The following is a 71,919-nucleotide window of genomic DNA, read 5'->3' on the forward strand; positions in this document are numbered from 1 at the left end:
CTCCAGGTCTGCATTGTTACCCTGCGTCTCAGAAGCCTCTGGCAAACGTCTCTGCTGAAGACCTGCGAAACTCACTCTGCAGGCAGTGTGGAACTGTGAGGGACTGAGTCTGAGCTCAACTCTCAGAAGTAAGTTGGTTTTGGACAAGGCGTTCAGCTACCCTCTCACGTATGGAACTTAGTATGTAGCACCAGTCTACCACAGGAATTACTAGGAAATCGCTGAACTGAGCTTGGAGGCACTAGTCTTGTGTGCCGGGTGATTCCAATTACCTCTCCCAGCACTTCCCCCAAACAGTGAGCCTAGGCCTTTTAGAAGCCAAGGGTACCAGCAGGCTGGATGTGGAGGTACAGGCCATAAGCTCAACTCTCAGAAGTGTGTATGCTCGGGAGGCAGATATCTGCTACCCGCTCGTACATGGGAGTTGGAACCTAGCTACACTCTGGTTGAGGAAAGCCGTTGGAACTCGCTGTATTCAACTCAGATACACGGGAGTTCAGGCCCAGTGCTCACACATGCTTTTCCCGCAACCTCTCCCAGCCACTAACATTAGGATGTTAGCAGCTACTCCTACAGTCAGGCAGGATGCGGGAGGGTTCTGCCCTGTCCTCAGCTCTCACAGGGAAGCATGTCTTGAAGCCAGCTGTCAACTAGCTGCATTCCTATGGCAGTGAGAAGGTAGCAGTATTCTGAGTCAGGAGGTTCCAAGATTACCAGTCGACTGCACCTGGGGATACCCTCCAGGTCTGCATTGTTACCCTGCGTCTCAGAAGCCTCTGGCAAACGTCTCTGCTGAAGACCTGCGAAACTCACTCTGCAGGCAGTGTCGAACTGTGAGGGACTGAGGCTGAGCTCAACTCTCCGAAGTAAGATGATTTTGGACAAGGCGTTCAGCTACAATCTCACGTATGGAACTTAGTATGTAGCACCAGTCTACCACAGGAATTACTTGGAAATCGCTGAACTGAGCTTGGAGGCACTAGTCTTGTGTGTCGGGTGATTCCATTACCTCTCCCAGCACTTCCGTCAAACAGCGAGCCTAGGCCTTTTAGAAGCCAAGGGTACCAGCAGGCTGGCTGTGGAGGTACAGGCCATAAGCTCAACTCTCAGAAGTGTGTATGCATGGGAGGCAGATGTCTGCTACCCACTCGGACATGGGATTTGGAACCTAGCTACACTCTGGTTGAGGAAAGCCGTTGGAAATCGCTGTATTCAACTCAGATACACGGGAGTTCAGGCCCAGTGCTCACACATGCTTTTCCCGCAACCTCTCCCAGCCACTAACATAAGGATGTTAGCAGCTACTACTACAGTCAGGCAGGATGCGGGAGGGTTCTGCCCTGTCCTCAGCTCTCACAGGGAAGCATGTCTTGAAGCCAGCTGTCAACTAGCTGCATTCCTATGGCAGTGAGAAGGTAGCAGTACTCTGAGTCAGGAGTTTCCAAGATTACCACTCTACTGCACCTGGAGATACCCTCCAGGTCTGCATTGTTAACTTGTACTCAGAAGCCGCTGGCAATCGTGTCTGGTGAAAACGTGTGAAACTCACTCTGCAGGCAGTGTGGAAGTGTGAGGGACTGAGGGTGTTCTCAACTCTCAGAAGTAAGATGCTTTTGGACAAGGCTTTCAGCTACCTTCTCACATATGGAACTTAGTATGTAGCACCTGTCTACCACAAGAATTACTGGGAAATCGTTAATTGAGCTTGGAGGCACTCGTCTTGTGTGCCGGGAGATTCCAATTACCTCTCCCAGCACTTCCGTCAAACAGCGAGCCTAGGCCTTTTAGAAGCCAAGGGTACCAGCAGGCTGGCTGTGGAGGTACAGGCCATAAGCTCAACTCTCAGAAGTGTGTATGCATGGGAGGCAGATGTCTGCTACCCGCTCGTACATGGGATTTGGAACCTAGCTACACTCTGGTTGAGGAAAGCCGTTGGAAATCGCTGTATTCAACTCAGATACACGGGAGTTCAGGCCCAGTGCTCACACATGCTTTTCCCGCAACCTCTCCCAGCCACTAACATAAGGATGTTAGCAGCTACTCCTACAGTCAGGCAGCATGCGGGAGGGTTCTGCCCTGTCCTCAGCTCTCACAGGGAAGCATGTCTTGAAGCCAGCTGTCAACTAGCTGCATTCCTATGGCAGTGAGAAGGTAGCAGTATTCTGAGTCAGGAGGTTCCAAGATTACCAGTCGACTGCACCTGGGGATACCCTCCAGGTCTGCATTGTTACCCTGCGTCTCAGAAGCCTCTGGCAAACGTCTCTGCTGAAGACCTGCGAAACTCACTCTGCAGGCAGTGTGGAACTGTGAGGGACTGAGGCTGAGCTCAACTCTCAGAAGTAAGATGGTTTTGGACAAGGCGTTCAGCTACCCTCTCACGTATGGAACTTAGTATGTAGCACCAGTCTACCACAGGAATTACTAGGAAATCGCTGAACTGAGCTTGGAGGCACTAGTCTTGTGTGCCGGGTGATTCCAATTACCTCTCCCAGCCCTTCCGCCAAACAGCGAGCCTAGGCCTTTTAGAAGCCAAGAGTACCAGCAGGCTGGATGTGGAGGTACAGGCCATAAGCTCAACTCTCAGAAGTGTGTATGCATGCGAGGCAGATGTCTGCTACCCGCTCGTACATGGGATTTGGAACCTATCTACACTCTGGTTGAGGAAAGCCGTTGGAAATCGCTGTATTCAACTCAGGTACACGGGAGTTCAGGCCCAGTGCTCACACATGCTTTTCCCGCAACCTCTCCCAGACACTAACATAAGGATGTTAGCAGCTACTCCTACAGTCAGGCAGCATGCGGGAGGGTTCTGCCCTGTCCTCAGCTCTCACAGGGAAGCATGTCTTGAAGCCAGCTGTCAACTAGCTGCATTCCTATGGCAGTGAGAAGGTAGCAGTATTCTGAGTCAGGAGGTTCCAAGATTACCAGTCGACTGCACCTGGGGATACCCTCCAGGTCTGCATTGTTACCCTGCGTCTCAGAAGCCTCTGGCAAACGTCTCTGCTGAAGACCTGCGAAACTCACTCTGCAGGCAGTGTCGAACTGTGAGGGACTGAGGCTGAGCTCAACTCTCCGAAGTAAGATGATTTTGGACAAGGCGTTCAGCTACAATCTCACGTATGGAACTTAGTATGTAGCACCAGTCTACCACAGGAATTACTTGGAAATCGCTGAACTGAGCTTGGAGGCACTAGTCTTGTGTGTCGGGTGATTCCAATTACCGCTCCCAGCACTTCCGTCAAACAGCGAGCCTAGGCCTTTTAGAAGCCAAGGGTACCAGCAGGCTGGATGTGGAGGTACAGGCCATAAGCTCAACTCTCAGAAGTGTGTATGCATGGGAGGCAGATGTCTCCTACCCACTCGGACATGGGAGTTGGAACTTGCTACACTGTGATTGAAGAAGGCCATTGGAAATCGCTGTATTCAACTCAGATACACGGGAGTTCAGGCCCAGTGCTCACACATGCTTTTCCCGCAACCTCTCCCAGCCACTAACATTAGGATGTTAGCAGCTACTCCTACAGTCAGGCAGGATGCGGGAGGGTTCTGCCCTGTCCTCAGCTCTCACAGGGAAGCATGTCTTGAAGCCAGCTGTCAACTAGCTGCATTCCTATGGCAGTGAGAAGGTAGCAGTACTCTGAGTCAGGAGGTTCCAAGATTACCACTCTACTGCACCTGGAGATACCCTCCAGGTCTGCATTGTTAACTTGTACTCAGAAGCCTCTGGCAATCGTCTCTGGTGAAGACCTGTGAAACTCACTCTGCAGGCAGTGTGGAACTGTGAGGGACTGAGGGTGTGCTCAACTCTCAGAAGTAAGATGCTTTTGGACAAGGCGTTCAGCTACCTTCTCACATATGGAACTTAGTATGTAGCACCTGTCTACCACAAGAATTACTGGGAAATCGTGAATTGAGCTTGGAGGCACTCGTCTTGTGTGCCGGGAGATTCCAATTACCTCTCCTAGCACTTCCGTCAAACAGCGAGCCTAGGCCTTTTACAAGCCAAGGGTACCAGCAGGCTGGATGTGGAGGTACAGGCCATAAGCTCAACTCTCAGAAGTGTGTATGCATGGGAGGCAGATGTCTGCTACCCACTCGGACTGGGAGTTGGAACCTAGCTACACTGTGATTGAAGAAGGCCATTGGAAATCGCTGTATTCAACTCAGATACACGGGAGTTCAGGCCCAGTGCTCACACATGCTTTTCCCGCAACCTCTCCCAGCCAGTAACATAAGGATGTTAGCAGCTACTCCTACAGTCAGACAGGATGCGGAAGGGTTCTGCCCTGTCCTCAGCTCTCACAGGGAAGCATGTCTTGAAGCCAGCTGTCAACTAGCTGCATTCCTATGGCAATGAGAAGGTAGCAGTACTCTGAGTCAGGAGGTTCCATGATTACCACTCTACTGCCCCTGGAGATACCCTACAGGTCTGCATTGTTAACTTGTACTCAGAAGCCTCTGGCAATCGTCTCTGGTGAAGACGTGTGAAACTCACTCTGCAGGCAGTGTGGAACTGTGAGGGACTGAGGGTGGGCTCAAATCTCAGAAGTAAGATGCTTTTGGACAAGGCGTTCAGCTACCATCTCACATATGGAACTTAGTATGTAGCACCTGTCTACCACAAGAATTACTGGGAAATCGTGAATTGAGCTTGGAGGCACTCGTCTTGTGTGCCGGGAGATTCCAATTACCTCTACCAGCACTTCCGTCAAACAGCGAGCCTAGGCGTTTTAGAAGCCAAGGGTACCAGCAGGCTGGCTGTGGAGGTACAGGCCATAAGCTCAACTCTCAGAAGTGTGTATGCATGGGAGGCAGATGTCTGCTACCCGCTCGTACATGGGATTTGGAACCTAGCTACACTCTGGTTGAGGAAAGCCGTTGGAAATCGCTGTATTCAACTCAGATACACGGGAGTTCAGGCCCAGTGCTCACACATGCTTTTCTCGCAACCTCTCCCAGCCACTAACATAAGGATGTTAGCAGCTACTCCTACAGTCAGGCAGGATGCGGGAGGGTTCTGCCCTGTCCTCAGCTCTCACAGGGAAGCATGTCTTGAAGCCAGCTGTCAACTAGCTGCATTCCTATGGCAGTGAGAAGGTAGCAGTATTCTGAGTCAGGAGGTTCCAAGATTACCAGTCGACTGCACCTGGGGATACCCTCCAGGTCTGCATTGTTACCCTGCGTCTCAGAAGCCTGTGGCAAACGTCTATGCTGAAGACCTGCGAAACTCACTCTGCAGGCAGTGTGGAACTGTGAGGGACTGAGGCTGAGCTCAAATCTCAGAAGTAAGACGGTTTTGGACAAGGCGTTCAGCTAACCTCTCACGTATGGAATTTAGTATGTAGCACCAGTCTACCACAGGAATTACTAGGAAATCGCTGAACTGAGCTTGGAGGCACTAGTCTTGTGTGCCGGGTGATTCCAATTACCTCTCCCAGCACTTCCGTCAAACAGCGAGCCTAGGCCTTTTAGAAGCCAAGGGTACCAGCAGGCTGGATGTGGAGGTACAGGCCATAAGCTCAACTCTCAGAAGTGTGTATGCATGGGAGGCAGATGTCTGCTACACACTCGGACATGGGAGTTGGAAACTAGCTACACTGTGATTGAAGAAGGCCATTGGAAATCGCTGTATTCAACTCAGATACACGGGAGTTCAGGCCCAGTGCTCACACATGCTTTTCCCGCAACCTCTCCCAGCCACTAACATTAGGATGTTAGCAGCTACTCCTACAGTCAGGCAGCATGCGGGAGGGTTCTGCCCTGTCCTCAGCTCTCTCACGGAAGCATGTCTTGAAGCCAGCTGTCAACTAGCTGCATTCCTATGGCAGTGAGAAGGTAGCAGTATTCTGAGTCAGGAGGTTCCAAGATTACCAGTCGACTGCACCTGGGGATACCCTCCAGGTCTGCATTGTTACCCTGCGTCTCAGAAGCCTCTGGCAAACCTCTCTGCTGAAGACCTGCGAAACTCACTCTGCAGGCAGTGTGGAACTGTGAGGGACTGAGGCTGAGCTCAACTCTCAGAAGTAAGATGGTTTTGGACAAGGCGTTCAGCTACCCTCTCACGTATGGAACTTAGTATGTAGCACCTGTCTACCACAAGAATTACTGGGAAATCGTGAATTGAGCTTGGAGGCACTCGTCTTGTGTGCCGGGAGATTCCAATTACCTCTCCCAGCACTTCCGTCAAACAGCGAGCCTAGGCCTTTTAGAAGCCAAGGGTACCAGCAGGCTGGATGTGGATGTACAGGCCATAAGCTCAACTCTCAGAAGTGTGTATGCATGGGAGGCAGATGTCTGCTACCCACTCGGACATGGGAGTTGGTACCTAGCTACACTGTGATTGAAGAAGGCCATTGGATATCGCTGTATTCAACTCAGATACACGGGAGTTCAGGCCCAGTGCTCACACATGCTTTTCCCGCAACCTCTCACAGCCACTAACATTAGGATGTTAGCAGCTACTCCTACACTCAGGCAGCATGCGGGAGCGTTCTGCCCTGTCCTCGGGTCTCACAGGGAAGCATGTCTTGAAGCCAGCTGTCAACTAGCTGCATTCCTATGGCAGTGAGAAGGTAGCAGTACTCTGAGTCAGGAGGTTCCAAGATTACCACTCTACTGCACCTGGAGATACCCTCCAGGTCTGCATTGTTAACTTGTACTCAGAAGCCTCTGGCAATCGTCTCTGGTGAAGACTTGTGAAACTCACTCTGCAGGCAGTGTGGAAGTGTGAGGGACTGAGGTTGTGCTCAACTCTCAGAAATAAGATGCTTTTGGACATGGCGTTCAGCTACCTTCTCACATATGGAACTTAGTATGTAGCACCTGTCTACCACAAGAATTACTGGGAAATCGTGAATTGAGCTTGGAGGCACTCGTGTTGTGTGCCGGGAGATTCCTTTTTTTTTTATTTATTTTTTAATTTTTTATTTATTTATGATAGTCACAGAGAGAGAGAGAGAGGCAGAGACACAGACAGAGGAAGAAGCAGGCTCCATGCACCGGGAGCCCGACGTGGGATTCAGTACCGGGTCTCCAAGATCGCGCCCTGGGCCAAAGGCAGGCGCTAAACGGCTGCGCCACCCAGGGATCCCTGCCGGGAGATTCCAATTACCTCTCCCAGCACTTCCGTCAAACAGCGAGCCTAGGCCTTTTAGAAGCCAAGGGTACCAGCAGGCTGGCTGTGGAGGTACAGGCCATAAGCTCAACTCTCAGAAGTGTGTATGCATGGGAGGCAGATGTCTGCTACCCGCTCGTACATGGGATTTGGAACCTAGCTACACTCTGGTTGAGGAAAGCCGTTGGAAATCGCTGTATTCAACTCAGATACACGGGAGTTCAGGCCCAGTGCTCACACATGCTTTTCCCGCAACCTCTCCCAGCCACTAACATAAGGATGTTAGCAGCTACTCCTACAGTCAGGCAGCATGCGGGAGGGTTCTGCCCTGTCCTCAGCTCTCACAGGGAAGCATGTCTTGAAGCCAGCTGTCAACTAGCTGCATTCCTATGGCAGTGAGAAGGTAGCAGTATTCTGAGTCAGGAGGTTCCAAGATTACCAGTCGACTGCACCTGGGGATACCCTCCAGGTCTGCATTGTTACCCTGCGTCTCAGAAGCCTCTGGCAAACGTCTCTGCTGAAGACCTGCGAAACTCACTCTGCAGGCAGTGTGGAACTGTGAGGGACTGAGGCTGAGCTCAACTCTCAGAAGTAAGATGGTTTTGGACAAGGCGTTCAGCTACCCTCTCACGTATGCAACTTAGTATGTAGCACCAGTCTACCACAGGAATTACTAGGAAATCGCTGAACTGAGCTTGGAGGCACTAGTCTTGTGTGCCGGGTGATTCCAATTACCTCTCCCAGCACTTCCGTCAAACAGCGAGCCTAGGCCTTTTAGAAGCCAAGGGTACCAGCAGGCTGGATGTGGAGGTACAGGCCATAAGCTCAACTCTCAGAAGTGTTTATGCATGGGAGGCAGATGTCTGCTACCCGCTCGTACATGGGATTTGGAACCTAGCTACACACTGGTTGAGGAAAGCCGTTGGAAATCGCTGTATTCAACTCAGATACACGGGAGTTCAGGCCCAGTGCTCACACATGCTTTTCCCGCAACCTCTCCCAGCCACTAACATTAGGATGTTAGCAGCTACTCCTGCAGTCAGGCAGCATGCGGGAGGGTTCTGCCCTGTCCTCAGCTCTCTCAGGGAAGCATGTCTTGAAGCCAGCTAGCTGTCAACTAGCTGCATTCCTATGGCAGTGAGAAGGTAGCAGTATTCTGAGTCAGGAGGTTCCAAGATTACCAGTCGACTGCTACTGGGAATACCCTCCAGGTCTGCATTGTTACCCTGCGTCTCAGAAGCCTCTGGCAAACGTCTCTGCTGAAGACCTGCGAAACTCACTCTGCAGGCAGTGTGGAACTCTGAGTGACTGAGGGTGAGCTGAACTCTCAGAAGTAAGATGGTTTTGGACAAGGCGTTCAGCTACACTCTCACGTATGGAACTTAGTATGTAGCACCAGTCTGCCACAGGAATTACTAGGAAATCGCTGAACTGAGCTTGGAGGCACTAGTCTTGTGTGCCGGGTGATTCCAATTACCTCTCCCAGCACTTCCGTCAAACAGCGAGCCTAGGCCTTTTAGAAGCCAAGGGTACCAGCAGGCTGGATGTGGAGGTACAGGCCATAAGCTCAACTCTCAGAAGTGTGTATGCATGGGAGGCAGATGTCTGCTACCCACTCGGACATGGGAGTTGGAACCTAGCTACACTGTGATTGAAGAAGGCCATTGGAAATCGCTGTATTCAACTCAGATACACGGGAGTTCAGGCCCAGTGCTCACACATGCTTTTCCCGCAACCTCTCCCAGCCACTAACATAAGGATGTTAGCAGCTACTCCTACAGTCAGGCAGGATGCGGGAGGTTTCTGCCGTGTCCTCAGCTCTCACAGGGAAGCATGTCTTGAAGCCAGCTGTCAACTAGCTGCATTACTATGGCAGTGAGAAGGTAGCAGTATTCTGAGGCAGGAGGTTCCAAGATTACCAGTCGACTGCACCTGGGGATACCCTCCAGGTCTACGTTGTTAACTTGTACTCAGAAGCCTCTGGCAATCGTCTCTGGTGAAGACGTGTGAAACTCATTCTGCAGGCAGTTTGGAAGTGTGAGGGACTGAGGGTGTGCTCAAGTCTCAGAAGTAAGATGCTTTTGGACAAGGCGTTCAGCTACCTTCTCACATATGGAACTTAGTATGTAGCACCTGTCCACCACAAGAATTACTGGGAAATCGTGAATTGAGCTTGGAGGCACTCGTCTTGTGTGCCGGGAGATTCCAATTACCTCTCCCAGCACTTCCGTCAAACAGCGAGCCTAGGCCTTTTAGAAGCCAAGGGTACCAGCAGGCTGGCTGTGGAGGTACAGGCCATAAGCTCAACTCTCAGAAGTGTGTATGCAAGGGAGGCAGATGTCTGCTACCCACTCGGACATGGGAGTTCGAACCTAGCTACACTGTGATTGAAGAAGGCCATTGGAAATCGCTGTATTCAACTCAGATACACGGGAGTTCAGGCCCAGTGCTCACACATGCTTTTCCCGCAACCTCTCCCAGCCACTAACATAAGGATGTTAGCAGCTGCTCCTACAGTCAGGCAGCATGCGGGAGGGTTCTGCCCTGTCCTCAGCTCTCACAGGGAAGCATGTCTTGAAGCCAGCTGTCAACTAGCTGCATTCCTATGGCAGTGAGAAGGTAGCAGTATTCTGAGACAGGAGGTTCCAAGATTACCAGTCGACCGCAACTGGGGATACCCTACAGGTCTGCATTGTTACCCTGCGTCTCAGAAGCCTCTGGCAAACGTCTCTGCTGAAGACCTGCGAAACTCACTCTGCAGGCAGTGTCGAACTGTGAGGGACTGAGGCTGAGCTCAACTCTCAGAAGTAAGATGGTTTTGGACAAGGCGTTCAGCTACCCTCTCACGTATGCAACTTAGTATGTAGCACCAGTCTACCACAGGAATTACTAGGAAATCGCTGAACTGAGCTTGGAGGCACTAGTCTTGTGTGCCGGGTGATTCCAATTACCTCTCCCAGCACTTCCATCAAACAGCGAGCCTAGGCCTTTTAGAAGCCAAGGGTACCAGCAGGCTGGCTGTGGAGGTACAGGCCATAAGCTCAACTCTCAGAAGTGTGTATGCATGTGAGGCAGATGTCTGCTACCCGCTCGTACATGGGATTTGGAACCTAGCTACACTCTGGTTGAGGAAAGCCGTTGGAAATCGCTGTATTCAACTCAGATACACGGGAGTTCAGGCCCAGTGCTCACACATGCTTTTCCCGCAAACTCTCCCAGCCACTAACTTAAGGATGTTAGCAGCTACTCCTACAGTCAGGCAGCATGCGGGAGGGTTCTGCCCTGTCCTCAGCTCTCACAGGGAAGCATGTCTTGAAGCCAGCTGTCAACTAGCTGCATTCCTATGGCAGTGAGAAGGTAGGAGTATTCTGAGTCAGGAGGTTCCAAAATTACCAGTCGACTGCACCTGGGATTAACCTCCAGGTCTGCATTGTTACCCTGCGTCTCAGAAGCCTCTGGCAAACGTCTCTGCTGAAGACCTGCGAAACTCACTCTGCAGGCAGTGTGGAACTGTGAGGGACTGAGGCTGAGCTCAACTCTCAGAAGTAAGATGGTTTTGGACAAGGCGTTCAGCTACCCTCTCACGTATGGAACTTAGTATGTAGCACCAGTCTACCACAGGAATTACTAGGAAATCGCTGAACTGAGCTTGGAGGCACTAGTCTTGTGTGCCGGGTGAGTCCAATTACCTCTCCCTGCACTTCCGTCAAACAGCGAGCCTAGGCCTTTTAGAAGCCAAGGGTACCAGCAGGCTGGATGTGGAGGTACAGGCCATAAGCTCAACTCTCAGAAGTGTGTATGCATGGGAGGCAGATGTCTGCTACCCACTCGGACATGGGATTTGGAACCTAGCTACACTGTGATTGGAGAAGGCCATTGGAAATCGCTGTATTCAACTCAGATACACGGGAGTTCAGGCCCAGTGCTCACACATGCTTTTCCCGCAACCTCTCACAGCCACTAACATTAGGATGTTAGCAGCTACTCCTACAGTCAGGCAGGATGCGGGAGGGTTCTGCCCTGTCCTCAGCTCTCACAGGGAAGCATGTCTTGAAGCCAGCTGTCAACTAGCTGCATTCCTATGGCAGTGAGAAGGTAGCAGTACTCTGAGTCAGGAGGTTCCAAGATTACCACTCTACTGCACCTGGAGATACCCTCCAGGTCTGCATTGTTAACTTGTACTCAGAAGCCTCTGGCAATCGTCTCTGGTGAAGACGTGTGAAACTCACTCTGCAGACAGTGTGGACCTGTGAGGGACTGAGGGTGGGCTCAACTCTCAGAAGTAAGATGCTTTTGGACAAGGCGTTCAGCTACCATCTCACATATGGAACTTAGTATGTAGCACCTGTCTACCACAAGAATTACTGGGAAATCGTGAATTGAGCTTGGAGGCACTCGTCTTGTATGCCGGGAGATTCCAATTACCTCTCCCAGCACTTCCGTCAAACAGCGAGCCTAGGCCTTTTAGAAGCCAAGGGTACCAGCAGGCTGGCTGTGGAGGTACAGGCCATAAGCTCAACTCTCAGAAGTGTGTATGCATGGGAGGCAGATGTCTGCTACCCGCTCGTACATGGGATTTGGAACCTAGCTACACTCTGGTTGAGGAAAGCCGTTGGAAATCGCTGTATTCAACTCAGATACACGGGAGTTCAGGCCCAGTGCTCACACATGCTTTTCCCGCAACCTCTCCCAGCCACTAACATAAGGATGTTAGCAGCTGCTCCTACAGTCAGGCAGCATGCGGGAGGGTTCTGCCTTGTCCTCAGCTCTCACAGGGAAGCATGTCTTGAAGCCAGCTGTCAACTAGCTGCATTCCTATGGCAGTGAGAAGGTAGCAGTATCTGAGTCAGGAAGTTCCAAGATTACCAGTCGACTGCACCTGGGGATACCCTCCAGGTCTGCATTGTTACCCTGCGTCTCAGAAGCCTCTGGCAAACGTCTCTGCTGAAGACCTGCGAAACTTTTTCTGCAGGCAGTGTCGAACTGTGAGGGACTGAGGCTGAGCTCAACACTCAGAAGTAAGATGGTTTTGGACAAGCCGTTCAGCTACCCACTCACGTATGGAACTTAGTATGTAGCACCAGTCTACCACAGGAATTACTAGGATATCGCTGAACTGAGCTTGGAGGCACTAGTCTTGTGTGCCGGGTGATTCCAATTACCTCTCACAGCACTTCCAACAAACAGCTAGCCAAGGCCTTTTAGAAGCCAAGGGTACCAGCAGGCTGGCTGTGGAGGTACAGGGCATAAGCTCAACTCTCAGAAGTGTGTATGCATGGGCGGCAGATGTCTGCTACCCGCTCTTACATGGGATTTGGAACCTAGCTACACTGTGGTTGAGGAAAGGCGTTGGAAATCGCTGTATTCAACTCAGATACACGGGAATTCAGGCCCAGTGCTCACACATGCTTTTCCCGCAACCTCTCCCAGCCACTAACATAAGGATGTTAGCAGCTACTCCTACAGTCAGGCAGCATGCGGGAGGGATCTGCCCTGTCCTCAGCTCTCACAGGGAAGCATGTCTTGAAGCCAGCTGTCAACTAGCTGCATTCCTATGGCAGTGAGAAGGTAGCAGTATTCTGAGTCAGGAGGTTCCAAGATTACCAGTCGACTGCACCTGGGGATACCCTCCAGGTCTGCATTGTTACCCTGCGTCTCAGAAGCCTCTGGCAAACCTCTCTGCTGAAGACCTGCGAAACTCACTCTGCAGGCAGTGTGGAACTGTGAGGGACTGAGGCTGAGCTCAACTCTCAGAAGTAAGATGGTTTTGGACAAGGCGTTCAGCTACCCTCTCACGTATGGAACTTAGTATGTAGCACCTGTCTACCACAAGAATTACTGGGAAATCGTGAATTGAGCTTGGAGGCACTCGTCTTGTGTGCCGGGAGATTCCAATTACCTCTCCCAGCACTTCCGTCAAACAGCGAGCCTAGGCCTTTTAGAAGCCAAGGGTACCAGCAGGCTGGATGTGGATGTACAGGCCATAAGCTCAACTCTCAGAAGTGTGTATGCATGGGAGGCAGATGTCTGCTACCCACTCGGACATGGGAGTTGGTACCTAGCTACACTGTGATTGAAGAAGGCCATTGGATATCGCTGTATTCAACTCAGATACACGGGAGTTCAGGCCCAGTGCTCACACATGCTTTTCCCGCAACCTCTCCCAGCCACTAACATTAGGATGTTAGCAGCTACTCCTACAGTCAGGCAGCATGCGGGAGCGTTCTGCCCTGTCCTCGGGTCTCACAGGGAAGCATGTCTTGAAGCCAGCTGTCAACTAGCTGCATTCCTATGGCAGTGAGAAGGTAGCAGTACTCTGAGTCAGGAGGTTCCAAGATTACCACTCTACTGCACCTGGAGATACCCTCCAGGTCTGCATTGTTAACTTGTACTCAGAAGCCTCTGGCAATCGTCTCTGGTGAAGACGTGTGAAACTCACTCTGCAGGCAGTGTGGAAGTGTGAGGGACTGAGGTTGTGCTCAACTCTCAGAAATAAGATGCTTTTGGACATGGCGTTCAGCTACCTTCTCACATATGGAACTTAGTATGTAGCACCTGTCTACCACAAGAATTACTGGGAAATCGTGAATTGAGCTTGGAGGCACTCGTGTTGTGTGCCGGGAGATTCCTTTTTTTTTTATTTATTTTTTAATTTTTTATTTATTTATGATAGTCACAGAGAGAGAGAGAGAGGCAGAGACACAGACAGAGGAAGAAGCAGGCTCCATGCACCGGGAGCCCGACGTGGGATTCAGTACCGGGTCTCCAAGATCGCGCCCTGGGCCAAAGGCAGGCGCTAAACGGCTGCGCCACCCAGGGATCCCTGCCGGGAGATTCCAATTACCTCTCCCAGCACTTCCGTCAAACAGCGAGCCTAGGCCTTTTAGAAGCCAAGGGTACCAGCAGGCTGGCTGTGGAGGTACAGGCCATAAGCTCAACTCTCAGAAGTGTGTATGCATGGGAGGCAGATGTCTGCTACCCGCTCGTACATGGGATTTGGAACCTAGCTACACTCTGGTTGAGGAAAGCCGTTGGAAATCGCTGTATTCAACTCAGATACACGGGAGTTCAGGCCCAGTGCTCACACATGCTTTTCCCGCAACCTCTCCCAGCCACTAACATTAGGATGTTAGCAGCTACTCCTACAGTCAGGCAGCATGCGGGAGGGTTCTGCCCTGTCCTCAGCTCTCACAGGGAAGCATGTCTTGAAGCCAGCTGTCAACTAGCTTCATTCCTATGGCAGTGAGAAGGTAGCAGTATTCTGAGTCAGGAGGTTCCAAGATTACCAGTCGACTGCACCTGGGGATACCCTCCAGGTCTGCATTGTTTCCCTGCGTCTCAGAAGCCTCTGGCAAACGTCTCTGCTGAAGACCTGCGAAACTCACTCTGCAGGCAGTGTGGAACTGTGAGGGACTGAGGCTGAGCTCAACTCTCAGAAGTAAGATGGTTTTGGACAAGGCGTTCAGCTACCCTCTCACGTATGGAACTTAGTATGTAGCACCAGTCTACCACAGGAATTACTAGGAAATCGCTGAACTGAGCTTGGAGGCACTAGTCTTGTGTTCCGGGTGATTCCAATTACCTCTCCCAGCACTTCCGTCAAACAGCGAGCCTAGGCCTTTTAGAAGCCAAGGGTACCAGCAGGCTGGATGTGGAGGTACAGGCCATAAGCTCAACTCTCAGAAGTGTGTATGCATGGGAGGCAGATGTCTGCTACCCACTCGGACATGGGAGTTGGAACCTAGCTACACTGTGATTGAAGAAGGCCATTGGAAATCACTGTATTCAACTCAGATACACGGGAGTTCAGGCCCAGTGCTCACACATGCTTTTCCCGCAACCTCTCCCAGCCACTAACATTAGGATGTTAGCAGCTACTCCTACACTCAGGCAGGATGCGGGAGGGTTCTTCCCTGTCCTCAGCTCTCACAGGGAAGCATGTCTTGAAGCCAGCTGTCAACTAGCTGCATTCCTATGGCAGTGAGAAGGTAGCAGTACTCTGAGTCAGGAGGTTCCAAGATTACCACTCTACTGCACCTGGAGATACCCTCCAGGTCTGCATTGTTAACTTGTACTCAGAAGCCTCTGGCAATCGTCTCTGGTGAAGACGTGTGAAACTCACTCTGAAGGCAGTGTGGAAGTGTGAGGGACTGAGGGTGTGTTCAACTCTCAGAAGTAAGATGCTTTTGGACAAGGCGTTCAGCTACCTTCTCACATATGGAACTTAGTATGTAGCACCTGTCTACCACAAGAATTACTGGGAAATCGTGAATTGAGCTTGGAGGCACTCGTCTTGTGTGCCGGGAATTCCAATTACCTCTCCCAGCACTTCCGTCAAACAGCGAGCCTAGGCCTTTTAGAATCCAATGGTACCAGCAGGCTGGCTGTGGAGGTACAGGCCATAAGCTCAACTCTCAGAAGTGTGTATGCATGGGAGGCAGATGTCCGCTACCCGCTCGTACATGGGATTTGGAACCTAGCTACACTCTGGTTGAGGAAAGCCGTTGGAAATCGCTGTATTCAACTCAGATACACGGGAGTTCAGGCCCAGTGCTCACACATGCTTTTCCCACAACCTCTCCCAGCCACTAACATAAGGATGTTAGCAGCTACTCCTACAGTCAGGCAGCATGCGGGAGGGTTCTGCCCTGTCCTCAGCTCTCACAGGGAAGCATGTCTTGAAGCCAGCTGTCAACTAGCTGCATTCCTATGGCAGTGAGAAGGTAGCAGTATTCTGAGTCAGGAGGTTCCAAGATTACCAGTCGACTGCACCTGGGGATACCCTCCAGGTCTGCATTGTTACCCTGCGTCTCAGAAGCCTCTGACAAACGTCTCTGCTGAAGACCTCCGAAACTCACTCTGCAGGCAGTGTGGAACTGTGAGGGACTGAGGCTGAGCTCAACTCTCAGAAGTAAGACGGTTTTGGACAAGGCGTTCAGCTACCCTCTCACGTATGGAACTTAGTATGTAGCACCAGTCTACCACAGGAATTACTAGGAAATCGCTGAACTGAGCTTGGAGGCACTAGTCTTGTGTGCCGGGTGATTCCAATTACCTCTCCCAGCACTTCCGTCAAACAGCGATCCTAGGCCTTTTAGAACCCAAGAGTACCAGCAGGCTGGATGTGGAGGTACAGGCCATAAGCTCAACTCTCAGAAGTGTGTATGCATGGGAGGCAGATGTCTGCTACCCACTCGGACATGGGAGTTGGAACCTAGCTACACTGTGATTGAAGAAGGCCATTGGAAATCGCTGTATTCAACTCAGATACACGGGAGTTCAGGCCCAGTGCTCACACATGCTTTTCCCGCAACCTCTCCCAGCCACTAACATTAGGATGTTAGCAGCTACTCCTACAGTCAGGCAGGATGCGGGAGGGTCCTGCCCTGTCCTCAGCTCTCACAGGGAAGCATGTCTTGAAGCCAGCTTTCAACTAGCTGCATTCCTATGGCAGTGAGAAGTTAGCAGTACTCTGAGTCAGGAGGTTCCAAGATTACCACTCTACTGCACCTGGAGATACCCTCCAGGTCTGCATTGTTAACTTGTACTCAGAAGCCTCTGGCAATCGTCCTGGTGAAGACGTGTGAAACTCACTCTGCAGGCAGTGTGGAAGTGTGAGGGTCTGAGGGTGTGCTCAACTCTCAGAAGTAAGATGCTTTTGGACAAGGCGTTCAGCTACCTTCTCACATATGGAACTTAGTATGTAGCACCTGTCTACCACAAGAATTACTGGGAAATCGTGAATTGAGCTTGGAGGCACTCGTCTTGTGTGCCGGGAATTCCAATTACCTCTCCCAGCACTTCCGTCAAACAGCGAGCCTAGGGCTTTTAGAGTCCAAGGGTACCAGCAGGCTGGCTGTGGAGGTACAGGCCATAAGCTCAACTCTCAGAAGTGTGTATGCATGGGAGGCAGATGTCTGCTACCCGCTCGTACATGGGATTTGGAACCTAGCTACACTCTGGTTGAGGAAAGCCGTTGGAAATCGCTGTATTCAACTCAGATACACGGGAGTTCAGGCCCAGTGCTCACACATGCTTTTCCCACAACCTCTCCCAGCCACTAACATAAGGATGTTAGCAGCTACTCCTACAGTCAGGCAGCATGCGGGAGGGTTCTGCCCTGTCCTCAGCTCTCACAGGGAAGCATGTCTTGAAGCCAGCTGTCAACTAGCTGCATTCCTATGGCAGTGAGAAGGTAGCAGTATTCTGAGTCAGGAGGTTCCAAGATTACCAGTCGACTGCACCTGGGGATACCCTCCAGGTCTGCATTGTTACCCTGCGTCGCAGAAGCCTCTGACAAACGTCTCTGCTGAAGACCTCCGAAACTCACTCTGCAGGCAGTGTGGAACTGTGAGGGACTGAGGCTGAGCTCAACTCTCAGAAGTAAGATGGTTTTGGACAAGGCGTTCAGCTACCCTCTCACGTATGGAACTTAGTATGTAGCACCAGTCTACCACAGGAATTACTAGGAAATCGCTGAACTGAGCTTGGAGGCACTAGTCTTGTGTGCCGGGTGATTCCAATTACCTCTCCCAGCACTTCCGTCAAACAGCGATCCTAGGCCTTTTAGAACCCAAGAGTACCAGCAGGCTGGATGTGGAGGTACAGGCCATAAGCTCAACTCTCAGAAGTGTGTATGCATGGGAGGCAGATGTCTGCTACCCACTCGGACATGGGAGTTGGAACCTAGCTACACTGTGATTGAAGAACGCCATTGGAAATCGCTGTATTCAACTCAGATACACGGGAGTTCAGGCCCAGTGCTCACACATGCTTTTCCCGCAACCTCTCCCAGCCACTAACATTAGGATGTTAGCAGCTACTCCTACAGTCAGGCAGGATGCGGGAGGGTCCTGCCCTGTCCTCAGCTCTCACAGGGAAGCATGTCTTGAAGCCAGCTTTCAACTAGCTGCATTCCTATGGCAGTGAGAAGTTAGCAGTACTCTGAGTCAGGAGGTTCCAAGATTACCACTCTACTGCACCTGGAGATACCCTCCAGGTCTGCATTGTTAACTTGTACTCAGAAGCCTCTGGCAATCGTCCTGGTGAAGACGTGTGAAACTCACTCTGCAGGCAGTGTGGAAGTGTGAGGGTCTGAGGGTGTGCTCAACTCTCAGAAGTGTGATGCTTTTGGACAAGGCGTTCAGCTACCTTCTCACATATGGAACTTAGTATGTAGCACTTGTCTACCACAAGAATTACTGGGAAATCGTGAATTGAGCTTGGAGGCACTCGTCTTGTGTGCCGGGAGATTCCAATTACCTCTCCCAGCACTTCCGTCAAACAGCGAGCCAAGGCCTTTTAGAAGCCAAGGGTACCAGCAGGCTGGCTGTGGAGGTACAGGCCATAAGCTCAACTCTCAGAAGTGTGTATGCATGGGAGGCAGATGTCTGCTACCTGCTCGTACATGGGATTTGGAACCTAGCTACACTCTGGTTGAGGAAAGCCGTTGGAAATCGCTGTATTCAACTCAGATACACGGGAGTTCAGTCCCGGTGCTCACACATGCTTTTCCCGCAACATCTCCCAGCCACTAACATTAGGATGTTAGCAGCTACTCCTACAGTCAGGCAGCATGCGGGAGGGTTCTGCCCTGTCCTCAGCTCTCACAGGGAAGCATGTCTTGAAGCCAGCTGTCAACTAGCTGCATTCCTATGGCAGTGAGAAGGTAGCAGTATTCTGAGTCAGGAGGATACAAGATTACCAGTCGACTGCACCTGGGGATACCCTCCAGGTCTGCATTGTTACCCTGCGTCTCAGAAGCCTCTGGCAAACGTCTCTGCTGAAGACCTGCGAAACTCACTCTGCAGGCAGTGTGGAACTGTGAGGGACTGAGGCTGAGCTCAACTCTCAGAAGTAAGATGGTTTTGGACAAGGCGTTCAGCTACCCTCTCACGTATGGAACTTACTATGTAGCACCAGTCTACCACAGGAATTACTAGGAAATCGCTGAACTGAGCTTGGAGGCACTAGTCTTGTGTGCCGGGTGATTCCAATTACCTCTCGCAGCACTTCCGTCAAACAGCGAGCCTAGGCCTTTTAGAAGCCAAGGGTACCAGCAGGCTGGATGTGGAGGTACAGGCCATAAGCTCAACTCTCAGGAGTGTGTATGCATGGGAGGCAGATGTCTGCTATCCACTCGGACATGGGAGTTGGAACCTAGCTACCCTGTGATTGAAGAAGGCCATTGGAAATCGCTGTATTCAACTCAGATACACGGGAATTCAGGCCCAGTGCTCACACATGCTTTTCCCGCAACCTCTCCCAGCCACTAACATAAGGATGTTAGCAGCTACTCCTACAGTCAGGCAGCATGCGGGAGGGTTCTGCCCTGTCCTCAGCTCTCACAGGGAAGCATGTCTTGAAGCCAGCTGTCAACTAGCTGCATTCCTATGGCAGTGAGAAGGTAGCAGTATTCTGAGTCAGGAGGTTCCAAGATTACCAGTCGACTGCACCTGGGGATACCCTCCAGGTCTGCATTGTTACCCTGCGTCTCAGAAGCCTCTGGCAAACGTCTCTGCTGAAGACCTGCGAAACTCACTCTGCAGGCAGTGTGGAACTGTGAGGGACTGAGGCTGAGCTCAACTCTCAGAAGTAAGATGGTTTTGGACAAGGCGTTCAGCTACACTCTCATGTATGGAACTTAGTATGTAGCACCAGTCTACCACAGGAATTACTAGGAAACCGCTGAACTGAGCTTGGAGGCACTAGTCTTGTGTGCCGGGTGATTCCAATTACCTCTCCCAGCACTTCCGCCAAACAGCGAGCCTAGGCCTTTTAGAAGCCAAGGGTACCAGCAGGCTGGCTGTGGAGGTACAGGCCATAAGCTCAACTCTCAGAAGTGTGTATGCATGGGAGGCAGATGTCTGCTACCCGCTCGTACATGGGATTTGGAACCTAGCTACACTCTGGTTGAGGAAAGCCGTTGGAAATCGCTGTATTCAACTCAGGTACACGGGATTTCAGGCCCAGTGCTCACACATGCTTTTCCCGCAACCTCTCCCAGCCACTAACATAAGGATGTTAGCAGCTACTCCTACAGTCAGGCAGCATGCAGGAGGGTTCTGCCCTGTCTTCAGCTCTCACAGGGAAGCATGTCTTGAAGCCAGCTGTGAACTAGCTGCATTCCTATGGCAGTGAGAAGGTAGCAGTATTCTGAGTCAGGAGGTTCCAAGATTACCAGTCGACTGCACCTGGGGATACCCTCCAGGTCTGCATTGTTACCCTGCGTCTCAGAAGCCTCTGGAAAACGTCTCTGCTGAAGACCTGCGAAACTCACTCTGCAGGCAGTGTGGAACTGTGAGGGACTGAGGCTGAGCTCAACTCTCAGAAGTAAGATGGTTTTGGACAAGGCGTTCAGCTACCCTCTCACGTATGGAACTTAGTATGTAGCACCAGTCTACCACAGGAATTACTAGGAAATCGCTGAACTGAGCTTGGAGGCACTAGTCTTGTGTGCCGGGTGATTCCAATTGCCTCTCCCAGCACTTGCGTCAAACAGCGAGCCTAGGCCTTTTAGAAGCCAAGGGTACCAGCAGGCTGGCTGTGGAGGTACAGGCCATAAGCTCAACTCTCAGAAGTGTGTATGCATGGGATGCAGATGTCTGCTACCCGCTCGTACATGGGATTTGGAACCTAGCTACACTCCGGTTGAGGAAACCGTTGGAAATCGCTGTATTCAACTCAGATACACGGGAGTTCAGGCCCAGTGCTCACACATGCTTTTCCCGCAACCTCTCCCAGCCACTAACATTAGGATGTTAGCAGCTACTCTTACAGTCAGGCAGGATGCGGGAGGGTTCTGCCCAGTCCTCAGCTCTCACAGGGAAGCATGTCTTGAAGCCAGCTGTCAACTAGCTGCATTCCTATGGCAGTGATTGGTAGCAGTACTCTGAGTCAGGAGGTTCCAAGATTACCACTCTACTGCACCTGGAGATACCCTCCAGGTCTGCATTGTTAACTTGTAATCAGAAGCCTCTGGCAATCGTCTCTGGTGAAGACGTGTGAAACTCACTCTGCAGGCAGTGTGGAAGTGTGAGGGACTGAGGGTGTGCTCAACTCTCAGAAGTAAGATGGTTTTGGACAAGGCGTTCAGCTACCTTCTCACATATGGAACTTAGTATGTAGCACCTGTCTACCACAAGAATTACTGGAAAATCGTGAATTGAGCTTGGAGGCACTCGTCTTGTGTGCCGGGAGATTCCAATTACCTCTCCCAGCACTTCCGTCAAACAGCGAGCCTAGGCCTTTTAGAAGCCATGGGAACCAGCAGGCTGGCTGTGGAGGTACAGGCCATAAGCTCAACTCTCAGAAGTGTGTATGCATGGGAGGCAGATGTCTGCTACCCGCTCGTACGTGGGATTTGGAACCTAGCTACACTCTGGTTGAGGAAAGCCGTTGGAAATCGCTGTATTCAACTCAGATACACGGGAGTTCAGGCCCAGTGCTCACACATGCTTTTCCCGCAACCTCTCCCAGCCACTAACATAAGGATGTTAGCAGCTACTCCTACAGTCAGGCAGCATGCGGGAGGTTTCTGCCCTGTCCTCAGCTCTCACAGGGAAGCATGTCTTGAAGCCAGCTGTCAACTAGCTGCATTCCTATGGAAGTGAGAAGGTAGCAGTACTCTGAGTCAGGAGGTTCCAAGATTACCAGTCGACTGCACCTGGGGATACCCTCCAGGTCTGCATTGTTACCCTGCGTCTCAGAAGCCTCTGGCAAACGTCTCTGCTGAAGACCTGCGAAACTCACTCTGCAGGCAGTGTGGAAATGTGAGGGACTGAGGCTGAGCTCAACTCTCAGAAGTAAGATGGTTTTGGACAAGGCGTTCAGCTACCCTCTCACGTATGGAACTTAGTATGTATCACCAGTCTACCACAGGAATTACTAGGAAATCGCTGAACTGAGCTTGGAGGCACTAGTCTTGTGTGCCGGGTGATTCCAATTACCTCTCCCAGCACTTCCGTCAAACAGCGAGCCTAGGCCTTTTAGAAGCCAAGGGTACCAGCAGGCTGGCTGTGGAGGTACAGGCCATAAGCTCAACTCTCAGAAGTGTGTATGCATGGGAGGCAGATGTCTGCTACCCGCTCGTACATGGGATTTGGAACCTAGCTACACTCTGGTTGAGGAAAGCCGTTGGAAATCGCTGTATTCAACTCAGGTACACGGGAGTTCAGGCCCAGTGCTCACACATGCTTTTCCCGCAACCTCTCCCAGCCACTAACATAAGGATGTTAGCAGCTACTCCTACTGTCAGGCAGCATGCGGGAGGGTCCTGCCCTGTCCTCAGCTCTCACAGGGAAGCATGTCTTGAAGCCAGCTGTCAACTAGCTGCATTCCTATGGCAGTGAGAAGGTAGCAGTATTCTGAGTCAGGAGGTTCCAAGATTACCACTCTACTGCACCTGGAGATACCCTCCAGGTCTGCATTGTAACTTGTGCTCAGAAGCCTCTGGCAATCGTCTCTGGTGAAGACGTGTGAAACTCACTCTGCAGGCAGTGTGGAAGTGTGAGGGACTGAGGGTGTGCTCAACTCTCAGAAGTAAGATGCTTTTGGACAAGGCGTTCAGCTACCTTCTCACATATGGAACTTAGTATGTAGCACCTGTCTACCACAAGAATTACTGGGAAATCGTGAATTGAGCTTGGAGGCACTCGTCTTGTGTGCCGGGAGATTCCAATTACCTCTCCCAGCACTTCCGTCAAACAGCGAGCCTAGGCCTTTTAGAAGCCAAGGGTACCAGCAGGCTGGCTGTGGAGGTACAGGCCATAAGCTCAACTCTCAGAAGTGTGTATGCATGGGAGGCAGATGTGTGCTACCCGCTCGTACATGGGATTTGGAACCTAGCTACACTGTGGTGAGGAAAGCCGTTGGAAATCGCTGTATTCAACTCAGATACACGGGAGTTCAGGCCCAGTGCTCACACATGCTTTTCCCGCAACCTCTCCCAGCCACTAACATAAGGATGTTAGCAGCTACTCCTACAGTCAGGCAGCATGCGGGAGGGTTCTCCCCTGTCCTCAGCTCTCACAGGGAAGCATGTCTTGAAGCCAGCTGTCAACTAGCTGCATTCCTACGGCAGTGAGAAGGTAGCAGTATTCTGAGTCAGGAGGTTCCAAGATTACCAGTCGACTGCACCTGGGGATACCCTCCAGGTCTGCATTGTTACCCTGCGTCTCAGAAGCCTCTCGCAAACGTCTCTGCTGAAGACCTGCTACACTTACTCTGCAGGCAGTGTGGAACTGTGAGGGACTGAGGCTGATCTCAACTCTCAGAAGTAAGATGGTTTTGGACAAGGCGATCAGCTACCCTCTCACGTATGGAACTTAGTATGTAGCACCAGTCTACCACAGGAATTACTAGGAAATCGCTGAACTGAGCTTGGAGGCACTCGTCTTGTGTGCCGGGTGATTCCAATTACCTCTGCCAGCACTTCCATCAAACAGCGAGCCTAGGCCTTTTAGAAGCCAAGGGTACCAGCAGGCTGGCTGTGGAGGTACAGGCCATAAGCTCAACTCTCAGAAGTGTGTATGCATGGGAGGCAGCTGTCTGCTACCCGATCTTACATGGCATTTGGAACCTAGCTACACTCTGGTTGAGGAAAGCCGTTGGAAATCGCTGTATTCAACTCAGATACACGGGAGTTCAGGCCCAGTGCTCACACATGCTTTTCCCGCAACCTCTCCCAGCCACTAACATAAGGATGTTAGCAGCTACTCCTACAGTCAGGCAGCATGCGGGAGGGTTCTGCCCTGTCCTCAGCTCTCACAGGGAAGCATGTCTTGAAGCCAGCTGTCAACTAGCTGCATTCCTATGGCAGTGAGAAGGTAGCAGTATTCTGAGTCAGGAGGTTCCAAGATTACCAGTCGACTGCACCTGGGGATACCCTACAGGTCTGCATTGTTACCCTGCGTCTCAGAAGCCTCTGGCAAACGTCTCTGCTGAAGACCTGCGAAACTCACTCGGCAGGCAGTGTGGAACTGTGAGGGACTGAGGCTGAGCTCAACTCTCAAAAGTAAGATGGTTTTGGACAAGGCGTTCAGCTACCCTCTCACGTATGGAACTTAGTATGTAGCACCAGTCTACCACAGGAATTACTAGGAAATCGCTGAACTGAGCTTGGAGGCACTAGTCTTGTATGCCGGGTGAGTCCAATTACCTCTCCCAGCACTTCCGTCAAACAGCGAGCCTAGGCCTTTTAGAAGCCAAGGGTACCATCAGGCTGGATGTGGAGGTACAGGCCATAAGCTCAACTCTCAGAAGTGTGTATGCATGGGCGGCAGATGTCTGCTACCCGCTCTTACATGGGATTTGGAACCTAGCTACACTCTGGTTGAGGAAAGGCGTTGGAAATCGCTGTATTCAACTCAGATACACGGGAGTTCAGGCCCAGTGCTCACACATGCTTTTCCCGCAACCTCTCCCAGCCACTAACATAAGGATGTTAGCAGCTACTCCTACAGTCAGGCAGCATGCGGGAGGGATCTGCCCTGTCCTCAGCTCTCACAGGGAAGCATGTCTTGAAGCCAGCTGTCAACTAGCTGCATTCCTATGGCAGTGAGAAGGTAGCAGTATTCTGAGTCAGGAGGTTCCAAGATTACCAGTCGACTGCACCTGGGGATACCCTCCAGGTCTGCATTGTTACCCTGCGTCTCAGAAGCCTCTGGCAAACCTCTCTGCTGAAGACCTGCGAAACTCACTCTGCAGGCAGTGTGGAACTGTGAGGGACTGAGGCTGAGCTCAACTCTCAGAAGTAAGATGGTTTTGGACAAGGCGTTCAGCTACCCTCTCACGTATGGAACTTAGTATGTAGCACCGGTCTACCACAAGAATTACTGGGAAATCGTGAATTGAGCTTGGAGGCACTCGTCTTGTGTGCCGGGAGATTCCAATTACCTCTCCCAGCACTTCCGTCAAACAGCGAGCCTAGGCCTTTTAGAAGCCAAGGGTACCAGCAGGCTGGATGTGGATGTACAGGCCATAAGCTCAACTCTCAGAAGTGTGTATGCATGGGAGGCAGATGTCTGCTACCCACTCGGACATGGGAGTTGGTACCTAGCTACACTGTGATTGAAGAAGGCCATTGGAAATCGCTGTATTCAACTCAGATACACGGGAGTTCAGGCCCAGTGCTCACACATGCTTTTCCCGCAACCTCTCCCAGCCACTAACATTAGGATGTTAGCAGCTACTCCTACAGTCAGGCAGCATGCGGGAGCGTTCTGCCCTGTCCTCGGGTCTCACAGGGAAGCATGTCTTGAAGCCAGCTGTCAACTAGCTGCATTCCTATGGCAGTGAGAAGGTAGCAGTACTCTGAGTCAGGAGGTTCCAAGATTACCACTCTACTGCACCTGGAGATACCCTCCAGGTCTGCATTGTTAACTTGTACTCAGAAGCCTCTGGCAATCGTCTCTGGTGAAGACGTGTGAAACTCACTCTGCAGGCAGTGTGGAAGTGTGAGGGACTGAGGTTGTGCTCAACTCTCAGAAATAAGATGCTTTTGGACATGGCGTTCAGCTACCTTCTCACATATGGAACTTAGTATGTAGCACCTGTCTACCACAAGAATTACTGGGAAATCGTGAATTGAGCTTGGAGGCACTCGTGTTGTGTGCCGGGAGATTCCTTTTTTTTTTATTTATTTTTTAATTTTTTATTTATTTATGATAGTCACAGAGAGAGAGAGAGAGGCAGAGACACAGACAGAGGAAGAAGCAGGCTCCATGCACCGGGAGCCCGACGTGGGATTCAGTACCGGGTCTCCAAGATCGCGCCCTGGGCCAAAGGCAGGCGCTAAACGGCTGCGCCACCCAGGGATCCCTGCCGGGAGATTCCAATTACCTCTCCCAGCACTTCCGTCAAACAGCGAGCCTAGGCCTTTTAGAAGCCAAGGGTACCAGCAGGCTGGCTGTGGAGGTACAGGCCATAAGCTCAACTCTCAGAAGTGTGTATGCATGGGAGGCAGATGTCTGCTACCCGCTCGTACATGGGATTTGGAACCTAGCTACACTCTGGTTGAGGAAAGCCGTTGGAAATCGCTGTATTCAACTCAGATACACGGGAGTTCAGGCCCAGTGCTCACACATGCTTTTCCCGCAACCTCTCCCAGCCACTAACATTAGGATGTTAGCAGCTACTCCTACAGTCAGGCAGCATGCGGGAGGGTTCTGCCCTGTCCTCAGCTCTCACAGGGAAGCATGTCTTGAAGCCAGCTGTCAACTAGCTTCATTCCTATGGCAGTGAGAAGGTAGCAGTATTCTGAGTCAGGAGGTTCCAAGATTACCAGTCGACTGCACCTGGGGATACCCTCCAGGTCTGCATTGTTTCCCTGCGTCTCAGAAGCCTCTGGCAAACGTCTCTGCTGAAGACCTGCGAAACTCACTCTGCAGGCAGTGTGGAACTGTGAGGGACTGAGGCTGAGCTCAACTCTCAGAAGTAAGATGGTTTTGGACAAGGCGTTCAGCTACCCTCTCACGTATGGAACTTAGTATGTAGCACCAGTCTACCACAGGAATTACTAGGAAATCGCTGAACTGAGCTTGGAGGCACTAGTCTTGTGTTCCGGGTGATTCCAATTACCTCTCCCAGCACTTCCGTCAAACAGCGAGCCTAGGCCTTTTAGAAGCCAAGGGTACCAGCAGGCTGGATGTGGAGGTACAGGCCATAAGCTCAACTCTCAGAAGTGTGTATGCATGGGAGGCAGATGTCTGCTACCCACTCGGACATGGGAGTTGGAACCTAGCTACACTGTGATTGAAGAAGGCCATTGGAAATCACTGTATTCAACTCAGATACACGGGAGTTCAGGCCCAGTGCTCACACATGCTTTTCCCGCAACCTCTCCCAGCCACTAACATTAGGATGTTAGCAGCTACTCCTACACTCAGGCAGGATGCGGGAGGGTTCTGCCCTGTCCTCAGCTCTCACAGGGAAGCATGTCTTGAAGCCAGCTGTCAACTAGCTGCATTCCTATGGCAGTGAGAAGGTAGCAGTACTCTAGGTCAGGAGGTTCCAAGATTACCACTCTACTGCACCTGGAGATAACCTCCAGGTCTGCATTGTTAACTTGTACTCAGAAGCCTCTGGCAATCGTCTCTGGTGAAGACGTGTGAAACTCACTCTGAAGGCAGTGTGGAAGTGTGAGGGACTGAGGGTGTGTTCAACTCTCAGAAGTAAGATGCTTTTGGACAAGGCGTTCAGCTACCTTCTCACATATGGAACTTAGTATGTAGCACCTGTCTACCACAAGAATTACTGGGAAATCGTGAATTGAGCTTGGAGGCACTCGTCTTGTGTGCCGGGAATTCCAATTACCTAACCCAGCACTTCCGTCAAACAGCGAGCCTAGGCCTTTTAGAATCCAATGGTACCAGCAGGCTGGCTGTGGAGGTACAGGCCATAAGCTCAACTCTCAGAAGTGTGTATGCATGGGAGGCAGATGTCCGCTACCCGCTCGTACATGGGATTTGGAACCTAGCTACACTCTGGTTGAGGAAAGCCGTTGGAAATCGCTGTATTCAACTCAGATACACGGGAGTTCAGGCCCAGTGCTCACACATGCTTTTCCCACAACCTCTCCCAGCCACTAACATAAGGATGTTAGCAGCTACTCCTACAGTCAGGCAGCATGCGGGAGGGTTCTGCCCTGTCCTCAGCTCTCACAGGGAAGCATGTCTTGAAGCCAGCTGTCAACTAGCTGCATTCCTATGGCAGTGAGAAGGTAGCAGTATTCTGAGTCAGGAGGTTCCAAGATTACCAGTCGACTGCACCTGGGGATACCCTCCAGGTCTGCATTGTTACCCTGCGTCTCAGAAGCCTCTGACAAACGTCTCTGCTGAAGACCTCCGAAACTCACTCTGCAGGCAGTGTGGAACTGTGAGGGACTGAGGCTGAGCTCAACTCTCAGAAGTAAGATGGTTTTGGACAAGGCGTTCAGCTACCCTCTCACGTATGGAACTTAGTATGTAGCACCAGTCTACCACAGGAATTACTAGGAAATCGCTGAACTGAGCTTGGAGGCACTAGTCTTGTGTGCCGGGTGATTCCAATTACCTCTCCCAGCACTTCCGTCAAACAGCGATCCTAGGCCTTTTAAAACCCAAGAGTACCAGCAGGCTGGATGTGGAGGTACAGGCCATAAGCTCAACTCTCAGAAGTGTGTATGCATGGGAGGCAGATGTCTGCTACCCACTCGGACATGGGAGTTGGAACCTAGCTACACTGTGATTGAAGAAGGCCATTGGAAATCGCTGTATTCAACTCAGATACACGGGAGTTCAGTCCCAGTGCTCACACATGCTTTTCCCGCAACCTCTCCCAGCCACTAACATTAGGATGTTAGCAGCTACTCCTACAGTCAGGCAGGATGCGGGAGGGTCCTGCCCTGTCCTCAGCTCTCACAGGGAAGCATGTCTTGAAGCCAGCTTTCAACTAGCTGCATTCCTATGGCAGTGAGAAGTTAGCAGTACTCTGAGTCAGGAGGTTCCAAGATTACCACTCTACTGCACCTGGAGATACCCTCCAGGTCTGCATTGTTAACTTGTACTCAGAAGCCTCTGGCAATCGTCCTGGTGAAGACGTGTGAAACTCACTCTGCAGGCAGTGTGGAAGTGTGAGGGTCTGAGGGTGTGCTCAACTCTCAGAAGTAAGATGCTTTTGGACAAGGCGTTCAGCTACCTTCTCACATATGGAACTTAGTATGTAGCACCTGTCTACCACAAGAATTACTGGGAAATCGTGAATTGAGCTTGGAGGCACTCGTCTTGTGTGCCGGGAATTCCAATTACCTCTCCCAGCACTTCCGTCAAACAGCGAGCCTAGGCCTTTTAGAGTCCAAGGGTACCAGCAGGCTGGCTGTGGAGGTACAGGCCATAAGCTCAACTCTCAGAAGTGTGTATGCATGGGAGGCAGATGTCTGCTACCCGCTCGTACATGGGATTTGGAACCTAGCTACACTCTGGTTGAGGAAAGCCGTTGGAAATCGCTGTATTCAACTCAGATACACGGGAGTTCAGGCCCAGTGCTCACACATGCTTTTCCCACAACCTCTCCCAGCCACTAACATAAGGATGTTAGCAGCTACTCCTACAGTCAGGCAGCATGCGGGAGGGTTCTGCCCTGTCCTCAGCTCTCACAGGGAAGCATGTCTTGAAGCCAGCTGTCAACTAGCTGCATTCCTATGGCAGTGAGAAGGTAGCAGTATTCTGAGTCAGGAGGTTCCAAGATTACCAGTCGACTGCACCTGGGGATACCCTCCAGGTCTGCATTGTTACCCTGCGTCTCAGAAGCCTCTGACAAACGTCTCTGCTGAAGACCTCCGAAACTCACTCTGCAGGCAGTGTGGAACTGTGAGGGACTGAGGCTGAGCTCAACTCTCAGAAGTAAGATGGTTTTGGACAAGGCGTTCAGCTACCCTCTCACGTATGGAACTTAGTATGTAGCACCAGTCTACCACAGGAATTACTAGGAAATCGCTGAACTGAGCTTGGAGGCACTAGTCTTGTGTGCCGGGTGATTCCAATTACCTCTCCCAGCACTTCCGTCAAACAGCGATCCTAGGCCTTTTAGAACCCAAGAGTACCAGCAGGCTGGATGTGGAGGTACAGGCCATAAGCTCAACTCTCAGAAGTGTGTATGCATGGGAGGCAGATGTCTGCTACCCACTCGGACATGGGAGTTGGAACCTAGCTACACTGTGATTGAAGAACGCCATTGGAAATCGCTGTATTCAACTCAGATACACGGGAGTTCAGGCCCAGTGCTCACACATGCTTTTCCCGCAACCTCTCCCAGCCACTAACATTAGGATGTTAGCAGCTACTCCTACAGTCAGGCAGGATGCGGGAGGGTCCTGCCCTGTCCTCAGCTCTCACAGGGAAGCATGTCTTGAAGCCAGCTTTCAACTAGCTGCATTCCTATGGCAGTGAGAAGTTAGCAGTACTCTGAGTCAGGAGGTTCCAAGATTACCACTCTACTGCACCTGGAGATACCCTCCAGGTCTGCATTGTTAACTTGTACTCAGAAGCCTCTGGCAATCGTCCTGGTGAAGACGTGTGAAACTCACTCTGCAGGCAGTGTGGAAGTGTGAGGGTCTGAGGGTGTGCTCAACTCTCAGAAGTAAGATGCTTTTGGACAAGGCGTTCAGCTACCTTCTCACATATGGAACTTAGTATGTAGCACTTGTCTACCACAAGAATTACTGGGAAATCGTGAATTGAGCTTGGAGGCACTCGTCTTGTGTGCCGGGAGATTCCAATTACCTCTCCCAGCACTTCCGTCAAACAGCGAGCCAAGGCCTTTTAGAAGCCAAGGGTACCAGCAGGCTGGCTGTGGAGGTACAGGCCATAAGCTCAACTCTCAGAAGTGTGTATGCATGGGAGGCAGATGTCTGCTACCTGCTCGTACATGGGATTTGGAACCTAGCTACACTCTGGTTGAGGAAAGCCGTTGGAAATCGCTGTATTCAACTCAGATACACGGGAGTTCAGTCCCGGTGCTCACACATGCTTTTCCCGCAACATCTCCCAGCCACTAACATTAGGATGTTAGCAGCTACTCCTACAGTCAGGCAGCATGCGGGAGGGTTCTGCCCTGTCCTCAGCTCTCACAGGGAAGCATGTCTTGAAGCCAGCTGTCAACTAGCTGCATTCCTATGGCAGTGAGAAGGTAGCAGTATTCTGAGTCAGGAGGATCCAAGATTACCAGTCGACTGCACCTGGGGATACCCTCCAGGTCTGCATTGTTACCCTGCGTCTCAGAAGCCTCTGGCAAACGTCTCTGCTGAAGACCTGCGAAACTCACTCTGCAGGCAGTGTGGAACTGTGAGGGACTGAGGCTGAGCTCAACTCTCAGAAGTAAGATGGTTTTGGACAAGGCGTTCAGCTACCCTCTCACGTATGGAACTTAGTATGTAGCACCAGTCTACCACAGGAATTACTAGGAAATCGCTGAACTGAGCTTGGAGGCACTAGTCTTGTGTGCCGGGTGATTCCAATTACCTCTCGCAGCACTTCCGTCAAACAGCGAGCCTAGGCCTTTTAGAAGCCAAGGGTACCAGCAGGCTGGATGTGGAGGTACAGGCCATAAGCTCAACTCTCAGGAGTGTGTATGCATGGGAGGCAGATGTCTGCTATCCACTCGGACATGGGAGTTGGAACCTAGCTACCCTGTGATTGAAGAAGGCCATTGGAAATCGCTGTATTCAACTCAGATACACGGGAATTCAGGCCCAGTGCTCACACATGCTTTTCCCGCAACCTCTCCCAGCCACTAACATAAGGATGTTAGCAGCTACTCCTACAGTCAGGCAGCATGCGGGAGGGTTCTGCCCTGTCCTCAGCTCTCACAGGGAAGCATGTCTTGAAGCCAGCTGTCAACTAGCTGCATTCCTATGGCAGTGAGAAGGTAGCAGTATTCTGAGTCAGGAGGTTCCAAGATTACCAGTCGACTGCACCTGGGGATACCCTCCAGGTCTGCATTGTTACCCTGCGTCTCAGAAGCCTCTGGCAAACGTCTCTGCTGAAGACCTGCGAAACTCACTCTGCAGGCAGTGTGGAACTGTGAGGGACTGAGGCTGAGCTCAACTCTCAGAAGTAAGATGGTTTTGGACAAGGCGTTCAGCTACACTCTCATGTATGGAACTTAGTATGTAGCACCAGTCTACCACAGGAATTACTAGGAAACCGCTGAACTGAGCTTGGAGGCACTAGTCTTGTGTGCCGGGTGATTCCAATTACCTCTCCCAGCACTTCCGCCAAACAGCGAGCCTAGGCCTTTTAGAAGCCAAGGGTACCAGCAGGCTGGCTGTGGAGGTACAGGCCATAAGCTCAACTCTCAGAAGTGTGTATGCATGGGAGGCAGATGTCTGCTACCCGCTCGTACATGGGATTTGGAACCTAGCTACACTCTGGTTGAGGAAAGCCGTTGGAAATCGCTGTATTCAACTCAGGTACACGGGATTTCAGGCCCAGTGCTCACACATGCTTTTCCCGCAACCTCTCCCAGCCACTAACATAAGGATGTTAGCAGCTACTCCTACAGTCAGGCAGCATGCAGGAGGGTTCTGCCCTGTCTTCAGCTCTCACAGGGAAGCATGTCTTGAAGCCAGCTGTGAACTAGCTGCATTCCTTTGGCAGTGAGAAGGTAGCAGTATTCTGAGTCAGGAGGTTCCAAGATTACCAGTCGACTGCACCTGGGGATACCCTCCAGGTCTGCATTGTTACCCTGCGTCTCAGAAGCCTCTGGAAAACGTCTCTGCTGAAGACCTGCGAAACTCACTCTGCAGGCAGTGTGGAACTGTGAGGGACTGAGGCTGAGCTCAACTCTCAGAAGTAAGATGGTTTTGGACAAGGCGTTCAGCTACCCTCTCACGTATGGAACTTAGTATGTAGCACCAGTCTACCACAGGAATTACTAGGAAATCGCTGAACTGAGCTTGGAGGCACTAGTCTTGTGTGCCGGGTGATTCCAATTGCCTCTCCCAGCACTTGCGTCAAACAGCGAGCCTAGGCCTTTTAGAAGCCAAGGGTACCAGCAGGCTGGCTGTGGAGGTACAGGCCATAAGCTCAACTCTCAGAAGTGTGTATGCATGGGATGCAGATGTCTGCTACCCGCTCGTACATGGGATTTGGAACCTAGCTACACTCCGGTTGAGGAAACCGTTGGAAATCGCTGTATTCAACTCAGATACACGGGAGTTCAGGCCCAGTGCTCACACATGCTTTTCCCGCAACCTCTCCCAGCCACTAACATTAGGATGTTAGCAGCTACTCTTACAGTCAGGCAGGATGCGGGAGGGTTCTGCCCAGTCCTCAGCTCTCACAGGGAAGCATGTCTTGAAGCCAGCTGTCAACTAGCTGCATTCCTATGGCAGTGAGTAGGTAGCAGTACTCTGAGTCAGGAGGTTCCAAGATTACCACTCTACTGCACCTGGAGATACCCTCCAGGTCTGCATTGTTAACTTGTAATCAGAAGCCTCTGGCAATCGTCTCTGGTGAAGACGTGTGAAACTCACTCTGCAGGCAGTGTGGAAGTGTGAGGGACTGAGGGTGTGCTCAACTCTCAGAAGTAAGATGGTTTTGGACAAGGCGTTCAGCTACCTTCTCACATATGGAACTTAGTATGTAGCACCTGTCTACCACAAGAATTACTGGAAAATCGTGAATTGAGCTTGGAGGCACTCGTCTTGTGTGCCGGGAGATTCCAATTACCTCTCCCAGCACTTCCGTCAAACAGCGAGCCTAGGCCTTTTAGAAGCCAAGGGAACCAGCAGGCTGGCTGTGGAGGTACAGGCCATAAGCTCAACTCTCAGAAGTGTGTATGCATGGGAGGCAGATGTCTGCTACCCGCTCGTACGTGGGATTTGGAACCTAGCTACACTCTGGTTGAGGAAAGCCGTTGGAAATCGCTGTATTCAACTCAGATACACGGGAGTTCAGGCCCAGTGCTCACACATGCTTTTCCCGCAACCTCTCCCAGCCACTAACATAAGGATGTTAGCAGCTACTCCTACACTCAGGCAGCATGCGGGAGGGTTCTGCCCTGTCCTCAGCTCTCACAGGGAAGCATGTCTTGAAGCCAGCTGTCAACTAGCTGCATTCCTATGGAAGTGAGAAGGTAGCAGTACTCTGAGTCAGGAGGTTCCAAGATTACCAGTCGACTGCACCTGGGGATACCCTCCAGGTCTGCATTGTTACCCTGCGTCTCAGAAGCCTCTGGCAAACGTCTCTGCTGAAGACCTGCGAAACTCACTCTGCAGGCAGTGTGGAAATGTGAGGGACTGAGGCTGAGCTCAACTCTCAGAAGTAAGATGGTTTTGGACAAGGCGTTCAGCTACCCTCTCACGTATGGAACTTAGTATGTAGCACCAGTCTACCACAGGAATTACTAGGAAATCGCTGAACTGAGCTTGGAGGCACTAGTCTTGTGTGCCGGGTGATTCCAATTACCTCTCCCAGCACTTCCGTCAAACAGCGAGCCTAGGCCTTTTAGAAGCCAAGGGTACCAGCAGGCTGGCTGTGGAGGTACAGGCCATAAGCTCAACTCTCAGAAGTGTGTATGCATGGGAGGCAGATGTCTGCTACCCGCTCGTACATGGGATTTGGAACCTAGCTACACTCTGGTTGAGGAAAGCCGTTGGAAATCGCTGTATTCAACTCAGGTACACGGGAGTTCAGGCCCAGTGCTCACACATGCTTTTCCCGCAACCTCTCCCAGCCACTAACATAAGGATGTTAGCAGCTACTCCTACAGTCAGGCAGCATGCGGGAGGGTCCTGCCCTGTCCTCAGCTCTCACAGGGAAGCATGTCTTGAAGCCAGCTGTCAACTAGCTGCATTCCTATGGCAGTGAGAAGGTAGGAGTATTCTGAGTCAGGAGGTTCCAAGATTACCACTCTCCTGCACCTGGAGATACCCTCCAGGTCTGCATTGTAACTTGTACTCAGAAGCCTCTGGCAATCGTCTCTGGTGAAGACGTGTGAAACTCACTCTGCAGGCAGTGTGGAAGTGTGAGGGACTGAGGGTGTGCTCAACTCTCAGAAGTAAGATGCTTTTGGACAAGGCGTTCAGCTACCTTCTCACATATGGAACTTAGTATGTAGCACCTGTCTACCACAAGAATTACTGGGAAATCGTGAATTGAGCTTGGAGGCACTCGTCTTGTGTGCCGGGAGATTCCAATTACCTCTCCCAGCACTTCCGTCAAACAGCGAGCCTAGGCCTTTTAGAAGCCAAGGGTACCAGCAGGCTGGCTGTGGAGGTACAGGCCATAAGCTCAACTCTCAGAAGTGTGTATGCATGGGAGGCAGATGTCTGCTACCCGCTCGTACATGGGATTTGGAACCTAGCTACACTGTGGTGAGGAAAGCCGTTGGAAATCGCTGTATTCAACTCAGATACACGGGAGTTCAGGCCCAGTGCTCACACATGCTTTTCCCGCAACCTCTCCCAGCCACTAACATAAGGATGTTAGCAGCTACTCCTACAGTCAGGCAGCATGCGGGAGGGTTCTCCCCTGTCCTCAGCTCTCACAGGGAAGCATGTCTTGAAGCCAGCTGTCAACTAGCTGCATTCCTACGGCAGTGAGAAGGTAGCAGTATTCTGAGTCAGGAGGTTCCAAGATTACCAGTCGACTGCACCTGGGGATACCCTCCAGGTCTGCATTGTTACCCTGCGTCTCAGAAGCCTCTGGCAAACGTCTCTGCTGAAGACCTGCGAAACTCACTCTGCAGCAGTGTGGAACTGTGAGGGACTGAGGCTGAGCTCCACTCTCAGAAGTAAGATGGTTTTGGACAAGGCGTTCAGCTACCCTCTCACGTATGGAACTTAGTATGTAGCACCAGTCTACCACAGGAATTACTGGGAAATCGCTGAACTGAGCTTGGAGGCACTAGTCTTTTGTGCCGGTGATTCCAATTAACTCTCCCAGCACTTCCCTCAAACAGCGAGCCTAGGCCTTTTAGAACCCAAGGGTACCAGCAGGCTGGATGTGGAGGTACAGGCCATAAGCTCAACTCTCAGAAGTGTGTATGCATGGGAGGCAGATGTCTGCTACCCACTCGGACATGGGAGTTGGAACCTAGCTACACTGTGATTGAAGAAGGCCATTGGAAATCGCTGTATTCAACTCAGATACACGGGAGTTCAGGCCCAGTGCTCACACATGCTTTTCCCGCAACCTCTCCCAGCCACTAACATTAGGATGTTAGCAGCTACTCCTACAGTCAGGCAGCATGCGGGAGGGTTCTGCCCTGTCCTCAGCTCTCACAGGGAAGCATGTCTTGAAGCCAGCTGTCAACTAGCTGCATTCCTATGGCAGTGAGAAGGTAGCAGTACTCTGAGTCAGGAGGTTCCAAGATTACCACTCTACTGCACCTGGAGATACCCTCCAGGTCCGCATTGTTAACTTGTACTCAGAAGCCTCTGGCAATCGTCTCTGGTGAAGACGTGTGAAACTCACTCTGCAGGCAGTGTGGAACTGTGACGGACTGAGGGTGGGCTCAACTCTCAGAAGTAAGACGCTTTTGGACAAGGCGTTCAGCTACCATCTCACATATGGAACTTAGTATGTAGCACCTGTCTACCACAAGAATTACTGGGAAATCGTGAATTGAGCTTGGAGGCACTCGTCTTGTGTGCCGGGAGATTCCAATTACCTCTCCAGGCACTTCCGTCAAACAGCGAGCCTAGGCCTTTTAGAAGCCAAGGGTACCAGCAGGCTGGCTGTGGAGGTACAGGCCATAAGCTCAACTCTCAGAAGTGTGTATGCATGGGAGGCAGATGTCTGCTACCCGCTCGTACATGGGATTTGGAACCTAGCTACACTTTGGTTGAGGAAACCGTTGGAAATCGCTTTATTCAACTCAGATACACGGGAGTTCAGGCCCAGTGCTCACACATGCTTTTCCCGCAACCACTCCCAGCCACTAACATAAGGATGTTAGCAGCTACTCCTACAGTCAGGCAGCATGCGGGAGGGTTCTGCCCTGTCCTCAGCTCTCACAGGGAAGCATGACTTGAAGCCAGCTCTCAACTAGCTGCATTCCTATGGCAGTGAGAAGGTAGCAGTACTCTGAGTCAGGAGGTTCCAAGATTACCACTCTACTGCACCTGGAGATACCCTCCAGGTCTGCATTGTAACTTGTACTCAGAAGCCTCCGGCAATCGTCTCTGGTGAAGACGTGTGAAACTCACTCTGCAGGCAGTGTGGAAGTGTGAGGGACTGAGGGTGTGCTCAACTCTCAGAAGTAAGATGCTTTTGGACAAGGCGTTCAGCTACCTTCTCACATATGGAACTTAGTATGTAGCACCTGTCTACCACAAGAATTACTGGGAAATCGTGAATTGAGCTTGGAGGCACTCGTCTTGTGTGCCGGGAGATTCCAATTACCTCTCCCAGCACTTCCGTCAAACAGCGAGCCTAGGCCTTTTAGAAGCCAAGGGTACCAGCAGGCTGGATGTGGAGGTACAGGCCATAAGCTCAACTCTCAGAAGTGTGTATGCATGGGAGGCAGATGTCTGCTACCCGCTCGTACATGGGATTTGGAACCTAGCTACACTCTGGTTGAGGAAACCGTTGGAAATCGCTGTATTCAACTCAGATACACGGGAGGTCAGGCCCACTGCTCACACTTGCTTTTCCCGCAACCACTCCCAGCCACTAACATAAGGATGTTAGCAGCTACTCCTACAGTCAGGCAGCATGCAGGAGGGTTCTGCCCTATCCTCAGCTCTCACAGGGAAGCATGTCTTGAAGCCAGCTCTCAACTAGCTGCATTCCTATGGCAGTGAGAAGGTAGCAGTACTCTGAGTCAGGAGGTTCCAAGATTACCACTCTACTGCACCTGGAGATACCCTCCAGGTCTGCATTGTAACTTGTACTCAGAAGCCTCCGGCAATCTTCTCTGGTGAAGACGTGTGAAACTCACTCTGCAGGCAGTGTGGAAGTGTGAGGGACTGAGGGTGTGCTCAACTCTCAGAAGTAAGATGCTTTTGGACAAGGCGTTCAGCTACCTTCTCACATATGGAACTTAGTATGTAGCACATGTCTACCACAAGAATTACTGGGAAATCGTGAATTCAGCTTGGAGGCACTCGTCTTGTGTGCCGGGAGATTCCAATTACCTCTCCCAGCACTTCCGTCAAACAGCGAGCCTAGGCCTTTTAGAAGCCAAGGGTACCAGCAGGCTGGATGTGGAGGTACAGGCCATAAGCTCAACTCTCAGAAGTGTGTATGCATGGGAGGCAGATGTCTGCTACCCGCTCGTACATGGGATTTGGAACCTAGCTACACTCTGGTTGAGGAAAGTCGTTGGAAATGGCTGTATTCAACTCAGATACACGGGAGTTCAGGCCCAGTGCTCACACATGCTTTTCCCGCAACCTCTCCCAGCCACTAACATTAGGATGTTAGCAGCTACTCCTACAGTCAGGCAGCATGCGGGAGGGTTCTGCCCTGTCCTCAGTTCTCACAGGGAAGCATGTCTTGAAGCCAGCTGTCAACTAGCTGCATTCCTATGGCAGTGAGAAGGTAGCAGTATTCTGAGTCAGGAGGTTCCAAGATTACCAGTCGACTGCACCTGGGGATACCCTCCAGGTCTGCATTGTTACCCTGCGTCTCAGAAGCCTCTGGCAAACGTCTCTGCTGAAGACCTGCGAAACTCACTCTGCAGGCAGTGTGGAACTGTGAGGGACTAAGGCTGAGCTGAACTCTCAGAAGTAAGATGGTTTTGGACAAGGCGTTCAGCTACCCTCTCACGTATGGAACTTAGTATGTAGCACCAGTCTACCACAGGAATTACTAGGAAATCGCTGAACTGAGCTTGGAGGCACTAGTCTTGTGTGCCGGGTGATTCCAATTACCTCTCCCAGCACTTCCGTCAAACAGCGAGCCTAGGCCTTTTAGAAGCCAAGGGTACCAGCAGGCTGGATGTGGAGGTACAGGCCATAAGCTCAACTCTCAGAAGTGTGTATGCATGGGAGGCAGATGTCTGCTACCCGCTCGTACATGGGATTTGGAACATAGCTACACTCTGATTGAAGAAGGCCATTGGAAATCGCTGTATTCAACTCAGATACACGGGAGTTCAGGCCCAGTGCTCACACATGCTTTTCCCGCAACCTCTCCCAGCCACTAATATTAGGATGTTAGCAGCTACTCCTACAGTCAGGCAGGATGCGGGAGGGTTCTGCCCTGTCCTCAGCTCTCACAGGGAAGCATGTCTTGAAGCCAGCTGTCAACTAGCTGCATTCCTATGGCAGTGAGAAGGTAGCAGTACTCTGAGTCAATAGGTTCCAAGATTACCACTCTACTGCACCTGGAGATACCCTCCAGGTCTGGATTGTTAACTTGTACTCAGAAGCCTCTGGCAATCGTCTCTGGTGAAGACGTGTGAAACTCACTCTGCAGGCAGTGTGGAACTGTGAGGTACTGAGGGTGGGCTCAACTCTCAGAAGTAAGATGCTTTTGGACAAGGCGTTCAGCTACCATCTCACATATGGAACTTAGTATGTAACAACTGTCTACCACAAGAATTACTGGGAAATCGTGAATTGAGCTTGGAGGCAGTCGTCTTGTGTGCCGGGAGATTCCAATTACCTCTCCCAGCACTTCCGTCAAACAGCGAGCCTAGGCCTTTTAGAAGCCAAGGGTACCAGCAGGCTGGCTGTGGAGGTACAGGCCATAAGCTCAACTCTCAGAAGTGTGTATGCATGGGAGGCAGATGTCTGCTACCCGCTCGTACATGGGATTTGGAACCTAGATACACTCTGGTTGAGGGAAGCCGTTGGAAATCGCTGTATTCAACTCAGATACACGGGAGTTCAGGCCCAGTGCTCACACATGCTTTTCCCGCAACCTCTCCCAGCCACTAACATTAGGATGTTAGCAGCTACTCCTACAGTCAGGCTGCATGCGGGACGGTTCTGCCCTGTCCTCAGCTCTCACAGGGAAGCATGTCTTGAAGCCAGCTCTCAACTAGCTGCATTCCTATGGCAGTGAGAAGGTAGCAGTACTCTGAGTCAGGAGGTTCCAAGATTACCACTCTACTGCACCTGGAGATACCCTCCAGGTCTGCATTGTTAACTTGTACTCAGAAGCCTCTGGCAATCGTCTCTGGTGAAGACGTGTGAAACTCACTCTGCAGGCAGTGTGGAAGTGTGAGGGACTGAGGGTGTGCTCAACTCTCAGAAGTAAGATGCTTTTGGACAAGGCGTTCTTCTACCTTTTCACATATGGAACTTAGTATGTAGCACCTGTCTACCACAAGAATTACTGGGAAATCGTGAATTGAGCATGGAGGCACTCGTCCTGTGTGCCAGGAGATTCCAATTACCTCTCCCAGCACTTGCGTCAGACAGCGAGCCTAGGCTTTTTAGAAGCCAAGGGTACCAGCAGGCTGGATATGGAGGTACAGGCCATAAGCTCAACTCTAAGAAGTGTGTATGCATGGGAGGCAGATGTCTGCTACCCGCTCGTACATGGGATTTGGAACCTAGCTACACTCTGGTTGAGGAAAGCCGTTGGAAATCGCTGTATTCAACTCAGATACACGGGAGTTCAGGCCCAGTGCTCACACATGCTTTTCCCGCAAACTCTCACAGCCACTAACATAAGGATGTTAGCAGCTACTCCTACAGTCAGGCAGCATGCGGGAGGGTTCTGCCCTGTCCTCAGCTCTCACAGGGAAGCATGTCTTGAAGCCAGCTGTCAACTAGCTGCATTCCTATGGCAGTGAGAAGGTAGCAGTATTCTGAGTCAGGAGGTTCCAAGATTACCAGTCGACTGCACCTGGGGATACCCTCCAGGTCTGCATTGTTACCCTGCGTCTCAGAAGCCTCTCACAAACGTCTCTGCTGAAGACCTGCTACACTTACTCTGCAGGCAGTGTGGAACTGTGAGGGACTGAGGCTGATCTCAACTCTCAGAAGTAAGATGGTTTTGGACAAGGCGATCAGCTACCCTCTCACGTATGGAACTTAGTATGTAGCACCAGTCTACCACAGGAATTACTAGGAAATCGCTGAACTGAGCTTGGAGGCACTCGTCTTGTGTGCCGGGTGATTCCAATTACCTCTGCCAGCACTTCCATCAAACAGCGAGCCTAGGCCTTTTAGAAGCCAAGGGTACCAGCAGGCTGGCTGTGGAGGTACAGGCCATAAGCTCAACTCTCAGAAGTGTGTATGCATGGGAGGCAGCTGTCTGCTACCCGATCTTACATGGCATTTGGAACCTAGCTACACTCTGGTTGAGGAAAGCCGTTGGAAATCGCTGTATTCAACTCAGATACACGGGAGTTCAGGCCCAGTGCTCACACATGCTTTTCCCGCAACCTCTCCCAGCCACTAACATAAGGATGTTAGCAGCTACTCCTACAGTCAGGCAGCATGCGGGAGGGTTCTGCCCTGTCCTCAGCTCTCACAGGGAAGCATGTCTTGAAGCCAGCTGTCAACTAGCTGCATTCCTATGGCAGTGAGAAGGTAGCAGTATTCTGAGTCAGGAGGTTCCAAGATTACCAGTCGACTGCACCTGGGGATACCCTACAGGTCTGCATTGTTACCCTGCGTCTCAGAAGCCTCTGGCAAACGTCTCTGCTGAAGACCTGCGAAACTCACTCGGCAGGCAGTGTGGAACTGTGAGGGACTGAGGCTGAGCTCAACTCTCAAAAGTAAGATGGTTTTGGACAAGGCGTTCAGCTACCCTCTCACGTATGGAACTTAGTATGTAGCACCAGTCTACCACAGGAATTACTAGGAAATCGCTGAACTGAGCTTGGAGGCACTAGTCTTGTATGCCGGGTGAGTCCAATTACCTCTCCCAGCACTTCCGTCAAACAGCGAGCCTAGGCCTTTTAGAAGCCAAGGGTACCAGCAGGCTGGATGTGGAGGTACAGGCCATAAGCTCAACTCTCAGAAGTGTGTATGCATGGGAGGCAGATGTCTGCTACCCACTCGGACATGGGAGTTGGAACCTAGCTACACTGTGATTGGAGAAGGCCATTGGAAATCGCTGTATTCAACTCAGATACACGAGAGTTCAGGCCCAGTGCTCACACATGCTTTTCCCGCAACCTCTCCCAGCCACTAACATTAGGATGTTAGCAGCTACTCCGACATTCAGGCAGGATGCGGGAGGGTTCTGCCCTGTCCTCAGCTCTCACAGGGAAGCATGTCTTGAAGCCAGCTGTCAACTAGCTGCATTCCTATGGCAGTGAGAAGGTAGCAGTACTCTGAGTCAGGAGGTTCCAAGATTACCACTCTACTGCACCTGGAGATACCCTCCAGGTCTGCATTGTTAACTTGTACTCAGAAGCCTCTGGCAATCGTCTCTGTTGAAGACGTGTGAAACTCACTCTGCAGGCAGTGTGGAAGTGTGAGGGACTGAGGGTGGGCTCAACTCTCAGAAGTAAGATGCTTTTGGACAAGGCGTTCAGCTACCATCTCACATATGGAACTTAGTATGTAGCACCTGTCTACCACAAGAATTACTGGGAAATCGTGAATTGAGCTTGGAGGCACTTGTCTTGTGTGCCGGGAGATTCCAATTACCTCTCCCAGCACTTCCGTCAAACAGCGAGCCTAGGCCTTTTAGAAGCCAAGGGTACCAGCAGGCTGGATGTGGAGGTACAGGCCATAAGCTCAACTCTCAGAAGTGTGTATGCATGGGAGGCAGATGTCTGCTACCCACTCGGACATGGGAGTTGGAACCTAGCTACACTGTGATTGAAGAAGGCCATTGGAAATCGCTGTATTCAACTCAGATACACGGGAGTTCAGGCCCAGTGCTCACACATGCTTTTCCCGCAACCTCTCCCAGCCACTAACATTAGGATGTTAGCAGCTACTCCTACAGTCAGGCAGGATGCGGGAGGGTTCTGCCCTGTCTTCAGCTCTCACAGGGAAGCATGTCTTGAAGCCAGCTGTCAACTAGCTGCATTCCTATGGCAGTGAGAAGGTAGCAGTACTCTGAGTCAGGAGGTTCCAAGATTACCACTCTACTGCACCTGGAGATACCCTCCAGGTCTGCATTGTTAACTTGTACTCAGAAGCCTCTGGCAATCGTCTCTGGTGAAGACGTGTGAAACTCACTCTGCAGGCAGTGTGGAACTGTGAGGGACTGAGGGTGGGCTCAACTCTCAGAAGTAAGACGCTTTTGGACAAGGTGTTCAGCTACCATCTCACATATGGAACTTAGTATGTAGCACCTGTCTACCACAAGAATTACTGGGAAACCGTGAATTGAGCTTGGAGGCACTCGTCTTGTGTGCCGGGAGATTCCAATTACCTCTCCCAGCACTTCCGTCAAACACCGAGCCTAGGCCTTTTAGAAGCCAAGGGTACCAGCAGGCTGGTGTGGAGGTACCGGCCATAAGCTCAACTCTCAGAAGTGTGTATGCATGGGAGGCAGATGTCTGCTACCCGCTCGTAAATGGGTTTGGAACCTAGCTACACTCTGGTTGAGGAAAGCCGTTGGAAATCGCTGTATTTAACTCAGATACACGGGAGTTCAGGCCTAGTGCTCACACATGCTTTTCCCGCAACCTCTCCCAGCCACTAACATTAGGATGTTAGCAGCTACTCCTACAGTCAGGCAGCATGCGGGATGGTTCTGCCCTGTCCTCAGCTCTCACAGGGAAGCATGTCTTGAAGCCAGCTGTCAACTAGCTGCATTCCTATGGCAGTGAGAAGGTAGCAGTATTCTGAGTCAGGAGGTTCCAAGATTACCAGTCGACTGCACCTGGGGATACCCTCCAGGTCTGCATTGTTACCCTGCGTCTCAGAAGCCTCTGGCAAACGTCTCTGCTGAAGACCTGCGAAACTCACTCTGCAGGCAGTGTGGAACTGTGAGGGACTGAGGCTGAGCTCAACTCTCAAAAGTAAGATGGTTTAGGACAAGGCGTTCAGCTACCCTCTCACGTATGGAACTTAGTATGTAGCACCAGTCTACCACAGGAATTACTAGGAAATCGCTGAACTGTGCTTGGAGGCACTAGTCTTGTGTGCGGGGTGAGTCCAATTACCTCTCCCAGCACTTCCGTCAAACAGCGAACCTAGGCCTTTTAGAAGCCAAGGGTACCAGCAGGCTGGCTGTGGAGGTACAGGCCATAAGCTCAACTCTCAGAAGTGTGTATGCATGGGAGGCAGATGTCTGCTACCCACTCGGACATGGGAGTTGGAACCTAGCTACACTGTGATTGACGAAGGCCATTAGAAATCGCTGTATTCAACTCAGATACACGGGAGTTCAGGCCCAGTGCTCACACATGCTTTTCCCGCAACCTCTCCCAGCCACTAACATTAGGATGTTAGCAGCTACTCCTACAGTCAGGCAGGATGCGGGAGGGTTCTGCCCTGTCCTCAGCTCTCACAGGGAAGCATGTCTTGAAGCCAGCTAACTAGCTGCATTCCTATGGCAGTGAGAAGGTAGCAGTACTCTGAGTCAGGAGGTTCCAAGATTACCACTCTACTGAACCTGGAGATACCCTCCAGGTCTGCATTGTTAACTTGTACTCAGAAGCCTCTGGCAATCGTCTCTGGTGAAGACGTGTGAAACTCACTCTGCAGGCAGTGTGGAACTGTGAGGGACTGAGGGTGGGCTCAACTCTCTGAAGTAAGATGCTTTTGGACAAGGCGTTCAGCTACCATCTCACATATGGAACTTAGTATGTAACACCTGTCTACCACAAGAATTACTGGGAAATCGTGAATTGAGCTTGGAGGCACTGGTCTTGTGTGGCGGGAGATTCCACTTACCTCTCCCAGCACTTCCGTCAAACAGCGAGCCTAGGCCTTTTAGAAGCCAAGGGTACCAGCAGGCTGGATGTGGAGGTACAGGCCATAAGCTCAACGCTCAGAAGTGTGTATGCATGGGAGGCAGATGTCTGCTACCCGCTCGTACATGGGATTTGGAACATAGCTACACTCTGGTTTGAGGAAAGCCGTTGGAAATCGCTGTATTCAACTCAGGTACACGGGAGTTCAGGCCCAGTGCTCACACATGCTTTTCCCGCAACCTCTCCCAGCCACTAACATTAGGATGTTAGCAGCTACTCCTAGAGTCAGGCAGGATGCGGGAGGGTTCTGCCCTGTCCTCAGCTCTCACAGGGAAGCATGACTTGAAGCCAGCTGTCAACTAGCTGCATTCCTATGGCAGTGAGAAGGTAGCAGTACTCGAAGTCAGGAGGTTCCAAGATTACTGTCGACTGCACCTGGGGATACCCTCCAGGTCTGCATTGTTAACTTGTACTCAGAAGCCTCTGGCAATCGTCTCTGGTGAAGACGTGTGAAACTCACTCTGCAGGCAGTGTGGAACTGTGAGGGACTGAGAGTGGGCTCAACTCTCAGAAGTAAGATGCTTTTGGACAAGGCGTTCAGCTACTTTCTCACATATGGAACTTAGTATATAGCAACTGTCTACCACAAGAATTACTGGGAAATCGTGAATTGAGCTTGGAGGCACTCGTCTTGTGTGCCGGGAGATTCCAATTACCTCTCCCAGCACTTCCGTCAAACAGCGAGCCTAGGCCTTTTAGAAGCCAAGGGTACCAGCAGGCTGGATGTGGAGGTACAGGCCATAAGCTCAACTCTCAGAAGTGTGTATGCATGGGAGGCAGATGTCTGCTACCCGCTCGTACATGGGATTTGGAACATAGCTACACTCTGGTTTGAGGAAAGCCGTTGGAAATCGCTGTATTCAACTCAGGTACACGGGAGTTCAGGCCCAGTGCTCACACATGCTTTTCCCGCAACCTCTCCCAGCCACTAACATAAGGATGTTAGCAGCTACTACTACAGTCAGGCAGGATGCGGGAGGGTTCTGCCCTGTCCTCAGCTCTCACAGGGAAGCATGTCTTGAAGCCAGCTGTCAACTAGCTGCATTCCTATGGCAGTGAAAAGGTAGCAGTATTCTGAGTCAGGAGGTTCCAAGATTACCAGTCGACTGCAACTGGGGATACCCTCCAGGTCTGCATTGTTACCCTGCGTCTCAGAAGCCTCTGGCAAACGTCTCTGCTGAAGACCTGCGAAACTCACTCTGCAGGCAGTGTGGAACTGTGAGGGACTGAGGCTGAGCTCAACTCTCAGACGTAAGATGGTTTTGGACAAGGTGTTCAGCTACCCTCTCACGTATGGAACTTAGTATGTAGCACCAGTCTACCACAGGAATTACTAGGAAATCGCTGAACTGAGCTTGGAGGCACTAGTCTTGTGTGCCGGGTGATACCAATTACCTCTCCCAGCACTTCCATCAAACAGCGAGCCTAGGCCTTTTAGATGCCAAGGGTACCAGCAGGCTGGCTGTGGAGGTACAGGCCATAAGCTCAACTCTCAGAAGTGTGTATGCATGGGAGGCAGATGTCTGCTACCCGCTCGTAAATGGGATTTGGAACCTAGCTACACTCTGGTTGAGGAAAGCCGTTGGAAATCGCTGTATTCAACTCAGATACACGGGAGTTCAGGCCCAGTGCTCACACATGCTTTTCCCGCAACCTCTCCCAGCCACTAACATAAGGATGTTAGCAGCTACTCCTACAGTCAGGCACCATGCGGGAGGGTTCTGCCCTGTCCTCAGCTGTCACAGGGAAGCATGTCTTAAAGCCATCTGTCATCTAGCTGCATTCCTATGGCAGTGAGAAGGTAGCAGTATTCTGAGTCAGGAGGTTCCAAGATTACCAGTCGACTGCACCTGGGGATACCCTCCAGGTCTGCATTGTTACCCTGCGTCCTAGAAGCCTCTGGCAAACGTCTCTGCTGAAGACCTGCGAAACTCACTCTGCAGGCAGTGTGGAACTGTGAGGGACTGAGGCTGAGCTCAACTCTCAGAAGTAAGATGGTTTTGGACAAGGCGTTCAGCTACCCTCTCACGTATGGAACTTAGTATGTAGCACCTGTCTACCACAAGAATTACTGGGAAATCGTCAATTGAGCTTGGAGGCACTCGTCTTGTGTGCCGGGAGATTCCAATTAACTCTCCCAGCACTTCCGTCAAACAGCGAGCCTAGGCCTTTTAGAAGCCAAGGGTACCAGCAGGCTGGATGTGGAGGTACAGGCCATAAGCTCAACTCTCAGAAGTGTGAATGCTTGGGAGGCAGATGTCTGCTACCCACTCGGACATGGGAGTTGGAACCTAGCTACACTGTGATTGAAGAAGGCCATTGGAAATCGCTGTATTCAACTCAGATACACGGGAGTTCAGGCCCAGTGCTCACACATGCTTTTCCCGCAACCTCTCCCAGCCACTAACATTAGGATGTTAGCAGCTACTCCTACAGTCAGGCAGGATGCAGGAGGGTTCTGCCCTGTCCTCAGCTCTCACAGGGAAGCATGTCTTGAAGCCAGCTGTGAACTAGCTGTATTCCTATGGCAGTGAGAAGGTAGCAGTACTCTGAGTCAGGAGGTTCCAAGATTACCACTCTACTGCACCTGGAGATACCCTCCAGGTCTGCATTGTTAACTTGTACTCAGAAGCCTCTGGCAATCGTCTCTGGTGAAGAAGTGTGAAACTCACTCTGCAGGCAGTGTGGAATTGTGAGGGACTGAGGGTGTGCTCAACTCTCAGAAGTAAGATGCTTTTGGACAAGGCGTTCAGCTACCTTCTCACATATGGAACTTAGTATGTAGCACCTGTCTACCACAAGAATTACTGGGAAATCGTGAATTGAGCTTGGAGGCACTCGTCTTGTGTGCCGGGAGATTCCAATTACCTCTCCCAGCACTTCCGTCAAACAGCGAGCCTAGGCCTTTTAGAAGCCAAGGGTACCAGCAGGTTGGCTGTGGAGGTACAGGCCATAAGCTCAACTCTCAGAAGTGTGTATGCATGGGAGGCAGATGTCTGCTATCCGCTCGTACATGGGATTTGGAACCTAGCTACACTCTGGTTGAGGAAAGCCGTTGGAAATCGCTGTATTCAACTCAGATACACGGGAGTTCAGGCCCAGTGCTCACACATGCTTTTCCCGCAACCTCTCCCAGCCACTATCATAAGGATGTTAGCAGCTACTCCTACAGTCAGGCAGCATGCGGGAGGGTTCTGCCCTGTCCTCAGCTCTCACAGGGAAGCATGTCTTGAAGTCAGCTGTCAACTAGCTGCATTCCTATGGCAGTGAGAAGGTAGCAGTATTCTGAGTCAGGAGGTTCCAAGATTACCAGTCGACTGCACCTGGGGATACCCTCCAGGTCTGCATTGTTACCCTGCGTCTCAGAAGCCTCTGGCAAACGTCTCTGCTGAAGACCTGCGAAACTCACTCTGCAGGCAGTGTGGAACTGTGAGGGACTGAGGCTGAGCTCAAATCTCAGAAGTAAGATGGTTTTGGACAAGGCGTTCAGCTACCCTCTCACGTATGGAACTTAGTATGTAGCACCAGTCTACCACAGGAATTACTAGGAAATCGCTGAACTGAGCTTGGAGGCACTAGTCTTGTGTGCCGGGTGATTCCAAATACCTCTCCCAGCACTTCCGTCAAACAGCGAGCCTAGGCCTTTTAGAAGCCAAGGGTACCAGCAGGCTGGCTGTGGAGGTACAGGCCATAAGCTCAACTCTCAGAAGTGTGTATGCATCGGAGGCAGATGTCTGCTACCCGCTCGTACATGGGATTTGGAACCTAGCTACACTCTGGTTGAGGAAAGCCGTTGGAAATCGCTGTATTCAACTCAGGTACACGGGAGTTCAGGCCCAGTGCTCACACATGCTTTTCCCGCAAACTCTCCCAGCCACTAACATAAGGATGTTAGCAGCTACTCCTACAGTCAGGCAGCATGCGGGAGGGTGCTGCCCTGTCCTCAGCTCTCACAGGGAAGCATGTCTTGAAGCCAGCTGTCAACTAGCTGCATTCCTATGGCAGTGAGAAGGTAGCAGTATTCTGAGTCAGGAGGTTCCAAGATTACCAGTCGACTGCACCTGGGGATACCCTCCAGGTCTGCATTGTTACCCTGCGTCTCAGAAGCCTCTGGCAAACGTCTCTGCTGAAGACCTGCGAAACTCACTCTGCAGGCAGTGTGGAACTGTGAGGGACTGAGGCTGAGCTCAACTCTCAGAAGTAAGATGGTTTTGGACAAGGCGTTCAGCTACCATCTCACGTATGGAACTTAGTATGTAGCACCAGTCTACCACAGGAATTACTAGGAAATCGCTGAACTGAGCTTGGAGGCACTAGTCTTGTGTGCCGGGTGATTCCAATTACCTCTCCCAGCACTTCCGTCAAACAGCGAGCCTAGGCCTTTTAGAAGCCAAGGGAACCAGCAGGCTGGCTGTGGAGGTACAGGCCATAAGCTCAACTCTCAGAAGTGTGTATGCATGGGAGGCAGATGTCTGCTACCCACTCGGACATGGGAGTTGGAACTTAGCTACACTGTGATTGAAGAAGGCCATTGGAAATCGCTGTATTCAACTCAGATACACGGGAGTTCAGGCCCAGTGCTCACACATGCTTTTCCCGCAACCTCTCCCAGCCACTAACATAAGGATGTTAGCAGCTACTCCTACAGTCAGGCAGCATGCGGGAGGGTTCTGCCCTGTCCTCAGCTCTCACAGGGAAGCATGTCTTGAAGCCAGCTGTCAACTAGCTGCATTCCTATGGCAGTGAGAAGGTAGCAGTATTCTGAGTCAGGAGGTTCCAAGATTACCAGTCGACTGCACCTGGGGATACCCTCCAGGTCTGCATTGTTACCCTGCGTCTCAGAAGCCTCTGGCAAACGTCTCTGCTGAAGACCTGCGAAACTCACTCTGCAGGCAGTGTGGAACTGTGAGGGACGGAGGCTGAGCTCAACTCTCAGAAGTAAGATGGTTTTGGACAAGGCGTTCAGCTACCCTCTCACGTATGGAACTTAGTATGTAGCACCAGTCTACCACAGGAATTACTAGGAAATCGCTGAACTGAGCTTGGAGGCACTAGTCTTGTGTGCCGGGTGATTCCAATTACCTCTCCCAGCACTTCCGTCAAACAGCGAGCCTAGGCCTTTTAGAAGCCAAGGGTACCAGCAGGCTGGCTGTGGAGGTACACGCCATAAGCTCAACTCTCAGAAGTGTGTATGCATGGGAGGCAGATGTCTGCTACCCGCTCGTACATGGGATTTGGAACCTTGCTACACTCTGGTTGAGGAAAGCCGTTGGAAATCGCTGTATTCAACTCAGATACACGGGAGTTCAGACCCAGTGCTCACACATGCTTTTCCCGCAACCTCCTCCAGCCACTAACATGAGGATGTTAGCAGCTACTCCTACAGTCAGGCAGCATGCGGGAGGGTTCTGCCCTGTCCTCAGCTCTCACAGGGAAGCATGTCTTGAAGCCAGCAGTCAACTAGCTGCATTCCTATGGCAGTGAGAAAGTAGCAGTATTCTGAGTCAGGAGGTTCCAAGATTACCAGTCGACTGCACCTGGGGATACCCTCCAGGTCTGCTTTGTTACCCTGCGTCTCAGAAGCCTCTGGCAAACGTCTCTGCTGAAGACCTGCGAAACTCACTCTGCAGGCAGTGTGGAACTGTGAGGGACTGAGGCTGAGCTCAACTCTCAGAAGTAAGATGGTTTTGGACAAGGCGTTCAGCTACCCTCTCACGTATGGAACTTAGTATGTAGCACCAGTCTACCACAGGAATTACTAGGAAATCGCTGAACTGATCTTGGAGGCACTAGTCTTGTGTGCCGGGTGATTCCAATTACCTCTCCCAGCACTTCCGTCAAACAGCGAGCCTAGGCCTTTTAGAAGCCAAGGGTACCAGCAGGCTGGATGTGGAGGTACAGGCCATAAGCTCAACTCTCAGAAGTGTGTATGCATGGGAGGCAAATGTCTGCTACCCACTCGGACATAGGAGTTGGAACCTAGCTACACTGTGATTGAAGAAGGCCATTGGAAATCGCTGTATTCAACTCAGATACACGGGAGTTCAGGCCCAGTGCTCACACATGCTTTTCCCGCAACCTCTCCCAGCCACTAACATAAGGATGTTAGCAGCTACTCCTACAGTCAGGCAGGATGCGGGAGGGTTCTGCGCTGTCCTCAGCTCTCACAGGGAAGCATGTCTTGAAGCCAGCAGTCAACTAGCTGCATTCCTATGGCAGTGAGAATGTAGCAGTACTCTGAGTCAGGAGGTTCCAAGATTACCACTCTACTGCACCTGGAGATACCCTCCAGTCTGCATTGTAACTTGTACTCAAAAGCCTCTGGCAATCGTCTCTGGTGAAGACGTGTGAAACTCACTCTGCAGGCAGTGTGGAACTGTGAGGGACTGAGGGTGTGCTCAACTCTCAGAAGTAAGATGCTTTTGGACAAGGCGTTCAGCTACCTTCTCACATATGGAACTTAGTATGTAGCACCTGTCTACCACAAGAATTACTGGGAAATCGTGAATTGAGCTTGGAGGCACTCGTCTTGTGTGCCGGGAGATTCCAATTACCTCTCCCAGCACTTCCGTCAAACAGCGAGACTAGGCCTTTTAGAAGCCAAGGGTACCAGCAGGTTGGCTGTGGAGGTACAGGCCATAAGCTCAACTCTCAGAAGTGTGTATGCATGGGAGGCAGATGTCTGCTATCCGCAGGTACATGGGATTTGGAACCTAGCTGCACTCTGGTTGAGGAAAGCCGTTGGAAATCGCTGTATTCAACTCAGATACACGGGAGTTCAGGCCCAGTGCTCACACATGCTTTTCCCGCAACCTCTCCCAGCCACTAACATAAGGATGTTAGCAGCTACTCCTACAGTCAGGCAGCATGCGGGAGGGTTCTGCCCTGTCCTCAGCTCTCACAGGGAAGCATGTCTTGAAGTCAGCTGTCAACTAGCTGCATTCCTATGGCAGTGAGAAGGTAGCAGTATTCTGAGTCCGGAGGTTCCAAGATTACCAGTCGACTGCACCTGGGGATACCCTCCAGGTCTGCATTGTTACCCTGCGTCTCAGAAGCCTCTGGCAAACGTCTCTGCTGAAGACCTGCGAAACTCACTCTGCAGGCAGTGTCGTACTGTGAGGGACTGAGGGTGATCTCAACTCTCAGAAGTAAGATGGTTTTGGACAAGGCGTTCAGCTACCCTCTCACGTATGGAACTTAGTATGTAGCACCAGTCTACCCAGGAATTACTAGGAAATCGCTGAACTGAGCTTGGAGGCACTAGTCTTGTGTGCCGGGTGATTCCAAATACCTCTCCCAGCACTTCCGTCAAACAGCGAGCCTAGGCCTTTTAGAAGCCAAGGGTACCAGCAGGCTGGCTGTGGAGGTACAGGCCAGAAGCTCAACTCTCAGAAGTGTGTATGCATCGGAGGCAGATGTCTGCTACCCGCTCGTACATGGGATTTGGAACCTAGCTACACTCTGGTTGAGGAAAGCCCTTGGAAATCGCTGTATTCAACTCAGGTACACGGGAGTTCAGGCCCAGTGCTCACACATGCTTTTCCCGCAAACTCTCCCAGCCACTAACATAAGGATGTTAGCAGCTACTCCTACAGTCAGGCAGCATGCGGGAGGGTTCTGCCCTGTCCTCAGCTCTCACAGGGAAGCATGTCTTGAAGCCAGCTGTCAACTAGCTGCATTCCTATGGCAATGAGAAGGTAGCAGTACTCTGAGTCAGGAGGTTCCAAGATTACCACTCTACTGCACCTGGAGATACCCTCCAGGTCTGCATTGTAACTTGTACTCAAAAGCCTCTGGCAATCGTCTCTGGTGAAGACGTGTGAAACTCACTCTGCAGGCAGTGTGGAACTGTGAGGGACTGAGGGTGTGCTCAACTCTCAGAAGTAAGATGCTTTTGGACAAGTCGTTCAGCTACCTTCTCACATATGGAACTTAGTATGTAGCACCTGTCTACCACAAGAATTACTGGGAAATCGTGAATTGAGCTTGGAGGCACTAGTCTTGTGTGCCAGGTGATTCCAAATACCTCTCCCAGCACTTCCGTCAAACAGCGAGCCCAGGCCTTTTACAAGCCAAGGGTACCAGCAGGCTGGCTGTGGAGGTACAGGCCATAAGCTCAACTCTCAGAAGTGTGTATGCATGGGAGGCAGATGTCTGCTACCCGCTCGTACATGGGATTTGGAACCTAGCTACACTCTGGTTGAGGAAAGACGTTGGAAATCGCTGTATTCAACTCAGGTACACGGGAGTTCAGGCCCAGTGCTCACACATGCTTTTCCCGCAACCTCTCCCAGCCACTAACATAAGGATGTTAGCAGCTACTCCTACAGTCAGGCAGCATGCGGGAGGGTTCTGCCCTGTCCTCAGCTCTCACAGGGAAGCATGTCTTGAAGCCAGCTGTCAACTAGCTGCATTCCTATGGCAGTGAGAAGGTAGCAGTATTCTGAGTCAGGAGGTTCCAAGATTACCAGTCGACTGCACCTGGGGATACCCTCCAGGTCTGCATTGTTACCCTGCGTCTGAGAAGCCTCTGGCAAACGTCTCTGCTGAAGACCTGCGAAACTCACTCTGCAGGCAGTGTGGAACTGTGAGGGACTGAGGCTGAGCTCAACTCTCAGAAGTAAGATGGTTTTGGACAAGGCGTTCAGCTACCCTCTCACGTATGGAACTTAGTATGTAGCACCAGTCTACCACAGGAATTACTAGGAAATCGCTGAACTGAGCTTGGAGGCACTAGTCTTGTGTGCCGGGTGATTCCAATTACCTCTCCCAGCACTTCCGTCAAACAGCGAGCCTAGGCCTTTTAGAAGCCAAGGGTACCAGCAGGCTGGATGTGGAGGTACAGGCCATAAGCTCAACTCTCAGAAGTGTGTATGCATGGGAGGCAGATGTCTGCTACCCACTCGGACATGGGAGTTGGAACCTAGCTACACTGTGATTGAAGAAGGCCATTGGAAATCGCTGTATTCAACTCAGATACACGGGAGTTCAGGCCCAGTGCTCACACATGCTTTTCCCGCAACCTCTCCCAGCCACTAACATTAGGATGTTAGCAGCTACTCCTACAGTCAGGCAGCATGCGGGAGGGTTCTGCGCTGTCCTCAGCTCTCACAGGGAAGCATGTCTTGAAGCCAGCTGTCAACTAGCTGCATTCCTATGGCAGTGAGAAGGTAGCAGTACTCTGAGTCAGGAGGTTCCAAGATTACCACTCTACTGCACCTGGAGATTCCCTCCAGGTCTGCATTGTAACTTGTACTCAAAAGCCTCTGGCAATCGTCTCTGTTGAAGACGTGTGAAACTCACTCTGCAGGCAGTGTGGAACTGTGAGGGACTGAGGGTGTGCTCAACTCTCAGAAGTTAGATGCTTTTGGACAAGGCGTTCAGCTACCTTCTCACATATGGAACTTAGTATGTAGCACCTGTCTACCACAAGAATTACTGGGAAATCGTGAATTGAGCTTGGAGGCACTCGTCTTGTGTGCCGGGAGCTTCCAATTACCTCTCCCAGCACTTCCGTCAAACAGCGAGCCTAGGCCTTTTAGAAGCCAAGGGTACCAGCAGGCTGGCTGTGGAGGTACAGGCCATAAGCTCAACTCTCAGAAGTGTGTATGCATGGGAGGCAGATGTCTGCTATCCGCTCGTACATGGGATTTGGAACCTAGCTACACTCTGGTTGAGGAAAGCCGTTGGAAATCGCTGTATTCAACTCAGATACACGGGAGTTCAGGCCCAGTACTCACACATGCTTTTCCCGCAACCTCTCCCAGCCACTAACATAAGGATGTTAGCAGCTACTCCTACAGTCAGGCAGCATGCAGGAGGGCTCTGCCCAGTCCTCAGCTCTCACAGGGAAGCATGTCTTGAAGCCAGCTGTCAACTAGCTGCATTCCTACGGCAGTTAGAAGGTAGCAGTATTCTGAGTCAGGAGGTTCCAAGATTACCAGTCGACTGCACCTGGGGATACCCTCCAGGTCTGCATTGTTACCCTGCGTCTCAGAAGCCTCTGGCAAACGTCTCTGCTGAAGACCTGCGAAACTCACTCTGCAGGCAGTGTGGTACTGTGAGGGACTGAGGGTGAGCTCAACTCTCAGAAGTAAGATGGTTTTGGACAAGGCGTTCAGCTACCCTCTCACGTATGGAACTTAGTATGTAGCACCAGTCTACCACAGGAATTACTAGGAAATCGCAGAACTGATTGGAGGCACTAGTCTTGTGTGCCGGGTGATTCCAATTACTTCTCCCAGCACTTCCGTCAAACAGCGAGCCTAGGCCTTTTGAAGCCAAGGGTACCAGCAGGCTGGCTGTGGAGGTAGACGCCATAAGCTCAACTCTCAGAGGTGTGTATGCATGGGAGTCAGATGTCTGCTACCCGCTCGTACATGAGATTTGGAACCTAGCTACACTCTGGTTGAGGAAAGCCGTTGGAAATCGCTGTATTCAACTCAGATACACGGGAGTTCAGGCCCAGTGCTCACACATGCTTTTCCCGCAACCTCTCCCAGCCACTAACATAAGGATGTTAGCAGCTACTCCTACAGTCAGGCAGCATGCGGGAGGTTTCTGCCCTGTCCTCAGCTCTCACAGGGAAGCATGTCTTGAAGCCAGCTGTCAACTAGCTGCATTCCTATGGCAGTGAGAAGGTAGCAGTACTCTGAGTCAGGAGGTTCCATGATTACCACTCTACTGCACCTGGAGATACCCTCCAGGTCTGCATTGTTAACTTGTACTCAGAAGCCTCTGGCAATCGTCTCTGGTGAAGACGTGTGAAACTCACTCTGCAGGCAGTGTGGAAGTGTGAGGGACTGAGGGTGTTCTCAACTCTCAGAAGTAAGATGCTTTTGGACAAGGCGTTCAGCTACCTTCTTACATATGGAACTTAGTATGTAGCACCTGTCTACCACAAGAATTACTGGGAAATCGTGAATTGAGCTTGGAGGCACTCGTCTTGTGTGCCGGGAGCTTCCAATTACCTCTCCCAGCACTTCCGTCAAACAGTGAGCCTAGGCCTTTTAGAAGCCAAGGGTACCAGCAGGCTGGCTGTGGAGGTACAGGCCATAAGCTCAACTCTCAGAAGTGTGTATGCATGGGAGGCAGATGTCTGCTACCCGCTCGTACATGGGATTTGGAACCTAGCTACACTCTCGTTGAGGAAAGCCGTTGGAAATCGCTGTATTCAACTCAGGTACACGGGAGTTCAGGGCCAGTGCTCACACATGCTTTTCCCGCAACCTCTCCCAGCCACTAACATAAGGATGTTAGCAGCTACTCCTACAGTCAGGCAGCATGCGGGAGGGTTCTGCCCTGTCCTCAGCTCTCACAGGGAAGCATGTCTTGAAGCCAGCTGTCAACTAGCTGCATTCCTATGGCAGTGAGAAGGTAGCAGTATTCTGAGTCAGGAGGTTCCAAGATTACCAGTCGACTGCACCTGGGGATACCCTCCAGGTCTGCATTGTTACCCTGCGTCTCAGAAGCCTCTGGCAAACGTCTCTGCTGAAGACCTGCGAAACTCACTCTGCAGGCAGTGTGGAACTGTGAGGGACTGAGGCTGAGCTCAACTCTCAGAAGTAAGATGGTTTTGGACAAGGCGTTCAGCTACACTCTCATGTATGGAACTTAGTATGTAGCACCAGTCTACCAGAGGAATTACTAGGAAACCGCTGAACTGAGCTTGGAGGCACTAGTCTTGTGTGCCGGGTGATTCCAATTACCTCTCCCAGCACTTCCGTCAAACAGCGAGCCTAGGCCTTTTAGAAGCCAAGGTTACCAGCAGGCTGGTAGTGGAGGTACAGGCCATAAGCTCAACTCTCAGAAGTGTGTATGCATGGGAGGCAGATGTCTGCTACCCACTCGGACATGGGAGTTGGAACCTAGCTACACTGTGATTGAAGAAGGCCATTGGAAATCGCTGTATTCAACTCAGATACACGGGAGTTCAGGCCCAGTGCTCACACATGCTTTTCCCGCAACCTCTCCCAGCCACTAACATTAGGATGTTAGCAGCTACTCCTACAGTCAGGCAGGATGCGGGAGGATTCTGCCCTGTCCCCAGCTCTCACAAGGAAGCATGTCTTGAAGCCAGCTGTCAACTAGCTGCATTCCTATGGCAGTGAGAAGGTAGCAGTACTCTGAGTCAGGAGGTTCCAAGATTACCACTCTACTGCACCTGGAGATACCCTCCAGGTCTGCATTGTTAACTTGTACTCAGAAGCCTCTGGCAATCGTCTCTGGTGAAGACGTGTGAAACTCATTCTGCAGGCAGTGTGGAAGTGTGAGGGATTGAGGGTGTGCTCAACTCTCAGAAGTAAGATGCTTTTGGACAAGGCGTTCAGCTACCTTCTCACATATGGAACTTAGTATGTAGCACCTGTCTACCACAAGAATTACTGGGAAATCGTGAATTGATCTTGGAGGCACTCGTCTTGTGTGCCGGGAGATTCCAATTACCTCTCCCAGCACTTCCGTCAAACAGCGAGCCTAGGCCTTTTAGAAGCCAAGGGTACCAGCAGGCTGGCTGTGGAGGTACAGGCCATAAGCTCAACTCTCAGAAGTGTGTATGCATGGGAGTCAGATGTCTGCTACCCGCTCGTACATGGGATTTGGAACCTAGCTACACTCTGGTTGAGGAAAGCCGTTGGAAATCGCTGTATTCAACTTAGGTACACGCGAGTCCAGGCCCAGTGCTCACACATGCTTTTCCCGCAACCTCTCCCAGCCACTAACATAAGGATGTTAGCAGCTACTCCTACAGTCAGGCAGCATGTGGGAGGGTTCTGCCCTGTCCTCAGCTCTCACAGGGAAGCATGTCTTGAAGACAGCTGTCAACTAGCTGCATTCCTATGGCAGTGAGAAGGTAGCAGTATTCTGAGTCAGGAGGTTCCAAGATTACCAGTCGACTGCACCTGGGGATACCCTCCAGGTCTGCATTGTTACCCTGCGTCTCAGAAGCCTCTGGCAAACGTCTCTGCTGAAGACCTGCGAAACTCACTCTGCTGGCAGTGTGGAACTGTGAGGGACTGAGGCTGAGCTCAACTCTCAGAAGTAAGATGGTTTTGGACAAGGCGTTCAGCTACCCTCTAACGTATGGAACTTAGTATGTAGCACCAGTCTACCACAGGAATTACTAGGAAATCGCTGAACTGAGCTTGGAGGCACTAGTCTTGTGTGCCGGGTGATTCCAATTACCTCTCCCAGCACTTCCGTCAAACAGCCAGCCTAGGCCTTTTAGAAGCCAAGGGTACCAGCAGGCTGGCTGTGGAGGTACAGGCCATAAGCTCAACTCTCAGAAGTGTGTATGCATGGGAGGCAGATGTCTGCTACCCGCTCGTACATGGGATTTGGAAACTAGCTACACTCTGGTTGAGGAAACCCGTTGGAAATCGCTGTATTCAACTCAGATACACGGGAGTTCAGGCCCAGTGCTCACACATGCTTTTCCCGCAACCTCTCCCAGCCACTAACATAAGGATGTTAGCAGCTACTCCTACAGTCAGGCAGTATGCGGTAGGGTTCTGCCCTGTCCTCAGCTCTCACAGGGAAGCATGTCTTGAAGCCAGCTGTCAACTAGCTGCATTCCTATGGCAGTGAGAATGTAGCAGTATTCTGAGTCAGGAGGTTCCAAGATTACCAGTCGACTGCACCTGGGGATACCCTGCAGGTCTGCATTGTTACCCTGCGTCTCAGAAGCCTCTGGCAAAGTCTCTGCTGAAGACCTGCGAAACTCACTCTGCAGGCAGTGTGGAACTGTGAGGGACTGAGGCTGAGCTCAACTCTCAGATGTAAGATTGTTTTGGACAAGGCGTTCAGCTACCCTCTCACGTATGGAACTTAGTATGTAGCACCAGTCTACCACAGGAATTACTAGGAAATCGCTGAACTGAGCTTCGAGGCACTAGTCTTGTGTGCCGGGTGATTCCAATTACCTCTCCCAGCACTTCCGTCAAACAGCAAGCCTAGGCCTTTTAGAAGCCAAGGGTACCAGCAGGCTGGATGTGGAGGTACAGGCCATAAGATACACTCTCAGAAGTGTGTATGCATGGGAGGCAGATGTCTGCTACCCACTCGGACATGGGAGTTGGAACCTAGCTACACTGTGATTGAAGAAGCCCTTTGGAAATCGCTGTATTCAACTCAGATACACAGGAGTTCAGGCCCAGTGCTCACACATGCTTTTCCCGCAACCTCTCCCACCCACTAACATAAGGATATTAGCAGGTACTCCTACAGTCAGGCAGGATGCGGGAGGGTTCTGCCCTGTCCTCAGCTCTCACAGGATAGCATGTCTTGAAGCCAGCTGTCAACTAGCTGCATTCCTATGGCAGTGAGAATGTAGCAGTACTCTGAGTCAGGAGGTTCCAAGATTACCACTCTAAGCACCTGGCGATACCCTCCAGGTCTGCATTGTTAACTTGTACTCAGAAGCCTCTGGCAATCGTCTCTGGTGAAGACGTGTGAAACTCACTCTGCAGGCAGTGTGGAACTGTGAGGGACTGAGGGTGGGCTCAACTCTCAGAAGTAAGATGCTTTTGGACAAGGCGTTCAGCTACCATCTCACATATGGAACTTAGTATGTAGCACCTGTCTACCACAAGAATTACTGGGAAATCGTGAATTGAGCTTGGAGGCACTCGTCTTGTGTGCCGGGAGATTCCAATTACCTCTCCCAGCACTTCCGTCAAACAGCGAGCCTAGGCCTTTTAGAAGCCAAGGGTACCAGCAGGCTGGATGTGGAGGTACAGGCCATAAGCTCAACTCTCAGAAGTGTGTATGCATGGGAGGCAGATGTCTGCTACCCGCTCGTACATGGGATTTGGAACCTAGCTACACTCTGGTTGAGGAAAGCCGTTGGAAATCGCTGTATTCAACTCAGATACACGGGAGTTCAGGCCCAGTGCTCACACATGCTTTTCCCGCAACCTCTCCCAGCCACTAACATTAGGATGTTAGCAGCTACTCCTACAGTCAGGCAGCATGCGGGAGGGTTCTGCCCTGTCCTCAGCTCTCTCAGGGAAGCATGTCTTGAAGCCAGCTAGCTGTCAACTAGCTGCATTCCTATGGCAGTGAGAAGGTAGCAGTATTCTGAGTCAGGAGGTTCCAAGATTACCAGTCGACTGCACCTGGGGATACCCTCCAGGTCTGCATTGTTACCCTGCGTCTCAGCAGCCTCTGGCAAACGTCTCTGCTGAAGACCTGCGAAACTCACTCTGCAGGCAGTGTGGAACTGTGAGGGACTGAAGCTGAGCTCAACTCTCAGAAGTAAGATGGTTTTGGACAAGGCGTTCAGCTACCCTCTCACGTATGGAACTTAGTATGTAGCACCAGTCTACCACAGGAATTACTAGGAAATCGCTGAACTGAGCTTGGAGGCACTAGTCTTGTGTGCCGGGTGATTCCAATTACCTCTCCCAGCACTTCCGCCAAACAGCGAGCCTAGGCCTTTTAGAAGCCAAGGGTACCAGCAGGCTGGCTGTGGAGGTACAGGCCATAAGCTCAACTCTCAGAAGTGTGTATGCATGGGAGGCAGATGTATGCTACCCACTCGGACATGGGAGTTGGAACCTAGCTACACTGTGATTGAAGAAGGCCATTGGAAATCGCTGTATTCAACTCAGATACACGGGAGTTCAGGCCCAGTGCTCACACATGCTTTTCCCGCGACCTCTCCCAGCCACTAACATTAGGATGTTAGCAGCTACTCCTACAGTCAGGCAGGATGCGGGAGGGTTCTCCCCTGTCCTCAGCTCTCACAGGGAAGCAAGTCTTGAAGCCAGCTGTCAACTAGCTGCATTTCTATGGCAGTGAGAAGGTAGCAGTACTCTGAGTCAGGAGGTTCCAAGATTACCACTCTATTGCACCTGGAGATACCCTCCAGGTCTGCATTGTTAACTTGTACTCAGAAGCCTCTGGTAATCGTCTCTGGTGAAGACGTGTGAAACTCACTCTGCAGGCAGTGTGGAAGTGTGAGGGACTGAGGGTGTGCTCAACTCTCAGAAGTAAGATGCTTTTGGACAAGGCGTTCAGCTACCTTCTCACATATGGAACTTAGTATGTAGCACCTGTCTACCACAAGAATTACTGGGAAATCGTGAATTGAGCTTGGAGGCACTCGTCTTGTGTGCCGGGAGATTCCAATTACCTCTCCCAGCACTTCCGTCAAACAGCGAGCCTAGGCCTTTTAGAAGCCAAGGGAACCAGCAGGCTGGATGTGGAGGTAAAGGCCATAAGCTCAACTCTCAGAAGTGTGTATGCATGGGACGCAGATGTCTGCTCCCCGCTCGTAAATGGGTTTGGACCTAGCTACACTCTGGTTGAGGAAAGCCGTTGGAAATCGCTGTATTCAACTCAGATACACGGGAGTTCAGGCCTAGTGCTCACACATGCTTTTCCCGCAATCTCTCAGCCACTAACATTAGGATGTTAGCAGCTACTCCTACAGTCAGGCAGCATGCGGGAGGGTTCTGCCCTGTCCTCAGCTCTCTCAGGGAAGCATGTCTTGAAGCCGGCTGTCAACTAGCTGCATTCCTATGGCAGTGAGAAGGTAGCAGTATTCTGAGTCAGGAGGTTCCAAGATTACCAGTCGACTGCACCTGGGGATACCCTCCAGGTCTGCATTGTTACCCTGCGTCTCAGAAGCATCTGGCAAACGTCTCTGCTGAAGACCTGCGAAACTCACTCTGCAGGCACTGTGGAACTGTGAGGGACTGAGGCTGAGCTCAACTCTCAGATGTAAGATGGTTTTGGACAAGGCGTTCAGCTACCCTCTCACGTATGTAACTTAGTATGTAGCACCAGTCTACCACAGGAATTACTAGGAAATCGCTGAACTGAGCTTCGAGGCACTAGTCTTGTGTGCCGGGTGATTCCAATTACCTCTCCCAGCACTTCCGTCAAACAGCGAGCCTAGGCCTTTTAGAAGCCAAGGGTACCAGCAGGCTGGATGTGGAGGTACAGGCCATAAGCTCAACTCTCAGAAGTGTGTATGCATGGGAGGCAGATGTCTGCTACCCACTCGGACATGGGAGTTGGAACCTAGCTACACTGTGATTGAAGAAGCCCTTTGGAAATCGCTGTATTCAACTCAGATACACAGGAGTTCAGGCCCAGTGCTCACACATGCTTTTCCCGCAACCTCTCCCACCCACTAACATAAGGATGTTAGCAGGTACTCCTACAGTCAGGCAGGATGCGGGAGGGTTCTGCCCTGTCCTCAGCTCTCACAGGGTAGCATGTCTTGAAGCCAGCTGTCAACTAGCTGCATTCCTATGGCAGTGAGAATGTAGCAGTACTCTGAGTCAGGAGGTTCCAAGATTACCACTCTAAGCACCTGGAGATACCCTCCAGGTCTGCATTGTTAACTTATTCTCAGAAGCCTCTGGCAATCGTCTCTGGTGAAGACGTGTGCAACTCACTCTGCAGGCAGTGTGGAACTGTGAGGGACTGAGGGTGGGCTCAACTCTCAGAAGTAAGATGCTTGGGATCCCTGGGTGGCGCAGCGGTTTGGCGCCTGCCTTTGGCCCAGGGCGCGATCCTGGAGACCCGGGATCGAATCCCACATCGGGCTCCCGGTGCATGGAGCTTGCTTCTCCCTCTGCCTGTGTCTCTGCCTCTCTCTCTCTCTCTGTAACTATCATAAATAAATAAAAATTTAAAAAAAAAAAAAGAAGTAAGATGCTTTTGGACAAGGCGTTCAGCTACCATCTCACATATGGAAATTAGTATGTAGCACCTGTCTACCACAAGAATTACTGGGAAATCGTGAATTGAGCTTGGAGGCACTCGTCTTGTGTGCCGGGAGATTCCAATTACCTCTCCCAACACTGCCGTCAAAAAGTGAGCCTAGGCCTTTTAGAAGCCAAGGGTACCAGCAGCCTGGATGTGGAGGTACAGGCCATAAGCTCAACTCTCAGAAGTGTGTATGCATGGGAGGCAGATGTCTGCTACCCGCTCGTAAATGGGTTGGAACCTAGCTACACTCTGGTTGAGGAAAGCCGTTGGAAATCGCTGTATTCAACTCAGATACACGGGAGTTCAGGCCCAGTGCTCACACATGCTTTTCCCGCAACCTCTCCCAGCCACTAACATTAGGATGTTAGCAGCTACTCCTACAGTCAGGCAGCACGCGGGAGGGTTCTGCCCTGTCCTCAGCTCTCTCAGGGAAGCATGTCTTGAAGCCAGCTAGCTGTCAACTAGCTGCATTCCTATGGCAGTGAGAAGGTATCAGTATTCTGATTCAGGAGGTTCCAAGATTACCAGTCGACTGCACCTGGGGATACCCTCCAGGTCTGCATTTTTACCCTGCGTCTCAGAAGACTCTGGCAAACGTCTCTGCTGAAGACCTGCGAAACTCACTCTGCAGGCAGTGTGGAACTGTGAGGGACTGAGGCTGAGCTCAACTCTCAGAAGTAAGATGGTTTTGGACAAGGCGTTCAGCTACCCTCTCACGTATGGAACTTAGTATGTAGCACCAGTCTACCACAGGATTTACTAGGAAATCGCTGAACTGAGCTTGGAGGCACTAGTCTTGTGTGCCGGGTGATTCCAATTACCTCTCCCAGCACTTCCGTCAAACAGCGAGCCTAGGCCTTTTAGAAGCCAAGGGTACCAGCAGGCTGGCTGTGGAGGTACAGGCCATAAGCTCAACTCTCACAAGTGTATATGCATGGGAGGCAGATGTCTGCTACCCACTCGGACATGGGAGTTGGAACCTAGCTACACTGTGATTGAAGAAGGCCATTGGAAATCGCTGTATTCAACTCAGATACACGGGAGTTCAGGCCCAGTGCTCACACATGCTTTTCCCGCAACCTCTCCCAGCCACTAACATTAGGATGTTAGCAGCTACTCCTACAGTCAGGCAGGATGCGGGAGGGTTCTGCCCTGTCCTCAGCTCTCACAGGGAAGCATGTCTTGAAGCCAGCTCTCAACTAGCTGCATTCCTATGGCAGTGAGAAGGTAGCAGTACTCTGAGTCAGGAGGTTCCAAGATTACCACTCTACTGCACCTGGAGATACCCTCCAGGTCTGCATTGTTAACTTGTACTCAGAAGCCTCTGGCAATCGTCTCTGGTGAAGACGTGTGAAACTCACTCTGCAGGCAGTGTGGAACTGTGAGGGACTGAGGGTGGGCTCAACTCTCAGAAGTAAGATGCTTTTGGACAAGGCGTTCAGCTACCATCTCACATATGGAACTTAGTATGTAGCACCTGTCTACCACAAGAATTACTGGGAAATCGTGAATTGAGCTTGGAGGCACTCGTCTTGTGTGCCGGGAGATTCCAATTACCTCTCCCAGCACTTCCGTCAAACAGCGAGCCTAGGCCTTTTAGAAGCCAAGGGTACCAGCAGGCTGGCTGTGGAGGTACAGGCCATAAGCTCAACTCTCAGAAGTGTGTATGCATGGGAGGCAGATGTCTGCTACCCGCTCGTACATGGGATTTGGAACCTAGCTACACTCTGGTTGAGGAAAGCCGTTGGAAATCGCTGTATTCAACTCAGATACACGGGAGTTCAGGCCCAGTGCTCACACATGCTTTTCCCGCAACCTCTCCCAGCCACTAACATAAGGATGTTAGCAGCTACTCCTACAGTCAGGCAGCACGCGGGAGGGTTCTGCCCTGTCCTCAGCTCTCTCAGGGAAGCATGTCTTGAAGCCAGCTAGCTGTCAACTAGCTGCATTCCTATGGCAGTGAGAAGGTAGCAGTATTCTGAGTCAGGAGGTTCCAAGATTACCAGTCGACTGCACCTGGGGATACCCTCCAGGTCTGCATTGTTACCCTGCGTCTCAGAAGCCTCTGGCAAACGTCTCTGCTGAAGACCTGCGAAACTCACTCTGCACGCAGTGTGGAAATGTGAGGGACTGAGGATGAGCTCAACTCTCTGAAGTAAGATGGTTTTGGACAAGGCGTTCAGCTACCCTCTCACGTATGGAACTTAGTATGCAGCACCAGTCTACCACAGGAATTACTAGGAAATCGCTGAACTGAGCTTGCAGGCACTAGTCTTGTGTGCCGGGTGATTCCAATTACCTCTCCCAGCACTTCCGTCAAACAGCGAGCCTAGGCCTTTTAGAAGCCAAGGGTACCAGCAGGCTGGCTGTGGAGGTACAGGCCATAAGCTCAACTCTCAGAAGTGTATATGCATGGGAGGCAGATGTCTGCTACCCACTCGGACATGGGAGTTGGAACCTAGATACACTGTGATTGAAGAAGGCCATTGGAAATCGCTGTATTCAACTCAGATACACGGGAGTTCAGGCCCAGTGCTCACACATGCTTTTCCCTCAACCTCTCCCAGCCACTAACATAAGGATGTTACAGCTACTCCTACAGTCAGGCAGCATGCGGGAGGGTTCTGCCCTGTCCTCAGCTCTCACAGGGAAACATGTCTTGAAGCCAGCTGTCAACTAGCTGCATTCCTATGCAGTGAGAAGGTAGCAGTATTCTGAGTCAGGAGGTTCCAAGATTACCAGTCGACTGCACCTGGGGATACCCTCCAGTTCTGCATTGTTACCCTGCGTCTCAGAAGCCTCTGGCAAACGTCTCTGCTGAAGACCTGCGAAACTCACTCTGCAGGCAGTGTGGAACTGTGAGGGAGTGAGGCTGAGCTCAACTCTCAGAAGTAAGATGGTTTTGGACAAGGCGTTCAGCTACCCTCTCACGTATGGAACTTAGTATGTAGCACCAGTCTACCACAGGAATTACTAGGAAATCGCTGAACTGAGGTTGGAGGCACTAGTCTTGTGTGCCGGGTGATTCCAATTACCTCTCCCAGCACTTCCATCAAACAGCGAGCCTAGGCCTTTTAGAAGGCAAGGGTACCAGCAGGCTGGCTGTGGAGGTACAGGCTATAGGCTCAACTCTCAGAAGTGTATATGCATGGGAGGCAGATGTCTGCTACCCACTCGGACATGGGAGTTGGAACCTAGCTACACTGTGATTGAAGAAGGCCATTGGAAATCGCTCTATTCAACTCAGATACACGGGAGTTCAGGCTCAGGGCTCACACATGCTTTTCCCGCAACCTCTCCCAGCCACTAACATTAGGATGTTAGCAGCTACTCCTACAGTCAGGCAGGATGCGGGAGGGTTCTGCCCTGTCCTCAGCTCTCACAGGGAAGCATGTCTTGAAGCCAGCTGTCAACTAGCTGCATTCCTATGGCAGTGAGAAGGTAGCAGTACTCTGAGTCAGGAGGTTCCAAGATTACCACTCTACTGCACCTGGAGATACCCTCCAGGTCTGCGTTTTTAACTTGTACTCAGAAGCCTATGGCAATCGTCTCTGGTGAAGACGTGTGAAACTCACTCTGCAGGCAGTGTTGAAGTGTGAGGGACTGAGGGTGTGCTCAACTCTCAGAAGTAAGATGCTTTTGGACAAGGCGTTCAGCTACCTTCTCACATATGGAACTTAGTATGTAGCACCTGTCTACCACAAGAATTACTGGGAAATCGTGAATTGAGCTTGGAGGCACTCGTCTTGTGTGCCGGGAGATTCCAATTACCTCTCCCAGCACTTCCGTCAAACAGCGAGCCTAGGCCTTTTAGAAGCCAAGGGTACCAGCAGGCTGGCTGTGGAGGTACAGGCCATAAGCTCAACTCTCAGAAGTGTGTATGCATGGGAGGCAGATGTCTGCTACCCGCTCGTACATGGGATTTGGAACCTAGCTACACTCTGGTTGAGGAAAGCGTTGGAAATCGCTGTATTCAACTCAGATACACGGGAGTTCAGGCCTAGTGCTCACACATGCTTTTCCCGCAACCTCTCCCTGCCACTAACATAAGGATGTTAGCAGCTACTCCTACAGTCAGGCAGCATGCGGGAGTGTTCTGCCCTGTCCTCAGCTCTCTCAGGGAAGCATGTCTTGAAGCCAGCTGTCAACTAGCTGCATTCCTATGGCAGTGAGAAGGTAGCAGTATTCTGAGTCAGGAGGTTCCAAGATTACCAGTCGACTGCACCTGAGGATACCCTCCAGGTCTGCATTGTTACCCTGCGTCTCAGAAGCCTCTGGCAAACGTCTCTGCTGAAGACCTGCGAAACTCACTCTGCAGGCACTGTGGAACTGTGAGGGACTGAGGGTGAGCTCAACTCTCAGAAGTAAGATGGTTTTGGACAAGGCGTTCAGCTACCCTCTCACGTATGGAACTTAGTATGTAGCACCAGTCTACCACAGGAATTACTAGGAAATCACTGAACTGAGCTTGGGGGCACTAGTCTTCTGTGCCGGGTGATTCCAATTACCTCTCCCAGCAATTCCGTCAAACAGCGAGCCTAGGGCTTTTAGAAGCCAAGTATACCAGCAGGCTGGATGTGGAGGTACAGGCCATAAGCTCAACTCTCAGAAGTGTGTATGCATGGGAGGCAGATGTCTGCTACCCACTCGGACTTGGGAGTTGGAACCTAGCTACACTGTGATTGAAGAAGGCCATTGGAAATCGCTGTATTCAACTCAGATACACGGGAGTTCAGGCCCAGTGCTCACACATGCTTTACCCGCAACCTCTCCCAGCCACTAACATTAGGATGTTAGCAGCTACTCCTACAGTCAGGCAGGGTGCGGGAGTGTTCTGCCCTGTCCTCAGCTCTCACAGGGAAGCATGTCTTGAAGCCAGCTGTCAAATAGCTGCATTCCTATGGCAGTGAGAATGTAGCAGTACTCTGAGTCATGAGGTTCCAAGATTACCACTCTACTGCACCTGGAGATACCCTCCAGGTCTGCATTGTTAACTTGTACTCAGAAGCCTCTGGCAATCGTCTCTGGTGAAGACGTGTGAAACTCACTCTGCAGGCAGTGTGGAAGTGTGAGGGACTGAGGGTGTGCTCAACTCTCAGAAGTAAGATGCTTTTGGACAAGGCGTTCAGCTACCTTCTCACATATGGAACTTAGTATGTAGCACCTGTCTACCACAAGAATTACTGGGAAATCGTGAATTGAGATTGGAGGCACTCGTCTTGTGTGCCGGGAGATTCCAATTACCTCTCCCAGCACTTCCGTCAAACAGCGAGCCTAGGCCTTTTAGAAGCCAAGGGTACCAGCAGGCTGGCTGTGGAGGTACAGGCCATAAGCTCAACTCTCAGAAGTGTGTATGCATGGGAGGCAGATGTCTGCTACCCGCTCGTACATGGGATTTGGAACCTAGCTACACTCTGGTTGAGGAAAGCCGTTGGAAATCGCTGTATTCAACTCAGATACACGGGAGTTCAGGCCTAGTGCTCACACATGCTTTTCCCGCAACCTCTCCCTGCCACTAACATAAGGATGTTAGCAGCTACTCCTACAGTCAGGCAGAATGCGGGAGTGTTCTGCCCTGTCCTCAGCTCTCTCAGGGAAGCATGTCTTGAAGCCAGCTGTCAACTAGCTGCATTCCTATGGCAGTGAGAAGGTAGCAGTATTCTGAGTCAGGAGGTTCCAAGATTACCAGTCGACTGCACCTGAGGATACCCTCCAGGTCTGCATTGTTACCCTGCGTCTCAGAAGCCTCTGGCAAACGTCTCTGCTGAAGACCTGCGAAACTCACTCTGCAGGCACTGTGGAACTGTGAGGGACTGAGGGTGAGCTCAACTCTCAGAAGTAAGATGGTTTTGGACAAGGCGTTCAGCTACCCTCTCACGTATGGAACTTAGTATGTAGCACCAGTCTACCACAGGAATTACTAGGAAATCACTGAACTGAGCTTGGAGGCACTAGTCTTCTGTGCCGGGTGATTCCAATTACCTCTCCCAGCAATTCCGTCAAACAGCGAGCCTAGGGCTTTTAGAAGCCAAGGGTACCAGCAGGCTGGATGTGGAGGTACAGACCATAAGCTCAACTCTCAGAAGTGTGTATGCATGGGAGGCAGATGTCTGCTACCCACTCGGACATGGGAGTTGGAACCTAGCTACCCTGTGATTGAAGAAGGCCATTGGAAATCGCTGTATTCAACTCAGATACACGGGAGTTCAGGCCCAGTGCTCACACATGCTTTTCCCGCAACCTCTCCCAGCCACTAACATAAGGATGTTAGCAGCTACTACTACAGTCAGGCAGCATGCGGGAGGGTTCTGCCCTGTCCTCAGCTCTCACAGGGAAGCATGTCTTGAAGCCAGCTAGCTGTCAACTAGCTGCATTCCTATGGCAGTGAGAAGGTAGCAGTATTCTGAGTCAGGAGGTTCCAAGATTACCAGTCGACTGCACCTGGGGATACCCTCCAGGTCTGCATTGTTACCCTGCGTCTCAGAAGCCTCTGGCAAACGTCTCTGCTGAAGACCTGCGAAACTCACTCTGCAGGCAGTGTGGAACTGTGAGGGACTGAGGGTGAGCTCAACTCTCAGAGGTAAGATGGTTTTGGACAAGGCGTTCAGCTACCTCTCACGTATGGAACTTAGTATGCAGCACCAGTCTACCACAGGAATTACTAGGAAATCGCTGAACTGAGCTTGGAGGCACTAGCCTTGTGTGCCGGGTGATTCCAATTACCTCTCCCAGCACTTCCGTCAAACAGCGAGCCTAGGCCTTTTAGAAGCCAAGGGTACCAGCAGGCTGGATGTGGAGGTACAGGCCATAAGCTGAACTCTCAGAAGTGTGTATGCATGGGAGGCAGATGTCTGCTACCCGCTCGTACATGAGATTTGGAACCTAGCTACACTCTGGTTGAGGAAAGCCGTTGGAAATCGCTGTATTCAACTCAGATACACGGGAGTTCAGGCCCAGTGCTCACACATGCTTTTCCCGCAACCTCTCCCAGCCACTAACATTAGGATGTTAGCAGCTACTCCTACACTCAGGCAGGATGCGGGAGGGTTCTGCCCTGTCCTCAGCTCTCACAGGGAAGCATGTCTTGAAGCCAGCTGTCAACTAGCTGCATTCCTATGGCAGTGAGAAGGTAGCAGTACTCTGAGTCAGGAGGTTCCAAGATTACCACTCTACTGCACCTGGAGACACCCTCCAGGTCTGCATTGTTAACTTGTACTCAGAAGCCTCTGGCAATCGTCTCTGGTGAAGACGTGTGAAACTCACTCTGCAGGCAGTGTGGAAGTGTGAGGGACTGAGGGTGTGCTCAACTCTCAGAAGTAAGATGCTTTTGTACAAGGCGTTCAGCTACCTTCTCACATATGGAACTTAGTATGTATCACCTGTCTACCACAAGAATTACTGGGAAATCGTGAATTGAGCTTGGAGGCACTCGTCTTGTGTGCCGTGAGATTCCAATTACCTCTCCCAGCACTTCCGTCAAACAGCGAGCCTAGGCCTTTTAGAAGCCAAGGGTACCAGCAGGCTGGGTGTGGAGGTACAGGCCATAAGCTCAACTCTCAGAAGTGTGTATGCATGGGAGGCAGATGTCTGCTACCCGCTCGTACATGGGATTTGGAACCTAGCTACACTCTGGTTGAGGAAAGCCGTTGGAAATCGCTGTATTCAACTCAGATACACGGGAGTTCAGGCCCAGTGCTCACACATGCTTTTCCCGCAACCTCTCCCAGCCACTAACATAAGGATGTTAGCAGCTACTCCTTCAGTCAGGCAGCATTCGGGAGGGTTCTGCCCTGTCCTCAGCTCTCACAGGGAAGCATGTCTTGAAGCCAGCTGTCAACTAGCTGCATTCCTATGGCAGTGAGAAGGTAGCAGTATTCTGAGTCAGGAGGTTCCAAGATTACCAGTCGACTGCACCTGGGGATACCCTCCAGGTCTGCATTGTTACCCTGCGTCTCAGAAGCCTCTGGCAAACGTCTCTGCTGAAGACCTGCGAAACTCACTCTGCAGGCAGTGTCGAACTGTGAGGGACTGAGGCTGAGCTCAACTCACAGAAGTAAGATGGTTTTGGACAAGGCGTTCAGCTACCCTTTCACGTATGGAACTTAGTATGTAGCACCAGTCTACCACAGGAATTACTAGGAAATCGCTGAACTGAGCTTGGAGGCACTAGTCTTGTGTGCCGGGTGATTCCAATTACCTCTCCCAGCACTTCCGTCAAACAGCGAGCCTAGGCCTTTTAGAAGCCAAGGGTACCAGCAGGCTGGCTGTGGAGGTACAGGCCATAAGCTCAACTCTCAGAAGTGTGTATGCATGGGAGGCAGATGTCTGCTACCCACTCGGACATGGGAGTTGGAACCTAGCTACACTGTGATTGAAGAAGGCCATTGGAAATCGCTGTATTCAACTCAGATACACGGGAGTTCAGGCCCAGTGCTCACACATGCTTTTCCCGCAACCTCTCCCAGCCACTAACATTAGGATGTTAGCGGCTATTCCTACAGTCAGGCAGGATGCGGGAGGGTTCTGCCCTGTCCCCAGCTCTCACAGGGAAGCATGTCTTGAAGCCAGCTGTCAACTAGCTGCATTCCTATGGCAGTGAGAAGGTAGCAGTACTCTGAGTCAGGAGGTTCCAAGATTACCACTCTACTGCACCTGGAGATACCCTCCAGGTCTGCATTGTTAACTTGTACTCAGAAGCCTCTGGCAATCGTCTCTGCTGAAGACCTGCGAAACTCACTCTGCAGGCAGTGTCGAACTGTGAGGGACTGAGGCTGAGCTCAACTCTCAGAAGTAAGATGGTTTTCGACAAGGCGTTCATCTACCCTCTCGTATGGAACTTAGTATGTAGCACCAGTCTACCACAGGAATTACTAGGAAATCGCTGAACTGAGCTTGGAGGCACTAGTCTTTTGTGCCGGGTGATTCAAATTACCTCTCCCAGCACTTCCGTCAAACAGCGAGCCTAGGCCTTTTAGAAGCCAAGGGTACCAGCAGGCTGGATGTGGAGGTACAGGCCATAAGCTCAACTCTCAGAAGTGTGTATGCATGGGAGGCAGATGTCTGCTACCCACTCGGACATGGGTGTTGGAACCAAGCTACACTGTGATTGAAGAAGGCCATTGGAAATCGCTGTATTCAACTCAGATACACGGGAGTTCAGGCCCAGTGCTCACACATGCTTTTCCCGCAACCTATGCCAGCCACTAACATTAGGATGTTAGCAGCTACTCCTACAGTCAGGCAGCATGCGGGAGGGTTCTGCCCTGTCCTCAGCTCTCACAGGGAAGCATGTCTTGAAGCCAGCTGTCAACTAGCTGCATTCCTATGGCAGTGAGAAGGTAGCAGTACTCTGAGTCAGGAGGTTCCAAGATTACCACTCTACTGCACCTGGAGATACCCTCCAGGTCTGCATTGTTAACTTGTACTCAGAAGCCTCTGGCAATCGTCTCTGCTGAAGACCTGCGAAACTCACTCTGCAGGCAGTGTCGAACTGTGAGGGACTGAGGCTGAGCTCAACTCTCAGAAGTAAGATGGTTTTCGACAAGGCGTTCATCTACCCTCTCGTATGGAACTTAGTATGTAGCACCAGTCTACCACAGGAATTACTAGGAAATCGCTGAACTGAGCTTGGAGGCACTAGTCTTTTGTGCCGGGTGATTCAAATTACCTCTCCCAGCACTTCCGTCAAACAGCGAGCCTAGGCCTTTTAGAAGCCAAGGGTACCAGCAGGCTGGATGTGGAGGTACAGGCCATAAGCT

Source organism: Canis aureus, chromosome 28, assembly GCF_053574225.1.
Source record: "Canis aureus isolate CA01 chromosome 28, VMU_Caureus_v.1.0, whole genome shotgun sequence".
In the NCBI taxonomy this organism is placed as follows: Eukaryota; Metazoa; Chordata; class Mammalia; order Carnivora; family Canidae; genus Canis; species Canis aureus.